The sequence below is a fragment of the Artemia sp. Qi Xiang Cuo genome, chromosome 15 (genome assembly GCF_049724085.1).
Source record: "Artemia sp. Qi Xiang Cuo chromosome 15, ASM4972408v1, whole genome shotgun sequence".
Classification (NCBI taxonomy): Eukaryota; Metazoa; Arthropoda; class Branchiopoda; order Anostraca; family Artemiidae; genus Artemia; species Artemia sp. Qi Xiang Cuo.
Window position 1 is genome coordinate 43,723 of NC_142808.1, and position 72,089 is coordinate 115,811.

The following is a 72,089-nucleotide window of genomic DNA, read 5'->3' on the forward strand; positions in this document are numbered from 1 at the left end:
CCTATTTTACAATTAACGAAAAAAATTAAAAACATCCGGTGTTGAAAATAAACCCGAAAAGCATAGAAATCCTGTTTTTGCCATTTAGAAAATCAAACAACCTATAACTTAAAGCAAAAAAGAGCTAAAGTGTGTTTAAAGTTAAAAAAAACTGGCACTATTCTTTAGGGCCAAAAACTGCATCAAATCCAGTTCAATGATTTAAAATGTAGATCTCAAAATAGCCAGCCATAAATATGGTATAATTAAAAGATAACCAAACCCTAAACTTCAGGGTTATATATAGAAAAGGTAATTTATTTCGTCAAATCAGTGTCTACATAAATGACACGCTGGTGAGCACAAGCAACAATTTCTTTGCAGTTCACGCGAAGAAACAGTTTGTTTTCACCTTACAACGTAGCTGTCAGAATTGAGGCATTGCCCCTTCCCCTCTTCCTCATATAAACACTGAGTTCTCAAATTGGAAAACAAATACTATATGAAACTATTTATTATAACTAACACCTCTCGCCCCTTGCAGTTCAATGGATTTACTGTCGCTAATTTGACCAAAAAGAAGCATCTTTTTAGTGAAACCAAAATAATGCATAATTCCCTAGTTTCGTAGATACCGGATGACCGTTGACAGGATGCGATAATTATCCCTATTTAAATCTTTGCAGAACTGATAAGGATTAGGTTGACGGCTTAAGTGGAATCAGCATGATTAATCGCTAAGGGTTGACAGACGTCAGTTGACATTTTTAGGTAGGATATAGAGAGCAAGAATTTATCGAAAAACAGAGTGATTTCAATCGAAAGAATTAAAGTCGTAAACAGGGGGGGGTTATATGGTAAAAAAGAATATATTTTGCGCTTTCTATCGACTATAAACAACAAATATTGGAGTTTGTTTTTGGGGGAGGGGGTGATTTACCTGAATTTGAATATTCTGGAGGGGACTATCTAAAATGATTTTATTTTGGAAATAAACTAAGAAAATTTACTAAACAGAACTCACATTATTAGTCATTGCAGATAAAGTATCCTTGTCAATATTATATAATCCTCTATCCATAATGTCTTGAGACTATATGATAATTTAACCTCAACGCATGTCTGTTTTACATAAAGTCTCAAGGGCGAATTGTGATGTAAGGAAACCTTATGTAACTTCCCTGATTGGCTTAGAAAAAGACAAGTGATCCTGTCCCGCTAGAATCAATAATTCTCCGTCAAAGTATGCAAAGTAATTTCTCAGAAAACTACTTCCCCTCTATTGGATCAATACATTGCTCTGTTAGTATTTAATACGCATGTGCAAACTTCGTCCCAGAGTCAATACACTTAGAAACAACAAAAAAATTGACCTTGAAAAAGGTGTCATTGACCCGTTAGTGGATCAATAATCCATGAATAAATTATATCCTGTCTGCGTTAGACTTGATTATAGATGGCAGCACAAGTGTTCTCGTAGTATCTATTGGGGCCTCCCTACTATTATTTGGCGGTAAAAGAAATAGCTGCACTAAGGTTTATTAAAAATTTGAACTTTGTTTCTTGGAATACTACAGAGAATAAAAACTGATCTTAAACAACACATTTTACGAAAATATGCTTCTAATATTTTATTTTCATTTCAAGAGGGTATAGGAAAATTCCCCAGATAGGGCTCGCAGGTGATACATTGGTACCGAAGGAAAAAATTTCAAGCAACATTTCAATTTTGTCTTCAAACGCACGTCAATTCCTTTTAGAATTTAGACTTGAAATCAAGACCACTGCCAGTATATTGTACCAGGGGGGAGGGGAATAATATAAAGTTAAAAAAAGACATTTTACTAAAAAAAACTTTCAGTATTGTAATTAAACTGCGTGCCAAATCCTTTTACTATTTTGAATTGAAATCAAGAGGACCGTCAGAAAAACTTACCAGAGAGGGAGATAACACATTAATTTTAAACAAGACATTTTATAAACAAAACGCTCAGTTTTATGATTGAAAAATGCGTCAATTCTCTTTAGTATTTTGATTTTAAATTAAAAGGGCAGACAAGAAATTTTACCAGGGAGGGCAACTAATACACTGTTTCGAAGCAGGATATTTTAGAAACAAGACTTTTAACTTTATCATTAAAATGTGCGCCAGTTCTTTATAGCATTGTTGCTTGAAATCACGAGCGGTTCCAGGAAATTTTACCACGGAGGTTTTTAAATGCACCAACATCAAACAAAAATTTCAAAACAATAACTTTCAATTTTAAAATTGAAATATGCTTCAGTTCTTTATAACATCAACCAACAAAGAGAAAAACCTCAATGAAAAAAAAAACAACAAACGAGACTGTGGCCAGTGGAGAGAAAAGAAAAGACAAATGCAAAACAACGCGGATATTTCACCTAAGTTACAAACAAGGTGTCTTCAGTACGACAGAAAGAAGAAGACCAAGATAAAAAAAAATCAACTTAAAACTAAAAAAACAATAAAACAACAACCAAAACAAAAAATAAACAATTGGCGCAAACTGTGATCCACGTAGGGAAACTATGCTAATATGGAACTACTTCAGTGCAAACACCAGAGCATCTGCGGAAAAATAAAAAAAATGGAAATTGCTTTAACTATTCTGTTACAAAATAATCCTTTTATTGGCTATTATTGAAGCCATTTGTTTTGGTCTAGCAGGTAAAACAGTCCCCTGGTGATTATTTACAATCTTAATTCCCTTATTGACTGTTGATTCACTCTTTAGAAGATTATCATAAATTGGGTCGATATTTAAACTACCTGTGTCCCTATTTACTGAAAGGTTAGCAAACATATGTTTTTTAATTTCAATGGCTTCTCTCGCCCACTGTGTATACCCCTTATCATTTGTAATAACTAAGGCCTCATCAAATTTTACAAAGTGATCTGGTTGAAACCAAATATGTTCTGCTAAAGCTGAAACGAAAGTGTCTGGAGGCTTTCTTAATTGTAGGTTTTTTTATATTGAATTTCGTTGTTCAATAAACCTTTCAACAAATTGTCGGTGAGTCCTACCAATATAGAACTTCCCACAAGAACACGGAATATTATACACCCCAATTACTAAGTTTACCCGGGTCGAATTTTTACAAGAATTAAGGAAACTATTCATTAATATCACTGATTGGAAACAGATATTAATGCTAAATTTACACAAAACCAGTGAAAGTTCCTCACACAAACCAGGTACATATGGCAATGAAATGAAACTTTTTGATATATCTAAATCTAAAGACTGAGAAATCCCAATAGCCCTACCATCATGTTTAACACGTCTATTTTCAATTATTTTGTCAATGAACTTCATAGGGTAATTATTACAAAACAAAATATCCCTCAAGTATAACAATTCCGAATCCAGAAATTCCTGGGAACAAATTCTAAAGGCTCTATCCACCAGTGAAATTACAAACCCCCGTTTCACCGGCATATGATGGCAAGAATGAAATTTCAAATACCTATCATTCGATATCAGTTAATTAAGAGCTTCTACTTGCCAAGTGACCTTGTTTGACTGGTTTGCTGGCGTGCTGACTACAAGCCTAAGGAAAATTGTCAATTGAAGTTAAATTACAGCTGCATTTTTTTTGGAAAAGTAGGGGGTTTAATATTGCATCCCTTGCGTGTAAGTCTTCGTTTTATATTTTTCTAAGCTAGATTTTCTCCTGAGCAGCTATTATAGCAAAATAAATCAACAATGGCGGTAACCCAATCATCGTTTGAAAAAGCAATTAAGGACTTGAAGGAACGCCTGATTTCAATTTCTAATGATCAATCTTTGATCAAAGCGCACCAGGCTGGAGTGTCTTCCAAGCTCGATACAGTTATGTCCGACATACAGTCACTCAGGCAAAGCTTAGCAGATAAAGATGCTGAAATAGTTGAACTACGATCTTCTATTGAAAGCCATCTAGCTGAGCGTGTGAAACCTGAAAAAAGGTTGCTTGATCTAGACGTTAAAGATCGTCAGCTGAATTTAATTATTCACGGCCAGCCAAAAGAAAAATCAGGCCAATCTCTTACCGAAAATATTGAGACTTTATTCAAAGAGAAATTAGAGATTGAAAAAGACATTCCTCTTAAAAAAGTGTACCGCATAAAGTGTTAGCCCCATTACACTTAGAAACAAAAAAACCAGCTGGAGTATCGCCTGTTCTTATTTCTTGTGCGAATAATTTGGACTTGCAAATGCTATTGGGCAATGTGGGCAAACTTAAAGGAAGCGGTATGAGAATATGTACTGATTTGCCTCCTTCACTAAATGCCCTACGTAATGAGCTTTTGGCCAAGGCACGTGATCTTAAAGCTCAACAAATATCCAAGTTCACGCAAGTGAAACAATCCGGGGCCAAACTATTGCTGCAAACTAGAAACGTATTACTGGCTCATGGGTAACACAAGACGAATGCTAATATTGGTTGTATATATATCTGCATAATGATTTGTCAGATTGATGATGTTTTTTTGTTTTTTTTTTTATTTTTATTCAGTATATAGTCTATGCTGCTTAGGAATGTGAAGATCGATAAGTAAAGTGTCCTACTTAAAAAAAAGTGTATTTATCTCGTTGTCTGTGTTCTTCTTTATTTTTGTTTCCTTTCTTTTTGCTCTTTTCGTTCCTATGTGCTTTCTTTTTTTTCGTATTTTTCACTTATTTCCACATATCTGCTCATATATCTCTTAGCTCATAGGCCTAAATTCTATTAAAATTGGTTCAGTTTTCTTGCCGTATATCTTTTATTGCAGAAATTTTATAGGAACGTACTGCCGATGACTCTTTTCCACTGCGTCACCCCGGCCCACCGCCAAGTGGAGAATACGGGTGAGTAATTTTTTTCTAATTTGAATGGTGTTGGCTGTGGTGGAACTCGCGATAGGTTGAGTGAGTTGGAGGGGAGACCCATGAATTTATCACAGATTCTTTCATGCATTGATAGAGAGGATGAAAACACTTATGATTATTTTATTAATAATTTACCCATGAACGAATACCTTTATCTAAGAATGATTATGAGTAAACCAACAAAGAAGTGTCTGAGAACAGCATTTCTAAATTGTTGTGAACTTATGAGTAGTTTAGAAAAACATTTCACTATTGCTTCCCGACCATAAGATTGTTGTTTTTGGTGCATGTGAAACATTTTTAAATGAGCAATCTTCTGAGCTAGCTCATATACATGGGTATAAGTCACTATTTAAACCTAGAATAGGTAGACAGGGAGGAAGGTTGGCTTTTCTTGTAAATGATAGTATACCTGTAAGAGAAGTGAATGATTATGATTACCTTTATGAAGAAATTTCATTTGAATTTTTTGCTATTGAGCTAGATGTAAGTCCTTTGAAAGTATTATGTTGCGTCCTATATAGGCCTCCGAGTTCGGCTGCTAAATAATTTGTAGAAGAGTTCAATGAATTTAGCTCGCTGATGACCCAAAGAAAGTGTAAGCTAATGATGTTGGGTGATTTTAATATTGATATTAGTAATGTACATAGGGATGTGCATTCAATGCTTTCAAATAATGTTGCCGTTGACTTTGTAACGATTTGTATGTCCGCGGGTTTGCTTCCAACATGCCGGATCCCGACGAGAATTACGGAGTCGTCAGCTTCGTTAATTGACAATATTTTCACAAATTTAGAGACACTGGGCAGTAACGTTATAGTTGATGATACTTCTGACCATTTTATGATCCTGAGCGACCTTCAAACGGGTCTCCCCCTAAACCCTTTTCTTTGGGGTCAAGAAGACAGGACGCTGCTTCGATTGATAAACTGAAAATTTTACTGTCCCAAATCGACCAGTCTCCCTGCTTAGAATGTGACGACGTGGACAAAGCTACAGAACACTTCATCAACCAGTTTGAAATAGTACTTAATAAGGCATGTCCTTTATCAAGCCGGCAAACTAGGCGTTATATAAAACCAAAGAAACCATGGCTTACAGCTGGTGTTCTGTCCTCTATCCATACCAAAAATAACCTCTTCAGGAAATTCATGGCAGATCCTACACATGAAAATCAGGCCAAATTTTGACAGTACAGAAATTGTCTGACAAAGTTAGTGAGACAAGCGAAACAGTCATACTATCTTCATGAATTTCAAAACACTGAAGAGTCCCCAAAAAAGACTTGGTTGATTATTAATGAATGCCTTCGGAAAAAGAAAATGAAATACCTTCCGGAAGAGATATTATCACCAAAAGACAAGAAAATTGTTATAGGAAAGCGATATGTTGTTGGTGCCCTAAATAAGCACTTCGCAAATATTGGTCACGTAACATCGCTTGAGGCACCAACTCAAAGTTTACCCGATTCAGCATATTCTGCTTACATGCCGCCTCCATCGGATTGCTCTCTTTTCCTAACGCCGGTGTCAGCGGACGAATTACTGCAAGTTATATACCAATTGAAGAATGGGTCGTCGGAAGGTACGGATGGCTCGTCAACAAGCCTATTAAAACGGATAATGCCTGATGTTACAGAATTTTCGGTTCATGTTGTCAACTTATGTTTTTCAAGTGGACGTTTCCCAGCAATGCGTTAAATTGCATGGTGATGCAGAACACCATCGCGGGAGGATCCTCTATAGGAGGACAACTGTGGCAGGGCGTAAGATCCAGATCTATGGACAACGGTCTCTGCAAGGGGCTGCCTCGACCTTTTCGGTGCACCTGCAATACTTGAGTCCTAGCGGTCAACTCTATTCCCATTTGAAGAGAGGTACCTCCCGAAGAAATTATAGGATAGTAAACGATACAGCATGCACACGAGATTCTGATTAACGGACAATTCCTCTGGGATTAGTATGCTTTATTGGATGTCTTTGGGCTAAAAACCTCTTCCTAGCTAATTTATCTATTTCGGGTTGCCTCCCCGTAGTAGCATAATATTTGTAGGCATGAATATGTAATAAGTTGGAGTCAACAGACTTGAGATTGTCTGTGCAAGATTTCGACTCTTGTAGATAGAAGAGCATCGACAAGTGCTGAAAATTATGTTTTGACCAAGATGGGTCCAGGATTGCACAAAGCCTCCATTCATACTGAGGGTCCCAGGGACATCTTGCTGTCCAGTTCTAAGCCAGCTTAAGCATTTCGGTGTAGACTTGAGAAGATATGTGATCCTCGTCCTGCACTGGTATCCGGGATCATTGCTTTTCCTGAGGCGAAAAAAATTTCAATGATTTAAAGAAAATTGGAACTTGGAATGTTACAACATTAAAAAATGACTATCATATCGAAATTTTGACTGAGGAATTCAGACAATTCGAGCTGGATTTATTAGGAGTTTCAGAAACTCATATCCCAGGGGCAGGAAGCATGAAATTAGGTGATATAGAATTTTTTTTTACTCAGGCAGGAAGGATGGGGTACATAGACAGGGGGTAGGGCTCATGATGAATAAGGAAGCTGCTAAGTCTTGTTTAGGCTGAGAAGGTATTAATAATAGAATACTAATTGCTCATTTTATGACTAGAAAGTTCAAGGTATCAGTTATAGTAGTATACGCTCCTGTAGAACCGACTGATGGAGATACTAGTGACTCAGATGAATTTTACTTACAGTTACAGGAGCAAATAGACAAGGTCCCAGGTAGAAATATGCTGTTATTACTGGGAGATTTTAACGCCCAGGTTGGTAGAAATAAGGATAGATGGTATCCCAGCTTAGGTAAATTTGGTGTAGGAAAAGAAAACAGTAATGGATACAGACTTTTGCAATTTTGTAGGTATAACAATCTAGTTATAAGCAATACGGTGTTTGGTCATAAAACGGCTCATAAGATAACATGGTATTCACGTGATGGTAAGACAACAAAACTTATAGATTATGTTATAGTAAACCGAAGACTGGCAGGATCAATACAAGATACTAGGGTATATAGGAGTGCTGTTATTGATGTTAAAAGTAAAGATCACCATCTAGTAGTGTCAAGGGTTAATTTAAAGCTGAAATATCGGAAGGGTAATTACCCCCCGGGAAGTTATGATGTTAGTAGACTCCAGGATGAGAATTTGAGAGAAACTTTCCAGGAACAGTTGAATACTAAACTTGAAAGTTTAAAATTTGATAATGTGGAAGATGGTTGGAATAACTTTAGAAAAATAATTTGTGAAGTTGCTGAAGATGTCTTAGGGAAGTAAACTAGAACTGCAGCTAAGAATATTAGTGACAAAGCTTTATGCTTAATAGAAAGGAGAAAGGACTTGTACAAGAATTATCTGAGTGATAGATCGCATGAAAACAAAAGAAATGTAATGAAAGTGGAGAAAGTATTGAAATATGAACTAAGGAGGTGTGAAGTGGAGGCCATGGATAAAATTGCCGATGATTTAGAAGATGCAGCTAGACGGCAAAATAGTAAAATATTGTACTGGCACGTTAACAAATTGAGAGGTAGTAGTCAATTCGGACTTGTCCCAGTTAAAGATAGGAATGGGGTGGCAATTAGCGATAAGGAAAAAGCTAAAGCGAGATGGGCCGAACATTTTGAGAACTTGCTTAACCGAGATAGAGTTGCAGGAAAAAATATAGAGGAAAATGAAAAAGTTTATGATACCTTGGATGTGAAGGAATATTTGTTTTGTGAGGAAGAATTAGTAACAGTACTAAAAGGATTAAAGAATAATAAGGCTCCAGGTGCTGATAGGGTAGTAAATGAGTTTCTTAAATATGGTGGCTCTGAGGTTAGAAATAAATTATTGAGGATTATGAATATGATTTTTGAAAAAGGAGAAGTACCTAACGATTTTAGGAAAACCTTAATTAAGCCACTTTATAAGAAAGGTGATAAAAGTGAGTGCGGTAATTATCGAGGCATTAGTCTGGTCTCTTTAGGTAGCAAATTACTTAGCAATATGATACTTTTTTGACTGAGAGATGCCGTAGACAAAGTTTTAAGAGAAGAACAGTGCGGTTTTAGAAAAGGTAGAGGATGTGTTGACCAAATTTTCACTCTTAGGTTAATAATTGAGAAGGGCCTAAGCTTTCAAACACCTCTGGTCCTCAGTTTTATAGATTATGAGCAAGCGTTCGATTCTGTTGATAGAGGAGCTTTAGTAAAGGTTTTATCCTTGTATGGTATACCAGACAAATACATAAAAGTGATTAGTGCTGTGCTATGTACGAGAATAACACTGCTGCGGTTAAGATAGGAAATGAGGTTAGCAGCTGGTTTTCCATTAAATCAGGAGTTAAGCAGGGTTGTGTTCTATCCCCCTTTATATGGATTATTTTGATGGACTTTGTTTTAAGGAGCACAGGAAAGGCAATGGGAAACCACGGATTCAAATTGGGAGGAACAAGTGTTGCGGACTTGGATTACGCTGATGATTTAAGCATCCTAGATAGTTGTGTGAGCAAAATGAATGAAGTTTTAGAGGTTTTGCGAGTCTAGGGGGCTAGTATTGGTTTGGAAATTAGTGTTAAAAAGACTAAGTCACTAAGGCTAGGAATAAGTGAAGGTTAAAAGGTGACGTTGGGTAGTGAAATGATAGATCAGGGGGACAGATTCACTTACCCTGATAGTTTTATTAGTAAAGACGGTGGGAGCAGTGAAGATGTTAAAAATAGAATAGCCAAGCCTCAGCGTGTTTTTTTTACAGTTAAAAAAAGTCTGGAAGAATGGGAAGATAAGTCTGCAAACCAAGATTAGAATATTAGAAGCTACAGTGATGACTGTGGGCAAATATGGCTCTGAAGCATGGCCGCTCCGAAAAGCGGATGAAGATTTGCTAGATGTTTTCCAGAGAAATTGCTTAAGGATTGTTCTGGGTACCCGGCTGACTGACCGTATTTCGAAGAATAGGCTATACGAAAAATGTGGTTCAATACCGCTTTCTAGGTCTATAATGAAAGAAAGGTTGAGTTGGTTAGGGCATGTCGTGCGTATGAAGGATGACAGATTGCCGAAGATTGTTCTTTTCGGCCAACCATCTAGGGCTAAACGGAAAGCAGGTCGTCCCCGTCTGGGGTGGGAGGACGGCATAAAGAAAGAATTACAGGAAATGGGAACTTCGTGGGCGGAAGTAAAAAGGGAAGCTTTGAATAGATTGGGGTGGAGGAGGAGCGTGCGTAGCTGTGTTAGCCTCAGGGGGCTTGGTGCTGCGGTGAGTTGTTAGTAGTAGTATCCCAGCTTGCTTAAAGTCTGCACGTGTTTTAGCCCTGCATAAGGGTAAGGGTGATGACGTGAAAGATCCAACAAACTACATGTCAATCTCGATCCTATCTTCATTCGTAAAAGTAATTGAACGATGTCTTTACAACCGCATAGTGCATTTTGATAAGAGGGGATGTTTTAATGACCTTCAGCTTGGGTTTAGAAAAGGTCATAGCACTGAACATGCAATTCTGGCACTTACAAAGTTTATACACGACCCTTTGGATAAAAAAGAAATTCTGGCTACTATATTTATAGATATAAAAAAAAGTTTGATACTATTTGTCATACAATTTTGCTTCGTAAACTGGAAAATTATGGTATACTTGGACCTACAAATTCTCTGATTGACTCGTATGTAACTGGGCGCAGTCAGTTTGTGGATGGTTGAAATGCTACCTCTTCACTACTTGGTATCACTGGTCAAGTCGGCGTTCCTCAAGGGTCCATACTTGGACCTCTACTCTTTCTTATTTATGTTAACGACATCAATTGGCGCTGGATGATCTCGGGTTAAATGTCCTATTCGCTGATGATATGGCCTGCACAGTGAGCGGTACTGATGAAAGGTCCCTTAAGAAAAATTTGTTGACAGCTTTCGAGAGGATAGAAACTTGGTTTAGTGCAAATAAATTATCTGTTAATATGTCAAAAACCAAGTTCATGATTTTCTCTCGTAGTGACCAGACATTACCTGAACTTAGTAGGCTACCCATTGATGAATATACTTATTTAGAGCGCGTATCTACTATGAGATATTTAGGTGTGCTAGTTGATAAGAATATGCGTTGGAAGGAACACATTGCTAAATTGCGGATGAAGTTGGGAAGGAATGTTGGAATATTGCGGCATTTGAACTTTATTCTTCCTTTTCATGCAATGAGATCGGTATATTTTGTCCTAGTCCATTCTTATCTGAGTTATTGTCCCCTGATTTTTCTGAATACCTTTAAAACTCCTATAAAACCACTTCAAAGGCAGCAAAATAAAGCACTGCGTATCGTGAAATCTTTCATTCCCTCCCCAATATCCCTACCATCAAAATCACCCAATAAAAGTATATATTCTGTCCTTAATATATTACCAGTGGAATTATTATTATCTTTTTATGGATTGATGTTTTGTGTTAAGTATTTTGCTAAAAATTCTACCGAAAATTTTCTATGCTATGAATCTATTTAACCAATATGAGCACGATTATGGAACGAGGGGATCTTCTAAATATGTTGAACCACGAGCTTGCACTGAGAGATCGAGGTTCTCACTCAGGCACTGCATAACCAAACTTTGGAATGTGCATGGGTCGGGTCTTAATATTAGTCTTTCTGTTAGCACGCTGCGGGGTCATTTAAAAACTCTTTTGCTAACCTTTTGATCATTTTTTTTTTTTTTTAATCCAGTTATGGTCTTCCCGCTGGCACATTCTGTTGGTAGGGTTTCCCCACGGCTTCACTTCACTATTTTTGGTGTTTTGTTTTAGTTTGTTCTCCATTTTGCTGCTGGCTTGGGGCTATACTTGGTAAGTCATACATTTTTCTTTCTTTTTTATCTATTTACAAAAGAGTGTGATTATGTAAAAATGCAGTTATATATTATGTTTTTGTTGTTTTTATTTGTTATCTGTTGCCTGGTATCTGTTGCCTAGACTCTCAGCCGAGCATACCCATATTGTAGCTCTATTTAGTTTATAAATAAAAGAACCTGAACCTGTTCATTGGTTTTCTGTAAATCGAGAAAAATAAATGGAGATCCCTTTAAATAAATAAAATATCCAGAAAAGGTAATCTATTATTTTTCTCAAACTCAACTGTAAATTTAATATTATAATCAAAACTATTTAAATGCTTTCAAAATAGGTCTAAGGAGTCCAATCCATGTTTCCAATCGCACACCACGTCATCCATGAACCTACCCCAGAAACAAGGGGAGATTCTAAAACTGTGTATAGCGGAGGCTTCAATAGTATCTATGAAACGATTTGCCAATAAAGGAGAGAGAGAAGCCCCCATAGGTTTTACCTATGGTTTTTTAGTTTTAACTTGATTTTTTTTTTATCTTGTTCTTCTTCTGTCTTTCGTGCTGAAGACACCTTGTTTGTGATACAGGCGAAATATCTGCGTTGTTTTGCATTTGTCGCTTCTTTTTTCTCCACTAGACGTAGTCTCGTTTGGTGTTGTTTTTTTCATTGAGATTTTTCTTTCTGTTGGTTTTTTGTCATGGCTGGCCGGTTCGGCTTAAGATCTTTCATTCTTCAATCGTACGGGCAACAATTAGCCGCTTCTGTCAATTATTATTTTTCTTTGGTTAAAAAACATGCTAATTTGTTAAATCAACAGATTTTCTTAAGAAATTGCAAGAAGAAATCGGCGATTCCGAAATCTTTTAAAATGTGTACCCATTTTGGAATTGAAAATGAAGCAAAATTAAAAAACAAATTAAGCCTAATGGCTTTAAATCACGTAATTTCTGAACAAAAACAGAAACGTTTTCAACTGTCTAAGGACATAAATTCTGTCGAAACCCTTTTAAGGAATAACCTTCCATCTGACATTTCTATGCGAATTAAGGAAATAGCCATTAGATTTTTTCGTCATGATTTACTTTTGTCTAAGGTTCGTCTGGTTGACAAGTTTAATACACTTTTGTTTGAGAAGTTCCAAGATTCAGATGTTTTTTATCCTTGTCATTGTATGGGTCCAGCAATTAAGAATTTGTCTTCTAAACCTCTTAATATTCAACAGGAGGCAGTTTTGTCAAAGGGTTCTAAGTTCTGTTTTCCAACACCAATATCCTATTCAAAATTAATTTCAAAGGTGGAGTCAGGAATTATGGTTTCTATAGATAAAGTTGTTACTCCTCAAGAACTTAGAGCCGAGATCGAAAGAAAACTAAACACCTTCAATATGAGCTTAATTGGTAAAGACATTTCACAAAAAAAATGACATTAAAATACTTTCAGAATTGAAAAAGGATACATTCCTTACTATCACCAGTGCCGATAAGGGAAACACGATTGTAATTATGAACACTAAAGACTATAATAATCAAATGAAATCCATTATTTCTGACACTATTACATACAAAAAACTTGATTTTGATCCTACAGATGAATATGTAAAATAAACAAGAAAAGAATTGGAATCAATAAAAAATAATTTTCACATTACCCCACAGTTTTATAACAAATATTATCCTATGGGTTGTTCGGGACCCAAGATCTATGGTTTACCTAAGATTCATAAGACTGGAGCCCCCTCCGCCCCATTGTGTCAACTTTTTTGTCACCTGTTTCGAAATTAGGAAAATGATTGTTAGTAGCATTGTGTTCACCTTGGGTAACACAAAGATCATATTTAAAAAAATTGACTGATCTTACTAATAAATTGAGAAATTTCTTGTTCCACGAAAGTTCAATTCTTTGTAGTTTCGATGCTGTTTCCATGCATTCAAATTGTGATTTAAAAAGGTGCGAGGACATTTTAAAAAGTAAATTAGAAAAACACTTTGATTTAATACAAGATGTGACTTTAGCCAGTTTGGACATTGAAGTCATTATGAAACTAATTATTCTAGTAAATGAATTTCCTTTTTATTTTGGTTTTAGAGGGGAGACTTATAGACAAATTTTTGGGTTACCTATGGGGGTTTCTCTTTCTCCTTTATTGGCAAATCTTTTCATTGAGGCTATTTGAAACCTCCGCTATACACAGTTTTAGAATCTCTCTTGTTTTTGGGGTAGGTTCATGGATGATGTGGTGTGCGTTTGGAAACATGGATTGGACTCCTTAGACCTATTTTTAAGCATTTCAATAGTTTTGATAAAAATATTAAATTTACAGTTGAGTTTGAGGAAAAAAACAAATTAACTTTTCTGGATATTTTCTTACTTAAAAGGGATCTCCATTTACTTTTCTCGATTTATTAAAAACCGACGCAGAGTGATAGATATTTGAATTTTCATTCTTCCCACCCTATGTCGGTGAAACGGGGGGTTGTAATTTCACTAGTGGATAGAGCCTTTAGAATTTGTTCCCAAGAATTTCTGGATTCGCAATTGTTATACTTGAGGGATATTTTGTTTTGTAATAATTACCCAATTAAGTTCATTGACAAAATAATTGAAAATAGACGTATTAAACATGATAGTAGGGTTATTGGGGTTTCTCAGTCTTAAGATTTAGATGTATCAAAAAGTTTCATTTCACTGCCATATGTACCTGATATGGGTGAGAAACTTTCACGGGTTTTGCGTAAATTTGGTATTTATACATGTTTCCAATCGTTGAGGCCAATGGAAAGTTTCTTTAGTTCTGGTAAGGATTTAACCCGGGGAAATTTAGTAAGTGGGGTGTATAAAATTCCGTGTCCTTGTGGGAATTCTATATTGGTAGAACTCACCGACAATTTGTTGAAAGGTTTATTGAACACCGAAATTCAATAGAAAAACCCTACAATTAAGCAAGCCTCCAGAAACTTTCGTTATCAGCTTTAGCAGAAAATATTTGGTTTTAACCAGATCACTTTTTAAAATTTGATGAGGCCTTAGCAATTTCAAATAATAAGGGGAATACACAAAGGGCGAAAGACACGATAGAAATTAAAAAACCTGTGCTTGCTAGTGTTTTGGTATAAGGGGACATGGTTATCTAAAAGATCAGCACAATTTATGATGATCTTCTAAAGAGTTAATCGTCAGTCGATGAAGGAGATCAAAGAATGAAGAAGCCACAGGGGACTGTTTAACCTGCTAGACCAAAACGAATTGCTTCAATAATAGCCAATAAAAGGAACATTTCGCAACAGAATAGTTGAATTAATTTCCATTTTTTTTATTTTTCCGCAGATGCTCTGGTGTTCTCACTTAAGTAACTCCATATTAGCATCTTTTCCCTCCGTGGATCAGTTTGCGCCAATTGTATATTTTTTGTTTTGGTGGTGGTTTTATTGGTTTTTTAGTTTTAACTTGATTTTTTTTTTATCTTGTTCTTCTTCTGTCTTTTGTGCTGAGACGCCTTGTTTGTATACAGGTGAAATATCCGCGTTGTTTTGCATTTGTCTTGTCTTTTCTCTCCACTGACCGCAGTCTCGTTTGTTGTTTTTTTTTTTCATTGAGATTTTCCTCTTTGTTGGTTTTTGTCATGGCTGGCCAGCTCGGCTTAAGGTCTTTCACTTTTTAACATCTTGACCTGAAATCAAGAGCGCTGCCAGGAAATTTTACCGAGAGGGCAAGTACTAATATTTTTACTTTAAATGCAGCGATTTCTCTTAATATTTTTACTTTAAATCAAAAGCACTGCCAAGGATATTTCTCAGGAATGGCAAGTAATACTACTTCTACCAAAAACTACTACTAGCAACTCATTATAACGCTAAGCCACGTGAGGTCAATACGGCTATACACGCTCTTCCTCCATCCTGATTTATTTCAGTTCTTCCTACTTGCACACTCCCAAGAAGTTTTTATTTTCCTTAAACCTTTCTTTATGACATTTTCCAACCCCGTTTATCGGGAATGACCTGCTTTTTATTTAGTCTTAGGCGATGGGCCGACAAGGACGATCTTTAGCCACACTGATATTAAACAAGAAGTTCTATAAACAAAAACATTAAATTTTAAAATTAAAACACGAGTAAATTTCTTTGACGTGTGTCAAAGGCATTGACGCGTGTTTATTTCTTATAATATTTTGACTTTAAATCAAAAGTGCGAACAGGGTTCCCAGTGGTAGCAAAAAATGTGCTGATACTAAACAAGACATTTTAAAAACAAAACTGTCAATTTTATAGTTGAAACGTGCGTCAATTCCTTCTAATATTTTGACTTTAAATCAAGAGCTCGGCCAGGAAAATTTTCTCAAGAGAGGTTAAGTAACGTTAGGATCTTGTTCTTAACGGGAATAAAATAAGAATATTTCGAATTTTTATTTCTGCTTGTACTTTGCTTTTAATGTATTTTTGTTTCCTAAGGAGGGAGATTCCTCCTTGTCCTGATGTCCTTGGCTCGTGTTTTAAATAACGTGTTTCTAAAGTAACGAAGAAACTAACGGAAAAACCGGTGTGTTCTCGAAGTTTACACAGCGTAAACTTGAGGGAGTGGCACATAATACACAAGTACCAAAATTCCTTCCCATACGGAAATTAAAAAAAAAGAAACTCAAATAAAATTATCAAATTTGGAAAGGCTTATTTTCCACGGGGATGGGGGGAGGGGTATTTACTGGGGGTTATTTTTCACGGGGGGTATTTTCCGGGGAGGGGGGGGTATTTTCCGTGGGGGAGGGTATTTTCCGTGGGGGGAGGGTATTTTTTTGGGGGGGGTATTTTCTGGGAGGGTATTTTCTGAGAGGTAATCACCAGGGGGGGGGGGGTAAACGCCGACCACCGTTTTAAATATTAATCTCTAACATAGGATGCTGTTAATTGGCATTGGTTTTAGTTCCACTCGTTGGATTAATTTTGGATATCCAATGGTTTGGAAAACAGAGTGGAAAAAGTAAACTAGGAAATATTTCCATAATATATTTTAGATTACTCTTTAAAAAAGTCCTTTAGATTAAGATGGGTTTCGCTGGTTGGTTTTACGTAGTTTTATTATTGAGCAAAATAGCATTGAATTGATAGCAGGAGATTTAACCTCCGAGAATAAAAAAAAAAGCAACAAACACCATTCACCAACACCATTACCAAGAACAAAATATACGTCATTACAATAGCCTAGCTAAGTATGGTAACTATATTTGTTTTTCTTTTGAATTTTGCCTTATATTAGTTCAACGATTACAGAACCATTTTCACAAAATGTACAGTAGTATTCTTTGTGTGTGTTTGTTTTTGTTTTATTTTTTTTGTGTTTTTTTTTTTGAATAGATTCTGTTCTGCATACTACTGGATTTTTTGCTATTTTATAGTCCAGAACAAATTAAAAAGTAAAATAATCTGCTTAATTTTGAAAAATCTCCAGCAGGATCGGAAGAAAATTGTACCTTTTAAGTACCAAAAATAGTGGAAATGACATCCTTGATTTGTTTCAATTGGTTAATTGGAAACTTATACAACCATATATATATATATATTAAAAGTTAAGAAAAATCAAAAATTCGATTTGAATACAAAAGACCTCCTTAGATTGTTATGGGTGTTCAGTAGTACAAAATTTAACGAAACGTGAGTGAAAAACACGCAAAAAAATAAGCAAGGAATATATTGTACCGAAGAGCTTGAGAAAGTGTAGTCTTTCCTTGATGGTTTAGTTGTCTCTGGGAACCAAGAGATTGTTCACGCTTGAAATTATGCGCACAAAAAGAAGGTTAAATCTAACCAATTACTTTGAATTATTTATTTTCACTGTAGCAACGCTGAAGACAATGTGCCGATGCCAGAAAAACTTTAGAATTTTCAAACAATATCCTAAACATCGTTGCTTTCAGGTATGCATAGACCTAAGGTATGTCCAGGGGGAAAAAAGTTCCAGTTTTATGTCCTTGGTACTTTGATTAAAAATAAACCTTAATGAATTAGAATTAAATTTGCTCAGAATTTTTCCTGTTCCGCTAGGTAACACTACATTTCCAGAGACACTTGTAGTTCCCTAAAGGCCTATCCCTATTAAGCCCATCAAGGGTATATCCAAGATTATTTTCGTGGGAAATTTTGTTGTTTGTTTTCTTTTTACTTAAAAAACACAAAAGATTTATTTACGTACATTTTTGTTACTTTTTTACGAGTCAGACACAATTTTCAAGGATGGGGTTTACAATATACCCCCCTAGGATACGACCTTGAAACCCATTATCAGTGCTTGTATTTTCCCTATTAACAGTTTTGCATAATATTTGCTGCTGGACCTGGACATTGCCGGCGGGAAAGATAAGCAGCTTTCAAAAATTGTTAAAAACTTTCTGAAGTTTTTAAAATAGCGATCGCTTCTACAGAATTTATTGGAAATATATGGCTTCGACGGCCCCTCTTGAGTCTAACTCAATCCCTTCTAAAAACCTTCTACAATAGTCACAGAAAACAGGATTTCTTGCTTCTTGCCTTTTTCTTGCTATAAATATTTAAACACGTCCGTCATTGTCCAGAAACTCTCTTCAGCTTTATACATCGATATCTTAAGCTTTTAAAAATATGCTTTTAATCATCTAGGCGGTCAATAAAAATAAATCTGGTAATAAGCACAATTTAAATAAATTGTGCATAAATTTTTTTATGGAGCGTTTAAGAGTTGCCCAAAGTAACACTTAACTATCAAGGGAAGCCTTGATCAGAATTAGCGCGAAATTGGAGTAGAATAGGAAAAGCAAGGAAGAAGTATTGAAATGAACATCTAATGATGGTAAAAAGGAGGCAAAATTGTGAATAAAACCTATTTGAATACTTTAGCCTAGAGAAAATTGACCATTCACATAATGAATATTTGAGATCAGTTTAACTAATGACGCTTTATCTGACACTTTTTATTTTACCTTGTAACTTCAATTTTCAAAACTGAAATTTATTTATTATCTTTGTTTCCTTCAAACTGATCATGATAAATGGGGAAGTCTCTTGGGAATATTTTCTCCCCTCCCCCTTATTCCTATACATCTAAACAAAGTCACTTCGTATCGTCATCAAATACATTATGTCTTTATTGATCTCTATTAAATAATCATTCATATTCAATTGTGCATAAATAAAAGCATAAAATTAAATAAAAAATTCAACTAGAAGTAAGGAGGAACATTAAAACTTAAGACGAACAGAAATTATTAAATTTGAATTAAAAAGATTAATTTAAAGAAAAATTTAAAGAATTAATTTAAAGGGAAAAGATTAATTTAAAGAAAAAATTTTCTGAGGGAAATAAAGAGCGAAGTTGAAACTTAAAACGAATAAAAATTATTGCTTTACAGTCTATCAAACAGTTCGTGCTAACAAACTGTAAGTAAGGAGCGACCCGGCTCAATATTAAATGAAACTCTAAAAAACGGAATTTTGATACCAATAGATACATGAAAAGAATCAGATTTGTATGCTGATTTCAGAGGAGCTTGATTCAGAAAAATTATTAAATCTAATCGTTGTCCAGACTCACAAAGACCAAAGACTAGAAGCGGACTTGATAGTCTTGGATTTGAGTTATAATATTGAGGCTTGGACTGGGACTTGATGTCTTGTGGCTTAAAATGTGCTTGGACTTGACCTAGTGACCATTCTAGTTGTGATTAAGGAGAAAATTTATTGAACCTTACCAGTCAGTGATGCAAAGTGGAGGAGGACCTTACCCTCTCTTTGATATTCTAAAGGAACACATTTTTAGAAATATTTGTTGAAAAAAAACCTCGCTATTATTTTGAAAAATACTTTTTTCTGTATCTCCATTTTGAAAAAAATCTCCCCCTACGTTTTCGTGAGTTGACACAACTGCTACCAGCTCCCTTTTCCGTGCTACATCTAAATATGAAAAGAAAGACAAGGAAAACCGAAAAAATCAGGGAATTTTTGGTTTAATTTTTCAAGCATCAAATGCTGCAATACTGGATTCCCCGAGATACAAGCTTGAAAAGACAGTTAAAGGATTAATGTGTATTTTGAACAATCATTTTGACCATGGATTACTTTGAATGAACTAACTTGGAAATTGTTCATGTGAAACTCAATCGAGTTCATTTCAGTCTTGGGTTAGACGGTGGCTGGACAGTGTTAATTTTAATCATGAGGATGAAGAGTGAGTCTTTTTCATTACTATTATTTTCTTGTATTTTTCGGTTTTCTTAATATCTCCCAATTATTTACTTTAATGAGGTGAGCAATTAATACTAGATAGTATGAACTGATACTTTATAATACCTTGCTCCTCTCTTAAGTTCTGTTTTTTTATTGCCTCTACCCCTCACCTTGTAATATGAACCATATGAAAACGTATAAGCTTTTAAAATGCTCTGGAACTAAGAGGAACATCTTATAACTCCCCTTTTCTCCATAATGAATATAGTTCGTCTCGAAAAGTTATCCTAAAAACATTTCAGATAAAATTTCAGACATTATTATGGATTAATAGGCTATATTTATCTTTCCTTTTAACAAATATTTTGTTTGGGAGGAGCCATTTAGGTCCCTGACAAGGCCCATGTGGAACATAATCATTTAAGCCCCAGTCCCCCTACCAAAATAAAAAATAGTAAGAAATTTAATATTTACTCTACAATGTTTATTTAGTTTTGATAGTATTTTTTCCGGTTTGTACCAAAATAACAAAATAAAGTTTTGTACACTGTCCTCACCTTATCTTAGTATTAAAATGCTAGTTCAGTTTTGGACCTCCCAAATTCAAGGCTCTGGTTAGCGTTCTTCCTCTAAACTTTTTTCTTTTTTTTATTAAGTTTGGTCATCTCGTATGAACTAGCATAAGATTTGGGGTCACTTAACTTAAAAATTCTTGTATTACCCCACTTTGAAGCGTCCTATTTTCCCCGTTTGGGCTACCTATAAAGGGCCATCAAGGAATTCGCCCCTTTATACGGCCAGAGGAAAGGTGCAAGCCTTCTTAACCCCTCATATTTGACACAAATACCGGGGTACCAGAAACCACTACTCTGTAAAGAGGAGTGTTTTGCTTGTCTGTAGTATTACAACCCTTGGCAAATTTCAAGTTTTTTCTATTACCTGGCTGGATAGAAGTTGAACACACCACTGGATACGTCTCAATAAACTTTTTCGAAATATACTAGTCACTTCCTTCGCACATTTTGTTTTGAGCTCTTAAATAGACCTTAAGGGGACACCTTCTTCTGTATTAGACAACGGTTGTCAGAAACTGGGAAAACTACGCTAAAACAACCACGAGCACTTACTTGCCTCATTCCTAAGAGCACATTGTTTCACAAACCCACCTACCCTCCTCCCTGGATAATTATATAGATGGATGATTATAAAGTTCATGGATACATTGAAACTATATCTTAAATAATGCCAACTAACCCTCTTTAAGAGTCTCTTTCTTGTTTTTTTCTTCCAGTATAATTTTGAGATAGCCGTTTTGTTCATCCTAATTGAAAGGCCCAGTAACTATGCCTTTGGATGTAACATTACCCTCTCACAGCACCAGGGACAAGGTCTTTAAGTTATTAAATAAAAAAAACAAGTTTTTTAATCTGAAAGTAAGGAGCGACATCAAAACTTAAAACGAACAGAAATTATTCCGTACATGAAAGGGGCTGTCCCCTCCTCAACGCCTCGCTCTTTATTCCGTATATGAAAGGGGCTGTCCCCTCCTCAACGCCTCGCTCTTTACGCTAAAGTTTGACTGTCTCACAATTTTTTTTTAAAACAATAAAAAACTTTAGCGTAAAGAGCGAGGCGTTGAGGAGGGGACAGCCCCTTTCATATACGGAATAAAGAGCGAGGCGTTGAGGAGGGGACAGCCCTTTCATGTACGGAATAATTTCTGTTCGTTTTAAGTTTTAATGTCGCTCCTTACTTTCAGTTTAAAAAACTTGTTTTTTTATTTAATTTCTGATCGTTTTTTAGTTAATGCAGCTTTTATTTGCATAAAAATTTTACTTTTCTTTTGCTAAATGAATGTCTTTACAAATTAACTTACGTAACTAACTTCTATATTCGTATATTTTTCTTCTGGCAAAAATTCAAAGTTGCAGATTTTTGCAGATATGAGCTTGAAACCTATGTAATAGGGTTTTTCTGATACGCTGAATCTGACGTTGTGATTTTCATTAGAATTCTTCCACTTGTAGGGGATGTTTCCCCCCTGTTTAAAAAATCAAGTAAATTTCCTCAGGCTTGTTGCCTTTGATGAGTAATACTAAACTTAATAAAATTTATATATTTAGAATCAGCATTATAAACACATTCTTTTGATACATTTATTGACATCAAAATTCCGTTTTTAAAAGTTTCGATTACTATTGAGCCGTATCGCTTGTTTTTTTATTGTTTTTTTTTTATTACGTATATGTTATTACGTATATGAGGGGGTTTTGCCCTTAGTCAATACCAAGCTCTTTACGTTAAAAGTTAAAAAAAAAATTTGATTCACAAACCCCTGAATCACAAAGGCCGTTTAATTAGAATAGATAGCTCTTTTGAAAGCACTAAAAAAAAACTGTAGCTTAAAGAGCGAGGTATTGACTTGGAGGAGAACCCCCTCACATACGTTATAATTTCTGTTCGTTTTAAGTTCTAATATTCCTTCTTACATTTCAGTTGAAAAAACTTGGTTTTTTTTTATTTAATTTCTGATCGTTTTTTAAATAATGCTTGGAAATCCGGCGCCCCCTTCATAGAAATGTCCCTTGCCTCAAAGAAGCATCCTCCAAAGACATATTCTCCAGAGTACCTCCCTCCTCGCGCCCCCCCTTCAGACCCAATCCGGCCTGACACTGGTGGTATCGGTCCCCCGCCCCACGAAATACTGCTGGCAAGTCAGGCGCCCCCTTCCTGGCGATGTCCCTTCCCCCAGGAAAACTTCCGTCATGACCAGATCCTCCAACATAACCCCCGACCCACCCTTCCCTCCCACTAGCAGAAAAAAAACCTCCTGAAAACTTCTGTATACTTCCGAATAACCAATACTATATGTTAACATTGGGTAAAGTTCATATCTTTTAGCCCTCCTCTGGGTACTTCAGGGGATTAAGTCATCCCAAAAGACATATTTATCATATTTTCGACCATGCTGAACAAAATGGCTATCTCAAAATTTTGATAGGGTGACTTTGGGAAAAAAATAAGCGTGGGAGGGGGCCTATTTGCCCTCCATTTTTTTTGGTCACTTAAAAAGGGAACTAAAACTTTTAATTTCCGTTCCAATGCGCCCTCCTACAATATTCTAGGACTACTGGGTCTAAACGAACACCCCTGAGTCAAAAAAAACAAAAACAAACAAACAAAAAAACAAAAAAAAACACCCATCCGTGATATTTCATATGGCAAAAAATGCAAAAATCCACATTTTTGTAGATATGAGCTTGAAACCTCTACAGTAGGGTTCTCTGATACGCTGAATATGATGGTGTGATTTTCATTAAGGTTCTATAACTTTTAGGGGGTCTTTCCCCCTTTTTTTGAAAATCAGCCAAATTTTCTCAGGCGCGTACCTTTTGATGGGTAGCTCTAAACTTGATGAAACTTATATATTTGAAATCAGCATTGAAATCTGATTCTTTTGATATATCTATTGGTATCAAAAACCCGTTTTCTAGAGTTTCGGTTACCATTGAGCCGGGTCGCTCCTTACTTACAGTTCGTTACCACGAACTGTTTGATAAAATTTACAAATTGTTTACGCATAGTATTTGTTATTGGGAAGTATGCATAAATTTTCGGATGGGGGGCTGGGACAAATTTTCCAGTGGGGGCTTCTCTAAGGGGGATTCTTTCATGGGCAGGGTAGTTTCCAGGGGGTGAACTTTTCAGGGGAAACAATACACTAGGGAAATTTGCCAGAATTCCTATACAAAATTCTTTTTATATGTCTCGTTTTTTCTTTTCTGTCTCAATATTACGCGTGGGGTTGTTAAGGATAACTGTCCGGTGTAACTTTTCATCGGGATTGAATTTTCTATTGGATATTACCGTGGGGAGGGGGATTTCTTCTTCGAGGTGTGGTCAGACTTCTTGGCATTTTTTAAAACACGATCAGAAATTAAATGAAAACACAAGTTTTTTTCAACTGAAAGTAAGCAGCAACGTTAAACTTAAAACGAACAGAAGTTATTACATATAAGAAGGAGGCTGCCCCCTCCTCAAAACCTTGCTCTTTGCGCTAAAGTTTGAATTTTATCCCAATTCTCGAAAGATTACTCCTGAAACACAACGGTCGTTTCATTAGAACAACAAGCTTTTTTAAAAGTACTGAAAAACTTTAACGTAAAGAGTGAGGTGTTGAAGAGGGAGCAGCCCCCTTCATATAAGTAATAATTTCTATTCGTATTAAGTTTTAATGTTGCTCCTTACTTTCAGTTTAAAATACTTGTTTTTTTCAAATATGTTTTATATATATATATATATATATATATATATATATATATATATATATATATATATATATATATATATATATATATATATATATATATATATATATATATATATATATATATATATATATATATATATAGTGTGTGTGTGTGTGTGTGTGTGTGTGTGTGTGTGTGTGTGTGTGTGTGTGTGTGTGTGTGTGTGTGTGTGTGTGTGTGTGTGTGTGTGTGTGTGTGTGTGTGTGTGTGTGTGTGTGTGTGTGTGTGTGTGTGTGTGTGTGTGTGTGTGTGTGTGTGTGTGTGTGTGTGTGTGTGTGTGTGTGTGTGTGTGTGTGTGTGTGTGTGTGTGTGTGTGTGTGTGTGTGTGTGTGTGTGTGTGTGTGTGTGTGTGTGTGTGTATTGCAATATCAATTTTTGATTGATTATCTTTACGTGATTATAAGTATAATTTCAAATTTATTTTGCTAGGGGGGGATCTCTCCCTGTTGATAATTAGCCGAGGTAAATTGGCCAGTTATACTGGACTAGCTAGCAGTAAAAAATTATTGGAATAACAATATTTCATCTCAAATATTTAAGGGAGGAGAGTTGAGTAAATTCGGCGCTTTTCCATTAAATAGCAAGTTAGAATGTGAACACAACTTAATGCGTATTTTACGTTCTTTCCAAATTTACTAATCGATTCTTTCGCAAATTTATTTTGAGCTATTAAATGGAGTTCAAACTCATCGCTTTGTTCATTATTATTTTGACTAGAAAATGGTTACCAAAAATTATGAAACATCTTTAAAATAATGGTAAATACTTTTTTTCAATTTAATGAAAGTCGCTTCACTTACCTGCCCCCCCCCCTGATTGATATTTACACTGACAGCCCATTATAGACACTCTTACTACTGTTAGGATAGTGTGACTCTGGGGATAGTGTGAGGCAATATACTTTTAGGAATAAGATCAGTAATTATATATGATTGTTTTAATGTAGTCTTAAGAATTTTCTGAGAACTTTTTTCTAATTAAGAACAAGTTCCTCTTTAAGGGCTTAAACTAAGAATTCATTTTTCACAATTATCTAATCCACATGTCCTGATTTTTTATGATCAAATCTAATAAACCTAAGAATTTATAAAAATAATAATTCCGCCCTATTCAACGTTGTCAATAGTTTACAGGTAGGTTTTTCCAGCCCCAATGAGGCAAATTACTGATTTATATTATCAGACAAAATTGACGGAAACTAAGTCAAATTAGAACTGCTTCTAAGGGACGAAATTGAATAAAATGAAAATGCAATAAAGAAACTAAATAAAATCTTAAATAAAACTAGCTAATAAAATTTAATTATTAAAAATAAATGAAACAAGTTTTGGATTTTAAACCAAATAGTATATTTTTACTTTAGTTGTGTCAAATTAAAATTAAGGAACAAGGTGCCCTTCTAAGCCCCCATTTAAGGGCTCGAAGCTGAATTTGCAAGAGCAGTAATTACTATATTTTGTACGAATGTTAAAGGTCACTTTGAAAGTTATGTTCAACTTATAGCTAGCGAATGGATAAGGACATTCGAATGCCGCGGTAAATATTCCGTGGTTCCTCTTTCGATAAGAAGACACCATAAAATTCAGTAAATTACTTTAAAACTTTCTGAACTACTTATTTATGTCATTCCGAAAAGTAATTTACTTCACTCAACCCCCTCCCCTCCCCTTTGCTTCACTATAGCCCAAATGTATGCACTCAGAGTATTTTCAATAGTGGAGCTCTTTTCTTCCCGCCACGTGCTTACCGTTTACTGTTAGATTAATAAGAAGGGAAGAATCGCAGTCTTGGAAATTTATACGATTCTGGCAATAAATTGCTCCATTGGGGAGGGGATAAAGGGAAGGAAAGTACATTTAGGATTGATAAAATCCTGAAGTATTTTAGAATGTTTTACAGTATTTACCAGAATTTATAATGATTCCTTATGGAGGTCAGAATCCCTAATTATTCACCATTACCTGTCATTCTCTACATTTTTTGAATAATTGGATTATTTTACCTTATTGACAGCTTGATTAGTCTGAACAATTAGCTCATCTGGAATTTTTGGCCACTTCATTGACTAATTAATTAACAGTATTTATCGTTTCTTTCTATTTTCATGAAAGCTATTCTTTCTTATTTTAGTTGTTTTTGAAGATATCAGGAACATATTTCTCTATTTGCAAATCTGGAATTTATAGGTTTTTTTTTTTAGATTAACCATTTTTCCACCTTGCTTGGATGATCTGAATTCGAGTTTTCATCATTATTTTTATTAAGTAATATATACTTGAGGGCCTGGTGAAGTTTTTTTACTATTTTTTTTTCAAAATAGTTTTTAATTTAGCCAATATTCAATTAATTAACCAGCTGAAAAGTCAACCTGCAACAGATTTGCCATTTAACACTCTTTCCAAACTACTAAAAATTAAACAATTTAATTTTTATTTTTATTTAAACAATTTAATTTTCGATTTTAAAAAAGTAATTTTATTTTTATTTAAACAATTTAATTTTAGATTTAAAAAAAGTATTAAAAAAATCAAAACAAAACAACACTTTAATAATCACCACCATTTTAGTTGCCTCTCCCTAACGCCTTGATATGAGATGAGATGGATTTTATTTTCCACTAATAATTATATCCTACTTAACTGGCACTTGCACCATTTTTTAAATAACATTATCAACCAAACGAAGAAATGCTATGAACGTGTGACGTTTTATTAAGCTACTATTGTGGCTTGAGCAGCGTCACACAATCTTTCATCTTAAACCAAACTCATTCACTTTTATACTCGTTTCTTACCTTTCAATACTATTTAACTCTCCCGAATAACAAAAAAAAAAGAAAAAAAAAGTGAAACAAACAATGATAAAAAAAATATTAATTCCCACCCAACAAAAAATTTTTTAATCTAATTTTAAACTGAAACTGGTTTTTTACTCCCTAATGCTCTCCGGGAAACCATTTCACAAATTAACTGCATAATTTCTAATTACAAATCTAGATCGACCTGTACTCCCTATTTCTGAGACTAAGCTTCCACGACCTCTAATCCTGTGATGATGATAATCAGAATTAAACTTAAAAAATCTCTAAAATATTCAGGAGATAATCTATTAATCACCTGGTAAGTAAAGTCTCCCGCCTGATGGCCCCTGATCTGATGAATATTTAACATTCTAAAACTCATAAAACATTCACGCGTGTGCTCATACTGAACAAACTAACCCATCACTCGAAGCGCCTTATTCTGAAAAATCTGAAGTCTTTTAATATTTGAAGAAAAATTGGATGCATAAATACATCTCTCGTTGTGCTAATAGTTTCTTTCAGAAAAATGGTTTCAACTTAAAGAGTTAATGAAAATAGTTTAGGTTCAATAATTTCTGCGAAAGTTGAATATATAATTATGCTGAACTAGCAACCTTTTAGCTGAAAAATAGTCCCTATTTTCTTGTTTTTTTTTTCTTTACAGGTAACTTAATATGTGGATTAACACTATTACTTCTTTTGCACACCTCTGCAGTCCCTCTGTCAACTTTATCATCAGTCAACGAAGATGAGGAGGTATGTTTATTTTGTTTTCTTCCTGTGTTTATCCTTTTTTTCTGCTTTTTCAAACTTAATTCAGGCTCTTTACGAGTGTTGAAGTTGATACAATATTACAAGTGCAAATATTATCTTCTGTAAATTTGGCTTGTCTGTTGCTTTAAAGAGAGATTTTAGAACTTAATTTTCACCTTATTTATTCGGCATTTTTTAAAGTGATCAGAATTGCCGATTCTGTAAAGAAATTTTGAAATTCATTAACCTGAGGAAATGTAATGTGTTTCCATATACATCGTTACTTCACCGTGTACAGATTCTGGTTCCACAGGGGCTTAAATCGTTTAAAGAGCCAAATCTTTGAAACAGATTTGAGACAAGGAAGCTTACCCTCTCTTTACCCCCTTTCCAAAGCTAACATTTTCCCCCTAATAAAAAGTGTCTTTTAAGTTTCAACTTGATCTATCAAGCCGGTCCCAACACTGTGCATATAGGCTATTTTGATAACCTGGCAACGTATAGTGTCTTTTGATTTACTTCACTATTACAGCGTAAAAATCCAATTATTTTGATATATCTATTGGTATCAAAATTCTGTTTTAGAGTTTCATTCACTATTGAGCCAGGTCGCTCCTTACTTACAGTTCGTTACCACGAACTGTTTGAAAATCTTGAAATTTGAATGTTGCTTAAGTTTTGACTCTGAATCTTTTGTTTTCTTAGCGCTTAACCAAAGCCTCCAGGCTATTTAATTAAAAAAAAAAAATACCAAAGGTAAATTATCTTTAAATAGACAATTTTTGGCTATATTTTTCTTTTATTTATTCATTGAAGGCCAACAGAAAGTTTATTTCAATAATTTCGAAAACCTCTTTCTTAACAAGCTATTTTATTGTCACACTAATTAGGCAAATTAAAAGCATGCACTGTTTTCGAGATCCCTCTATAGTTTCTAAACTACAAATTATATAATGACTGCAATATATTATGCCCAATGCAGATTATAGGTGTGCCACGATTCCATCATGACTGACTTATTAATCATAAAAATCACATTCAGAAGTTAAGCAAAGCCAGGGTCGTATCCAGGATTTTATTTCGGGGTGGGTTTTACAAAAAGGATGTTTTTCAGAGGGAGGGGTGTTTACAAAAAAAAACTTTAAAAAACGTATCCAAAAATTGTTTATATTCACTTTTGTCACTTTTTTATTGAGTCAGACCAACATATCGGGAGGGGGGGGTCAAACCCCCTAATCCCCCTTGATACGACCTTGAGCAATGACAATCGGTATGCACCTCTGTGTACACAATTTTCATACAGGTGTTGTTATAGTCTGACGGAGCCATTGTTCTATTTTTATAAAAGTTGATAGGACTGGGTCTTCTCTACAAGGGGGGATCGGGGAGAATTTCAAAAAGGAGTTTACCGAGGGTTGGGAATTCTCAGAGTCAAATTTCCCGGCTGGTGGGAATTTCCGATACGATGGTGTCTGAAGTATTTTTGAAAATATCCTATTCCCGTGTAGTTCTAATGGAAGATAAGGTCTCACTTATGATCTTGCGAGGTTTAATTATTCAGCCTCGATGTATGTAAATATTTCCTTATGAAATGGACCGGAAAATTTTTTAACTGTTTACCTGTAAATACAAAATCAAGTATATTTTCGTCTGTCCATTCATTTTTTCCTGTCTGTTCACTACAATTGCACTAATCTACTCTAGGTAAAAACTTTTTTTTTTTTTTTTTTTTTTTTTTTTTTATTTTTTTGATAATGTGAATAAACGATGGCTCTAAGACTTATGAATTTAAAATAAGCCGGTTAACTGAAAACACAACTGTAATGAATACCTTGTTGTCATGGCAACAAGCGTCCGAGGACCAAAGATCCAAGCACCCAACTCTAACGAGTGAAGCAAGCGAAGGACAACAGTAGGGTATATTTGGGACAAGCGAAGGCCTGAGATCCTCCACCAGTGCAGAAGGCCAGACAGAGAGAATGAATAAGTTGTAATAGTTGGGTCTTTGGTGAATTCACAAGGGAAGACAGGAATTATTAACCGTTAGAGCCACACATAATGTAGCGTTGTTTTTGTTTTAAGAATTATTTCAAGTCAAAATACAGTCAGCAAAAAATCAGTAAATTTAGGTTAAGAAAATCTAATGATGGTTAGTTGAATTTAAGCTGGTGGTTTTACTGGTGTCATAGTTGTGCTTTCACTGCCCCTCCCCCTCCACATTTAAAAACTAAAGACAAGAATGCAAGAGTCTATCTTATACTGAAAAGGAACAAAACCCCACAAGGGTAGATGGTGCTGGTAAATTTTTTTTTTTTTACACTAGGACCAGTTTTCCATCTTACAAGTTTCCAATACTTTTTGTTGGAGACTGCCGAAGGGTGTTCGACAATTTCAATAGCTAAAGAGAGCGATGGAAGGCAATAAAAGCCGGCTAAGCTGACATCCTACTTTTAGCTAATAAAGCCAAGGTGGCTATCCACTAATTCATTCGACGTAAACCTGGAAATTCAGAATAAAATTTTTCTTATATAATTAATATTTTAAATTAATGAATTTTCTTCCTTTTCCGTTTTTAAATACACCGTTGTGTAAATTTTTTTTTATTATTTTGAATATTCTATTTATGCAAACCTTTTTTTACTAAGCTTCTCAAATATTCCTTTCCCCTAATTATGGAAGAAATTAATAAACAATCCTATTAATTTCATTCTTTCTTGTCATTTTCATCATTTCCTTCCTATACCTTCTCTTTGTGCTTTTACTAATCGTTTTATATATTCTACTATAATGATTTTTATTGTCTTGATATGTTGATTTATTCATCTATCTTTTTTTTTTCTCACCAATCTTGCTATACTTGTATTTGCTTTGTTGTGTTTGTTTTTATGTTTGAGTTTGAAGTGAGATTTCGGCCCATCTGGGCTTGTAATAGCCATTTTTCGAAAGTCAATCTTAATCTAAACTAAAAGACCACTTGGTAAACGTGCAAATATTTACTTACAGAACAAGATCATGGACACCCATAAAGGGGGCAGGGGGGCCCGACCCCCTGGCTGAATGATGCTGCCTTATTTTTATATTTTTGTTCTAAAATTTCTATAATATAGCATTAAAAGTGCCAATTAGACGAATTTGCCCCCCCCCCCTGACGAGTTTTGCCCCCCCCCCCCCTCCTGAAACTCAGCTTACGGGCAACCATGAACAAGATCTGTCAGAAACACAAGCAGCACTGAGTAGATTCAAGCTCTACTTAGGATTTACGTTACGCAAAAGTCAACATAGTAGCAACAATTTGAACCTTCATGATGAGCAATTGATAAATTTAGAAAAAGAAAAAATACACTTGTTTCTGTAAAGCCTTTTAGGCTTGATCAAAGATTTAATATTCATCTTCATTCATTATTTCTAGTTTTAGAATATGCTACATACGATGACAGCGTTTATTTCAGAAAATGATCATGATGATTTATAGATTTTTAACGTTGGCTTAGTGTGAAAGCACTAGGCTAAGTCTAGAACCGTAGCTCCAAACTTTTTATTGGGAGAGGGGGGGGGGCAAAAGGGCCCATATCTGGATAGTCAAGGGACATGGGCTATATACTGTAACTATTTTTTTCTCAAAATAATGCCCCCCCCTAAATGACCCCCCTGGCTAAGTGTGAAGTGTCATGCTTGACGTAACGTAACTTAATCCCCTAGGATTGAAAATTATAGTCTTAGTCACTTTATAGCTTATGGAGCAAAGTTGAAAAATTATAGTACATGTTAAAGGAGCCAACTTTAATTTGAGAGACTTGTTTTTTTTAAAATTAATTTCTGATCTTTTTTACATAGTGCTGGGGAATCCAGCTCCCCTTTCATTCAAAACTCCCTCCCCCGTGAGCAATTCTTCCGTGGAAGATCTTCCCACGTTATCCCCACCCCCTTCCCCCCACAAGAAACCTCTCCTCTGAAAACGTCTGTATATTTGCCAAAAACCAATACTATATGTAAACCATGGGCAAAGTTTATAGCTTGCAGCTCTTCCCCAAGGGACTGCATGGGGTTAAGTCATCCTCAAAGACATTAGTTATTAGGCTTTTCGAGTATGCTCAAGAAAATGGCTATCTCAAAATTTTGATCGGGTGACTTTGTAGAAAAATGAGTGTGGGAGTGGGGATAGCTTCCCTCTAATATTTTGGTAACTTAAAAAGGGCAATAGAAATTTTGATTTTGAATCAAATAGGCCGTATCCCCATCTTCTACGATCACTGGTTTGATCTGATCACCCCAGGAAAACAAATCATAGGCAGCGCACTAGCGCTGCGTAAGTAAAGAACGATGTGGGTACAATGTGTTGTTTTTTTTTTGTTTTTTTTTTTTATTCAAACCAGGGCACTTCGTATCGAAGGAGTTGTAGTAGAAAGTTCGAAAAGGGCTTATTCGATTGCAAATTGGAGTGGCTAGTGCCCGTTTCAATGTTCAAAAATGAACTGGGTGCACCTAGCCCCCCCCCACGCCCCTCCTTTACCACCCCCACTGTCATACCCATGGTGATATAGGCCTGGGTGTCCGTGGAGTTTTTTTCCGGATTGAAAATAGGTCACAATCGAATGAGCCATCATTCCCCCACAACCCTCAGGGCAAGGGTTTTCATTTATGCCGAAGGGGGCATATAATGTCTTTATAGAAGATGTTGTCGTGTTTGTTCAGCGTAGTTGATTTCCAGATAGAAAATATCTTTTTGAGGAGGACATTCCCCAACAACCCTTGGAGCAAGGGTTTTAAGTTATGCCCTGGGGGCATAGAAGGTTTTTATAGCAGGCGTTGTTGGAAAAACTTCAAAAAAAGCTCATTTGAATGCAAATTCAAACGGATAGGGCCCTTTATAATAGTCAAAATTGTTTGGAGGGCAACTACCCCCCCCCCCCCTCGCCAAGGCCATCGTTCCCCAAAACATATCCAATCAACATTTTGAGATAGCCCTTTTGTTCAGCGTAGTTGATGTCCAGATAGAAACTATCTTTTTGTGGAGGACACTCCCCCAAAACCCTCGGAACAAGGGTTTTAAGTTATGTCCTGGGGACATATAAGGTTTTTATAGAAGGCATTGTCGTAGAAACTTCAAAAAAGGCTCATTCGATTGGAAATTCAAAGGGCTACTGCACTGTTCAATAGTAGAAAGTTATTGGCGGGTAACTAGCCCCCCCCCCCCCCGAACGATGTAGGCAAAATGTGTTGTTTTATTTGTTTTTTTTTCTCCATACCCGGGCACTTCGTATCGAAGGAGTTGTCGTAGAAAGTTCGAAAAGGGCTCATTCAATTGGTAATTGGAGTGGCTAGTGCCCTTTTTAATAGTCGAAAGTGATTGGAGGGCAACTAGCCCCCCCCCCCCACGCCAATCATTCCCCCAAACACATCCAATCAAAATTTTGTGATAGTCATTTTTTTCAGCGATGCTGATTTCCAGATAGAAAATATCTTTTTGCGGAGGACACTCCCCCTCAACCCTCGGGGCAAGGGTTTTAAGTTATTCCCTGGGGGCATATAAGGTTTTTATAGAAGGTGTTGTCGTAGAAACTTCAAAAAAGGCTCATTCGATTGGAAACTCAAAGGGCTATTGCCCTTTTTAATAGTCGAAAGTGACTGGAGGGCAACTAGCCCCCTCCCCCACGCCCATCATTCCCCCAAACACGTCCAATCAAAATTTTGAGAAAGTCATTTTGTTCAGCGTTGTTGATTTCCAGATAGAAAATATCATTTCGAGGAGGACACTCCCCCACAGCCCTCAGGGCAAGGGTTTTAAGTTATACCCTGGGGGTATATAAGGTTTTTATAGAAGGCGTTGTCGTAGAAACTTCAAAACAGGCTCATTCGATTGGAAATTCAAAGGGTTAGTACCCTTTTTAATAGTCGAAAGTGATTTAGATAATTTCGGAGACCACACTGCCTTTCCATGACGATAAATAAAAGTTCAAATAGGGATAAAATCCTTTTAATAGACAGTGATGATAGAAATTCACAAAAATACCAGATATTTCGGTCACATATACAGTGACCGTCATCAGTAGTAAAACTGTTTTAGAGTCAGAGTTTTACTACTGATGACGGTCACTGTATATGTGACCGAAATATCTGGTATTTTTGTGAATTTCTATCATCACTGTCTATTAAAAGGATTTTATCCCTATTTGAACTTTTATTTATCGTCGAAAGTGATTGGAGCGCAACTAGCCCCCCCCCCCCGTCCCACGCCCATCATTAATAGTCAATGTGATTTAAGGGCAACTAACCCTCTCTCCCACCTACCTTTCCCCCAAACACATCCAATCAAAATTTTGAGATAGCCATTTTGTTCAGCGTAGTTGATTTCCAGATAGAAAATAGGTCACAATCGAATGAGCCATCATTCCCCCACAACCCTCAGGGCAAGGGTTTTCATTTATGCCGAAGGGGGCAAATAATGTCTTTATAGAAGGTGTTGTCGTAGAAACTTCAAAACAGGCTCATTCGATTGGAAATTCAAAAGGCTAGTTCCCTTTTTAAAATAAGGCTAGTTCCCAAATACATCCAATCAAAATTTTGAGATAGCCATTTTGGTTAGCGTAGTTGATTTCATAGAAAATATGTTTTTTAGGAGGACACTCCCCCAAAACCCTCAGGGCAAGGGTTTTAAGTTATGTCCTGGGGGCATATAAGGTTTTTATAGAAGGCGTTGTCGTAGAAACTTCAAAACAGGCTCATTCGATTGGAAATTCAAAGGGCTAGTACCCCTTATAACAGTCGAAAGTTATTGGAGTGCAACTAGCCCACCCCACGCTCATCATTCCCCCAAATACATCCAATCAAAATTTTGAGATATCCATTTTGTTCAGCGTAATTGATTTCCAGATATGAAATATGTTTTTGAGGAGGACACTCCCCCACAGCCCTCAGGACAAGGGTTTTAAGTAATGCCCTGGGGTTATATAAGGTTTTTATAGAAGGCGTTGTTGTAGAAACTATAAAACAGGCTCATTCGATTGGAAATTCAAAGGGCTAGTTCCATTCTTAATAGTCAAAAGTGATTGGAGGGGAACTTGCCCATCCCCGACGCCCATCATTCCTCCAAATTCATCCGATAAAAATTTTGAGATAGCCATTTTGTTCAGCGTTGTTGATTTCCACATAGAAAATATGTTTTTGAGGAGGACACTCCCCAAAACCCTCAGGGCAAGGGTTTTAAGTTATGCCCTGGGGGCATAGAAGGTTTTTATAGAAGGCGTTGTCGTAGAAACTTCAAAAGAGGCTCATTCGATTGGAAATTCAAAGGGCTAGTGCCCTTTTTAATAGTCGAAAGTGATTGGAGGGCAACTATCCCCCCCCCCGCCAAGCCCATCATTCCCCCAAACACATCCAATCAACATTTTGAGATAGCCATTTTGTTCAGCGTAGTTGATTTCCAGATAGAAATTATCTTTTTGAGGAGGACACTCCCCCAAAACCCTCGGAACAAGGGTTTTAAGTTATGCCCTTGGGGGCATATAAGGTTTTTATAGAAGGCATTGTCGTAAATACTTCAAAAAAGGCTCATTCGATTGGAAATTCAAAGGGCTAGTGCCCTTTTTAATAGTCGAAAGTTATTGGAGGGCAACTAGCCCCCCCCCCGAACGATGTAGGCAAAATGTGTTGTTTTATTTGTTTTTTTTTCTCCATACCCGGGGACTTCGTATCGAAGGAGTTGTCGTAGAAAGTTCAAAAAGGGTTCATTCAATCGGAAATTAGAGTGGCTAGTGCCCTTTTTAATAGTCGAAAGTTATTGGAGGGCAACTAGCCCCCCCCCCAGGCCCATCATTCCCCCAAACACATCGAATCAAAATTTTGAGATAGCCATTTTGTTCAGCGTAGCTGATTTCCTTATAGAAAATATCTTTTTGAGGAGGACACTCTCCCTCAACCCTCGGGGCAAGGGTTTTAAGTTATTCCCTGGGGGCATATAAGGTTTTTATAGAAGGAGTTGTCGTAGAAACTTCAAAAAAGGCTCATTCGATTGGAAACTCAAAGGGCTATTGCCCTTTTTAATAGTCGAAAGTGATTGGAGGGCAACTAGGCCCCTCTCCCCACGCCCATCATTCCCCCAAACACGTCCAATCAAAATTTTGAGAAAGTCATTTTGTTCAGCGTTGTTGATTTCCAGATAGAAAATATCATTTTGAGGAGGACACTCCCCCACAACCCTCGGTACAAGGGTTTTAAGTTATGCCCTGGGGGCATATAAAGTTTTTATAGAAGTCGTTGTCGTAGAAACTTCAAAAAAAGTCTCATTCGATTGGAAATTCAAAGGGCTAATGCCCTTCTTAATATTCGAAAGTTATTGGAGGGCAACTAGCCCCTCCCCCCCCCCCCGAACTATGTGGGCACAATGTGTTGTTTTTTTGTTTTTTTCCATACCCTGGCACTTGGTATCGAAGGAGTTGTCGTAGAAAGTTCGAAAATGGCTAATTCGATTGGAAATTGGAGTGGCTAGTGTCCTTTATAATAGTCGAAAGTGATTGGAGGGCTACTAGCCCCCCCCCCTTCCCCCAAACGCATCCAATCAAAATTTTGAGAGAGCCATTTTGTTCAGCGTAGTTGATTTTCAGATAGAAAATATCTTTTTGAGGAGGACACTCCCCCACAACCCTCGGGACAAGGGTTTTAAGTTATGCCCTGGGGGCATATAAGGTTTTATAGAAGGCGCTGTCGTAGAAACTTAAAAAAAGGCTCATTCGATTGGAAATTCAAACGGCTAGTGCCTATTTTAATAGTTGAAAGTGATTGGACGGTAACTAACCCCCCTCTCACGCCCAACTTTTCATAGGCAGTGTGGTAGCGCAGCCTAAGTAAAGAACGACGTGGGCACAATATGTTGTTTTTTGGGTTTTTTTTCTCCATACCCGGGAACTTCGTATCAAAGTAGTCGTCGTAGAAACTTCAAAAAGGGCTCCCTCGATTGGAAATTGGAGTGGCTAGTGCCCTTTTTAATAGTCGAAAGTGATTGGAGGGTAACTAGCCCCGCCCCCCCCCGAACTATGTGGGCACAATGTGTTGTTTTTTTTGTTTGTTTCCATACCCGGGCACTTGGTATCGAAGGAGTTGTCGTAGAAAGTTCGAAAATGGCTAATTCGATGCAAATTGGAGTGGCTAGTGTCCTTTATAATAGTCGAAAGTGATTGGAGGGCTACTAGCCCCCCCCCCCCCCAAGCCCATCATTCCCCCAAACGCATCCAATCAAAATTTTGAGAGAGCCATTTCGTTCAGCGTAGTTGATTTCCAGATAGAAAATATCTTTTTGAGGAGGACACTCCCCCACAACCCTCGGAACAAGGGGTTTAAGTTATGCCCTGGGGGCTTATAAGGTTTTTATAGAAGGCGGTGTCGTAAAAACTTAAAAAAAGGCTCATTCGATTGGAAATTCAAACGGCTAGTGCCTATTTTAATAGTTGAAAGTGATTGGACGGTAACTAACCCCCCTCTCACGCCCAACTTTTCATAGGCAGTGCGGTAGTAAAGAACGACGTAAAGTAAAGCTGCCTAAGTAAAGAACGACGTGGGCACAATGTGTTGTTTTTTGGGTTTTTTTTCTCCATACCCGGGAACTTCGTATCAAAGTAGTCGTCGTAGGAACTTCGAAAAGGGCTCCCTCGATTGGAAATTGGAATGGCTAGCGCCCTTTTTAATAGTCGAAAGTGATTGGAGGGTAACTAGCCCCCTCCCCCCACGCCCATCATTCCCCCAAACACATCCAATCAAAATTTTGAGATAACCATTTGGGTCAGTGTAGTTGAGTTCAGAATAGAAAATATGTTTTTGAGGAGGACACTCCCCCACAACCCTCAGGGCAAGGATTTTAAGTTATACCCTGGGGGTATATAAGGTTTTTATAGACGGCGTTGTCGTAGAAACTTCAAATCAGGCTCATTCGATTGGAAATTCAAAGGGCTAGTACCCTTTTTAATAGTCGAAAGTGATTGGAGGGCAACTAGCCCCCCCCCCGTCCCACGCCCATCATTAATAGTCAATGTGATTTAAGGGCAACTAACCCTCTCTCCCACCTACCTTTCCTCCAAACACATCCAATCAAAATTTTGAGATAGCCATTTTGTTCAGCGTAGTTGATTTCCAGATAGAAAATAGGTCACAATCGAATGAGCCATCAGTCCCCCACAACCCTCAGGGCAAGGGTTTTCATTTATGCCGAAGGGGGCAAATAATGTCTTTATAGAAGATGTTGTCGTAGAAACTTCAAAACAGGCTCATTCGATTGGAAATTCAAAAGGCTAGTTCCCTTTTTAAAATAAGGCTAGTTCCCAAATACATCCAATCAAAATTTTGAGATAGCCATTTTGGTTAGCGTAGTTGATTTCATAGAAAATATGTTTTTTAGGAGGACACTCCCTCAAAACCCTCAGGGCAAGGGTTTTAAGTTATACCCTGGGGGCATATAAGGTTTTTATAGAAGGCGTTGTCGTAGAAACTTCAAAAAAGGTTCATTCGATTAGAAATTCAACGGACTATTACCCTTTTTAATAGTCGAAAGTGATTGTAGGGCAACTAGTCCCCCCCCACGCCCATCATTCCCCCAAATACATCCAATCAAAATTTTGAGATATCCATTTTGTTCAGCGTAGTTGATGTCCAGATAGAAAATATGTTTTTGAGGAGGACACTCCCCCACAACCCTCAGGACAATGGTTTTAAGTAATGCCCTGGGGTTATATAAGGTTTTTATAGAAGGCGTTGTTGTAGAAACTATAAAACAGGCTCATTCGATTGGAAATTCAAAGGGCTAGTTCCATTCTTAATAGTCAAAAGTGATTGGAGGGGAACTTGCCCATCCCCGACGCCCATCATTCCTCCAAATTCATCCGATAAAAATTTTGAGATAGCCATTTTGTTCAGCGTTGTTGATTTCCACATAGAAAATATGTTTTTGAGGAGGACACTCCCCAAAACCCTCAGGGCAAGGGTTTTAAGTTATGCCCAAGGGGGCATATAATGTTTTTATAGAACGTGTTGTCGTAGAAACTTCAAAAAAGCTCATTCGATTGGAAAATCAACGGGCTAGTGCCCTTTTTAATAGTCTAAAGTGATTGGAGGGCAACTAAGCCCCCACGCCCATCATTCCCCAAACACATCCAATCAAAATTTTGTTCAGCGTAGTTGATTTCCAGATAGAAAATATGTTTTTGAAGAGGACAATCCCCAAAACACTAAGGGCAAGGGTTTTAAGTTATGCCCAAGGGGGCATATAATGTTTTTATAGAACGCGTTGTCGTAGAAACTTAAAAAAAGCTCATTCGATTGGAAAATCAACTGGCTAGTGCCCTTTTTAATAGTCTAAAGCACAGTTCATATATTATCTGTATATTCTGTCTACTGTGGTCTAAAGTGATTGGAGGGCAACTAACCCCCCACGCCCCATCATTCCCCCAAACACATCCAATCAAAATTTTGTTCAGCGTAGTTGATTTCCTAATAGAAATTAGATTGTTGAGAAAGCCTTTCCCCCACAGTTCTCGGGGCAAGGGTTTTAAGTTATGCCCCGGGGGCATATAAGGTTTTTATAGAAGGCGTTGTTGTAGAAACTTCAAAAAAGGCTCATTCGATTGGAAATTCAAAGTCTAGTTCCATCCTTAATAGTCAAAAGTGATTAGAGGGGAACTAGCCCATCCCCCACGCACATCATTCTCCCAAACACATCCAATTAAAGTTTTGAGATAGCCATTTTGTTCAGCATTGTTGATTTCCAGATAGAAAATACGTTTTTGAGGAGGATACTCCCCAACAACCCTCAGGGCAACGGTTTTAATTTATGACCTGGGGTATATAAGGTTTTTATAGAAGTCGTTGTCATATATAGAAGGCCCTTTTTAATAGTTGAAAGTGATTGGAGGGCAACTAGCCCCCCCCCCCCCCACTTCCATCATTCACCCAAACGCATCCATTCAAAATTTTGAGATAAACATTTTGTTCAGTGTGGTTGATTTCCAGATAGAAAAATATATTTTTGAGAAGGACACTCCCCCACAACCCTCAGGGCAAGGGTTTTAAGTTATGCCCAGGGGGCATAGAATGTTTTTATAGAAGGCGTTGTCATAGAAACTTCAAAAAAACTCATTCGATTGAAAATTCAACGGGCTAGTGCCCTTTTTAATAGTCGAAAGTGATTAGAGGGCAACTAGCCCCCCCCCCCCACGCCCATCATCCCCCCAGACATAACCAATAAAAATTTTGAGATAGCCATTATGTTCAGCGTAGGCCAAGGCCAGAACAAAATTTGCACTTTACTGAAAAAAATATATATGTTTTTACTTTTATAACTTCAATAAATCAAATAATTTTAACATTTTGATTACTAAATATCAGTATATGTATATTAAACTGACAATGCACATTCATTTGTATTTTTTCAGCAAAGTGCAAATTTTGTTCTGAACATGGGAAGACATAGGGGTTTCTCGCCCAACTTATGTTAGTTTCTGCTTGTTTTGAGTTTGCCTCAGTTATTTGTTTTAATTTCTGTTCGTTTTGGTCTTCATTTATTTATTGATGCTGATTTGTGGTAGTTTCGAGCTTGGTAGATTATTTGATTTTATTTTTACTCATTTTTTGTTTAATGGAGTTCTTTACTTTTCTTTGAAAAACTTATTTTGTGGAAAAAGTTTTTTTTTAATTAATAATAAGAATAGACACGCATCCGTGATCTTTTATCTGGCAAAAATGCAAAATTCCACATTTTTGTACGTGCTAGAAACCTCTGCAGTAGGGATGTTTGATATGCTGGATCTGATGAAACGATTTTCGTTTTGATTTTTGGGTTTTTTTCCACCCTTTTTCAAAATTGGGCAAATTTCTTCAGGCTTGTAACTTTTGATGGGTAACATTAAATTTGATGAATTTTATATATTTTGAATGAGAATCAGAATTCAATTCCTTTGATATATTTATTGTTATCAAGACTCGGTTTCTTACAGTTTCGGTTACTATTGAGCCACATCACTCCTTATTTACCATTCGTCACAACATACTGTTTGATGCAAAAGATTTATTAATAAAAAGTCATTCCAACATATGTCCAGACAGAAAAAGGAAGACAAGAAGATCAGACAATAAAACAGAAGACAAAATGCGTGAGGATAAAAGCAGAGGAGGCCCTCCCAGCGTCATTGAAATTGTTGTTCAACATTAAATCCCTTACTATCATACGTCAGTTACAGAGAGTTTAATGAAGGTTTCACACGATTCCTTTTTCTTTCATTTTTTCAGGAAGTAGTAAAACTGCAGGGACTTAATTGCTTTTCTGGGTACATGTGTCAGTTGGGAGGGTGGGAAAACCATAACAATTCTTAGAAAGATCGGTAAGGCTTTAAAATATGCTGGAAGAGACACTATTTTTTCTGACTTGTAAAATGTTCCGCAATTGTATGTTTCCGAACTACTAGAGGCTGAGATGAAGATGACCTTGGGGGGTGAAAATTGGTGTTATGATCATATTATGTAATTTTCTTTTCAATTCTGTTTGGTTTTTAGGCTCGTGAAGATTCTTTGATGGAGACCACAGCGCCAATGAGGTCGGTAGCTATATCTGACTACAAGAGAGAAGCATATTATGGACCACCATCCCTGCCTGTATATGCTCCAAGCTTGCCATTGCCAGCTCCAAAATACTCTCCGCCAGCTCCTGTACTTTCGACTCCTGCTCCAGTATATAATCCACCAGCACCACCTCTATATGCCCCACCAACATCCCCTGTGTACGCTCCACCACCGCCCCCTGCTTACACTCCACCTGCACCACCTGCATATATTCCACCACCACCACCTGCCCCCCCCCTATATGCCCCACCAGCAGCTCCTAAATATGTTCCACCACCTCCTGCTATACCCTCCGTGTATGCTCCACCAGCCCCTCCTAAATTTGTTCCCCCTCCTCCACCTTTACCCCCTGTTTATGCTCCACAAGTACACCCTGCATATATTCCACCACAACCACCTGTACCTCCTGTATATACTCCATCTGCACCTCCTGTATATGCTCCGCCAGCACCTCCTGCATATGCTCCACCAGCACCACCTTCTTACTCTCCTCCAGCCCTGGAAGCTCCAGTATATGCACCACCAGCACCTCCTACATATAATATCCCACCACCACCACCTGCATACACTCTTCCACCATATGAGCCCCCTGTGTATGCTCCTTCAGCTCCAACATATGCCCCACCTGCACCTCTGTTTACTCCACCTGCACCACCAGTTTATGAACTTCCTTCATATACTCTACCAGCCCCGCCTGCATATACCCCTCCAATGTACGAACCTCCTGTATATGCTCCACCAGCCCCACCTGCAATTCCTCCTCCTGTGTATGAGGCTCCTACATACGCTCCACCAGCACCTCCTGTATATGCACCTCCCAAATACGATGTACCCACGTATGCTCCACCCGCTCCGCCAATGTACGAGACTCCTTTGTACAATCCACCTGTGCCTGAATATGCTCCTCCGCCAGCGTATGCCACCTACGAGGCTCCTGCTTATCCGGTAATTACTCTTTGCCTCCTTATTTTTTTCTGTCAGCCTGTTTGTTGTTTGTTTTTGTTTTTTTGTCAATTTGTGCTCAAATTGGTACTTATGTATTAGCAAGAAATCACGTGAGAATTGGATCTCAAAATCTAGTCAAGCAACATTTTTAATAAGACAATTCTTTTGTCTCGCTTGGCAAACAGGGATTGCTCACTCCGTGAACAATATTCAAATTTTAGTTTTTTTGGGGTGGAGGGGCAAAAATAGGTACCTAGGTTAGGTTTGGTTACATATTTAATATATGTTATGCTTCCCCCCACCCCCACCCCCTATGTGCAAATATATAGCCCAAATTTGTTTCTAAATTATTATATTTTCATCCTGTTTTGTTTTATTTCATTAGCATTAACCAAACTTCCCTTCTCACGTGTTTTTCTGGCTAATACATAAGTGGCCTCAAATTTCCAATTAATAATCCTAGTCTTGTTAAAAAATTTGTGAAACGGGCTCAAAACTTGTCTTCATGTTTTTATTGTAATGATAGCTAGGTAATAACATAGCTATTAAGCATGTATTTGTGGCACACATCTCGTCAGAAAACTAACAAAAATACAAATATATAACAGAACACAATCTTTTAGACACCTAGAGGAAGATATTTCAAAGTCTCTTATATTTTTTCAATCCCATTTTAGGCAGTTTTTTTTATACTAAGCTAATATTATCGGGTATGAGTTACTTCTTCTCTGGTTCTTTTTAAGGAAACGGTGATGAGACATTATATCTTTATTGTAGCCAGAGGGATTTGAGTTCACCTCTCATTCTTCCAGAGGATAGAAAAGGCATAAGCAAGTTGAATTTACCTATTACCAGCATGCTAATTTTCATGTGTATTTCCAGACTTTATTAGAGGTGATGGGATGTGTTTCACTTTTGACATCTTTTTTTGGCATTTAAAACTAAAATCTAGCATTCTTTAAACAACTTAAAATTTAACATTAGATTTTTTAATTTTGTGTTTGCAATAGCCAAATGCAGCTATTGAATTGCGTTCAAAAGCCCACATTGAAACATATTAAAATGGATTATTAGCTTATTTTGCTTCAGAACTCAATAAGTTACAACTTGTCCTTTTAAAGATTGAAAATTCTAGGAATATTTATCCATCACTAAAGGCGTCCCATAGTGGCGCGGTAGGTTTGATCTCAGCTTGGTAACACGGGACCCAAAATTCAAACTCATTTGGAAGCAACGCACTGTAGGGCTCGGAATTTAATTCCGGTGGTGAAATTAAGTGGAAACGTTTCTATAGTAATCCAAACAAGAAGAGTAAGAAGAAGAAATTTAAGTACAGACTAACAAAATTTTCGATTAGTTTCAAAGGCTCTAAGGTTTAGCAAGAATATTTTAATTTTCTGTAAGATATTCATTTTCGTGTTCAAGCCACGTTCAATAAAACACAATAATAATACTCTTATTCAAACAGCTATTTCAATTAATTTTATTAACTGCAGTAAGATCTGTTGAACCCAAGGAAAAGTTATTTTGTTTCCTTGATTTAATATGGCACTAGTTGAGCAGAAGCAGAAAATCGATATAGGCTAACAACAAATTGCTAAAAGACAACATCAACACTAATTTGTGCCTGACTAAGTTTTGTCTTTTAATGCTATGTCTGTGTATCTTTCACCATATTCACCAAACAGATAGAAAAACTGCTCTTCTAGGCTTCCATCTTTCCAAATTTTAAAAATAACGACTTAATTACTACTTCTAATTGGTCAGTCATAGACTGCAAATGAAAGTCGAACAGCGTTCAACCCAACAAAACAAAAATCAATTATTGGTGCTATAGTCATGTGTAATCTGGGTTTCATCAGCAAATGTCTCGCGGGACCTCTATCACATCCAAGGATATTATAAACCTCTTTGATCATTGATGCGCCAATTGGTTAACAATGTCTAAAATGTGGTTCCAGGAAAAACAATATATTACTGCTCTATTTCGTAATCTCTTTGGTCAGACTCGTACGAAGTTTTCAATTGAAAATTTGGATTTCCACTTCACATTATGCGATAGTGAATTTTGTCGCAGCATTTGAATATTTTGGAATTTTGTCGCAATATTTGAATAGCTAGTAATGTGAGAATTTACAACCCATTTTAAAAAATTCAGGAAATTTATTTAAAATTTTGCCCATTTTTATTATTGTAAATTACCCCCCCCCCCACTCTAAAAAGTATAATATTACTTTTTTTCGCAGCTGTCTAGGAAAATAAGATCAATATGAAAGACCAAATTAAGAAAAAGGAAACTAGCTGTATAATTTTTTTTACAAAAAAGATTTCCATTTTCTACAGAAGCAAAGAATGCATAATTCTTGCAAATTTTGAATTTTTTCCTGTATTCTGAAAATATAAGATCCATAAGCATCCTTTAGATTTTAAAACCAAAGGAGAATCTAATTATCAGATTGAGAATCAAAGTTAAGGATATTAGATAGAAACCACATATAACAAACAGTTCGTGGTAACGATCTGTAAAATAAGGAGCGACCCGGCTCAATAGTAACCGAAACTCTACAAAACGGAATTGTGATACCATCAGATAAATCAAAAGAATTGTTTTTTTATGCTCATTTCAAATATATAAGTTTCATAAAATTTAGTCAAACCCATCAAAAGTTACGAGCCTGAAAAAATTTGCCTTATTTTCGAAACAAGGGAAAAAAAAACACTAAAAGTAATAGAATATCAATGAAAATCAAACCATCTGATTCAGCGTGACAGAAACCCTACTGTAGATGTTTCAAGCTCTTATCTGCAAAAATGTGGAATTCTGCATGTTTTGCCAGAAGAAAGATCACCGATGCGTGTTTATTTGCTTGTTTGTTTTTTGTTTTTTTTCGTTTTTTTTTTCCAGGGTAATTATATCGATCCAGTAGTCCTAAAATATTGTAAAAAGGATCATTCACATGGGAAATAAAATTTCTAGTGCCCTTTTTGAGTGACCCAGAATATTGGACAGTAACTGGGCCCCCTCCCACGCTCATTTTTTCCCGAAGTCATCCAATCAAAATTTTGAGATAGCCATTTTGTTTAACATAGTCGAAAATCGGTACTGCGCATTATATGGACCCTTCTAAAAAGTCAAGTTTGGTTAATGCTAATGAAATAAAATAAACTAGGATGAATATATAATCGTTTATAAACAGGTTTGGGCTATATATTTGCACATTAGTGGGAGGCGGGGGGGGGGATAAAGCAGAGCATATATTAAATACATAACTTAGCCTAACCTAGGTACCTTTTTCCCTCCCTAAACCCCAAAAAACAACAGTTAAACAACAGTTTAAATATCGTAAACGCAATGTAAACCAGGTTTTGCATTGCATTACTCTATACCGTTTTTTTTAATTAACCCGTCTGGCGGGTTTTTTGTGACCAGTTTCCTTGTAAAGGCCCATATAATGCGTAAGTACCCGAAAATCTAATAAATATGTATTTGAGGATAACTTGGTCCCCCACAGTTCCCAGGGGAAGGGCTGCAAGTTATGAGCTTTGCCCATTGTTTAGATATAGTATTGGTTATTGGGAAGTATACATAGACGTTTTCTGGAGGGATTTTTTCTGGGTGGAGGAGGTCCGAAGGAGGGGTTTTGGTGGGAGGATATTTCATGGAGGATGTTTCCTTGGGGGAAACGACATTTCTATGAAGGGGGCACCGGTTTCCCAGCATTAATTAAAAACAGGTCATAAATTAAGTAAAAAAAAAAAAGTTTTTTCAACTGAAAGTAAGGAGCAACATTAAAGCTTAAGACGAACATAAATTATTACGTATATCAAGAGGTTCGTCCTATAGTCAATACTTCGCTCTTTACGCTAAAGTTCGAATTTTGTTTGAATCACAAATCCCTGAATCAATAAGGCCATTTAATTAGAATAGATAGCTCTTTTGAAAGTACTAAGAAAAACTTTAGCGTAAAGAGTGAGTGATTGACTATAGGGCGAACCCCCTCTTATACGGAATAATTTCTGTTCGTCCTAAGTTTTAATGTTGCTCCTTACTTTCAGTTGAAAAAAATTGTTTGTTTTACTTAATTCCTGATCTTTTTTAAGTAATGCTGGGAAATCCGGCGCCCCTTCATAGATATGTTCCTTCCCCCAAGGAAGGGAGATTGGAAGCCCAAGGAAGCCCACAAGGGCTCCAAACCCCAATGCCTTTCCAAGGCCGGAACAAAATTTGCACTTTACTGAAAAAAATATAAATGTTTTTACTTTATAACTTTAATAAATCAAATAATATTAACATTTTGATTATTAAATATCAGTGTATGTATATTAAACTGACAATTCACATTCATTTGTATTTTTCAGTAAAGTGCAAATTTTTTTCTGGCCTTGGGAAGGCATAGGGGTTTTAAGCCCAAATTATGTTAATTTTTGCTCGTTTAGAGTTTGACTCGGTTATTTGTTGTTATTTCTGTTCGTTTTGGGTTTCATTTATTTATCAATGCTGATTTGTGGTAGTTTCATGCTTGGTAGATTATTTGATTTTATTTTTGCTCATTTTTGTTTAATGGAGTTCTTTACTTTTCTTTGAAAAACTTATTTCTTGGAAAAAAATGTTTTAATTAATTTCTGTTCGTTTTATATTCACATTATCTTTTCAGGGAAAAATAAAATAATACTTTAAATCTTTTAGTTTTTTTAAGACAGTATAGTTTGGCCTGCTATTAGTATGAAGGAGAAATATTTTCAGCAATTTTTAACAAAATACACCCTTTGAAAAACCTGGACACAAATAGTAGTGTTTAATTTAGTTTCGTACCTAGTTAACCTAAAACGGAAAACTTAATGCCATTCGCAAAAAAAAATCCGTTTACTTTCTTATATAGCCTGGATACACTTACGCTATTTTGATTTGGTTAAATTTTAAGAGAAGAAGTAGCCCCGAAAGTTTGAACGTAATACCCTCAGTCGTTCTTGGGATACTGCTGAGATGCCTTATTGGGAATTAGCATTAACACAGTGCATTTTGATTTAATCTTAAGGCAACATTCAGTTTTTAAACATAAAGGGCAAATGAGAGGGTGGGCGTGGGAGGGGTATTAGCTGCCCTCCAATCACTTTAGACTATTAGAAAGGGCATCAGTCCTTTCTATTTTCAATCGAATGAGCCCTTTTCGAAGTTCCCACGACAACTCCTTCCATACGAAGTACCCTGGTATATAGATCAACAACAACAAAAAATAATACATTATACCCACATCGATCTTTACTATAAAAATGTCAAGCCTTCCAATCACTTTCGATTTTTAAAAAGGGCACTAGGCATTTCAATTTCAAAGCTAATGAGTCGTTTTTGATACGAAAAGGCTTTCTATAAACCCCTTATATGCCCCCACGGTATAAATTACAACCCTAACCCTAAGGGCTGTGAGGATGGTTGTCGTCCCCTAAGACCTAATTTCCGGAACTTTCAACTGCGTTAAGCAAAATGACTGTCTAAAAATTTTGATTGGATGTGTTTGGGGAAATGGTGGAAGTGAGAGGGGTGTTAGTCGCTCTCCAATCACTTTCAACACTAACTTACAACCCTTGCCCTGAGGGCTGGGGGGGTTGTCATTCTCAAAGACCTAATTTCTAGAACTTTCTACTACGTTGAAAAAAATGACTATATGAAAATTTTGATTGGATGTGTTTGTAGTAATAGTGGGCGTGAGAGGGGGGTTAGTTATTCTCCAATTACTTTCAACTATTAAAAAGGGCACTACCCCTGTCAATTTCAAGTTGAATGAGCCCCTTTTTGAAGTTTTATGACAACTCTATCTATAAAAACCTTTTATGCCCTCAGGGCACTACTTACAACCTTTGCCCTTGAGGCTCTGGGGTTTGTCATCCTAAAAAACATAATTTCCAGAACTTTCAACTACGTTGAACAAAATGGCTATCTCTAAACTCTTATTGAATGTTTTTGGGGAAATGGTGGGCTTGAGAGGGGGGTTAATTACTCTCCACTCACTTTCGACTCTAAAAAAGGGCAATTTCAATTTCCAATAAAATGAGCCCTTTTTGAAATTTCTACAACAAATTTCTATATAAACTTTATATGCCCCCAGGGCATAACTTACAACCCTTGCCCTGAGGGCTGTGAGGGGGGTTATCATCCTAAGAGACCTAATTTCCAGAACTTTCAACTACGTTGAACAAAATAGATATTTCAAAATTTTGATTGGATGTATTTGGGAAATTAATGGGTGTGAGATGGGCATTAGTCACTCTCCAATCACTTTCAACTTTTAAAAAAGGCACTAGCCCTTTCAATTTTCGATTAAATGAACCCTTTTGAAGTTTCTACGACAACGCTTTCTATAAAAACCTTAAATGCCCCCAGGGCATAAGTTGCAACCCTTGCCCTGAGGGCTGTAGGGGGAAGGGGTTTTCATCCTTAAAGACCTAATTTCCAGAACTTTCAACTACATTGAATAAAATGGCTATTAAAAAGTTTTGATTGGATGTGTTTGGGGAAAAGATTGGCGTTAGAGGGGGTTAGTTGCCCTCAAATCACTTTCGAGCATTAAAAAGGGCACTGGCCCTTTGAATTTCCAATCGAATGAGCCCTTTTTAAGTTTTTTACGACAAAGAATTCAATAAAAACCTCATATGCCCCCAGGGCATAACTTATAATCCTTGCCCTGAAGACTACGGGGGGAGGGTTCTGCTCAAAGGTATAGTTTCCCGAACTTTTAAATGCCTGGAACAAAATGGCTTTCTCAAATTTTTGACTCGATTTGTTTGGGGAAATGGTGGGCGTGGCAGGGGTGTTAGTTGCCTTTCAATCGCTTTCGACTATTAAAAAGGGCACGAGCCATTTCGATTTTCAATCTAAGGAACCCTTTTTGATGTTTCTACGATAATGCGCTCTATAAAAACCTAACTTACAACCATTGCCCTGAGGGCTGTGGGGATTTGTGATCCTCAAAGACCTATTTTCTAGGACTTAAAACTACGTTAAATAAAATGGCTATCTCAAAATTGTGATTGGATGTGTTTGGGGAAAAGGTGGGTGGTGAGAGGGGGGTTAGTTGCCCTCCAATCACTTTCGACTGTTAAAAAGGGCACAAGCCCTTTGAATATCCAATCGATTGAGCCTTTCTTGAAGTTTCTACGACAACGCCTTCTATAAAAAACTTATATGCCCCTAGGACAAAACTTACAACCCTGGCCCTGAGGGCAGCGGGGGAGTGTCCTCCTCAAAAACATAATTTCTATCTGGAAATCAATTTCGCTGAAAAAAATTCCTATCTCAAAATTTTGATTGGATGTCATTTGGGAAATCGTGGGTGTGGAAGGGGTGTTAGTTGCCTTCAGATCACTTTCGACTATTAAAAGGGGCACAAGCCACTCCAATTTCCAATTGAATGAGCCCTTGTCGAAGTTTCTACAACAACTTCTTCGATACAAAGTGCCCTGCTCTAAAGGAAAAAAAAAATAAATAATACATTCTGCCAAAATCGTTCTTATATGCCCCCAGGGCATAACTTAAAACCCTTGCCCTGAGGGTTATGGGGAAGTGTCTTCCTCAAAAATATATTTTCTATCTGGAAATTAACTACGCTGAAAAAATTGGCTATCTCAAAATTTTGATTGGATATTTTTGGGGGAATGATGGGCGTGGGGGGGCTAGTTCCCCTCCAATCACATTCGACTATTAAAAAGGGTTCTAGCCACTCCAATTTCCAATCAAATGAGCCCTTTTTCAAAGTTTCTACGACAAATCCTTCAATACGAAGTGTCCTGGTAGAAAAAAATTAACAAAGAATACATTGTGCCAACAGCTTTCTTTACTTAGGCAGCGCGATTGTGCTACCTATGATAGTAAATAGAAACCAAATTTGACGATCAGATTCTCAATATGAGAGGCAGAATTGTCAATCTAATCGGCCCTTAATCTTAGGATTGCGAGTTTTCACAAGTGTGGCTATAGTATGGCTCGGGTATAAGTCAAAATATCTTTGTAGGTACGAGTTGCATGCACATTTCCTTTCAAAAGAAGAATTCAAAAGATGCTTTGTGACATTTTCAGTCATGCTCATATTTAGAACCATTCTTTCTTAAACACTTCTTTTAATTCTTCCAAGAGTCAGTAAAATTTAACATCATTTTTTTTTCATTTGCGTAGCCTACTTTGGAACAAAAATATATTTTTGCTTATGGAATTTCCTGTTTACTAATTGCACCGCATGTCCGCATAAATGTAATGGAGAAAAGACGAGTTTGGAAATAAACTCAAAATGTTTTAACTAAATTAACGTTAATTTATACGTTGCAAAAAATGTTTGTGCTCTCGTCTGCTAATTTAAAGCACAAAACTCATTAGGATAAGTCAAGTTGAGCATAAGAAATAAGCGGGAAATTAGAAATATATGAATTATAATAACAGATATTTAAACAGGTAAAAGATAGATAAAATATAATGACAGAATTGAACGGTTCAAGAATATTAATTAATCTAATTTGTCAGAATGAACAGGGATAAGCGTTATTACTTCGTTTAAAAATGTTTTTAATCTCAGTTCGAGCCTCACACGTAATGCTCTAAAGCACATAATTCATCCGCAAAGGTGAAATTGAACAAAATTCAATATCTAAAAGACAGCAAAGGTCTTAATAAATTGTAACACAGGTACGTACACTGGTGCCAGATAACTTAATTACAATTACAAAAGAAAACGGCTCATGGACACAAACTAATTTATTTGGTATGACTGAACAATGATAAGCGTCAATTATTTACCAAACAAATGATTTGTTTCTAACATGCTATTTTAGAGATAACATACGATTTATAACCTATTAGAAGTCTCATTATGTTTATAGATATCTAAAGAAACAACTTAAAACAAATTAACCAAGGATAAGGTTTATAAATATGAATAAGTCTGATTAGTTGGACTGAACAGGGCTAAGCATCAATTATTAATTGTGTGGCTTTTTATGCACTGCCATATAGCATGTTCTTGATTGATAAAACTAAAATTAATATAATCATTTGGCAAAAATCCAAAACAGCAAGTTTCTGACGAAAATAAGGAAGAATCGGACGAATAAAGATTAAGAAAGTGGTTGGACTAAAGAGAGATAACTGCCAACTTATTGCTCAGTTTAAGCAAATTCTGACAACTTGTTTTTATTTTAGGCACCCCCTCCAGCGTATGCACCCCCGGCATATCCTGCTTACAAGTGAAAATATTCAAGGAACTACGTTTGAATACAAGTCTGGTGTTTTTGCCTTTGTTAGACTTTATTTTATTTATTTGTGTATTAAACTTTTTGTACCTTAATCCACACCCATCTGTTTCTAAAATTAATAGGGAATTTAATTGGAGTAACATAGAAAGTGTCAGGAAATGTTTAGCAGTATTCTGAACTTCATCAAAAGACACTATGCACATCCAGTTTATCAAAAAGACTTAACTGCGGTATCAAAATAAGAGCTGGGATCATTAAGTACAAAATCCCGCGGCATGTTGAGATAAAACGATTTTGTTTTATCAAAATAAAACAAAATAATTAACGATTTTTGTTTTATCGGCATGTTGAGATAAAAACTGCCAGATAAAACGATTTTGACATTTTTCGCCCAAAAGCCTTTCTTTTTCGGTGTTTCCTTTTTTTGCTCACAATACCTTTCATATTTTTTCTAGAGTTGTTGACCCCGCCAGGACTCGAAAGGTTATTTCCTTCCAATGGTACAGCGCCCCAAGAAATTCGTGCATGAAACCTTTGCAAATATTTTGTATCTTGAACTATATTCTAAAAATAAACTATTGCATGACATCTGAGATTCCCCATTTTTTGGCACTCGTTAGAACGGCGTGTTTACTGCCAAATTTGGCATGCACTTTGAAAACATCTATTTCCAGGGGACATTTGCTTTCAACATATTAATAAAGGGGAAATGCGTGTCTTACTTGTGCTAAAGACTAAATCTTAAAAACACAGACAGTGAAAATAAAAATAAATTGACAAGCAATAAAACATAAAAAAGACAGCTAAAAATACAACAAAAATTAAAGATGAAAATGTCATATTATCATATACGCAAAAAAGAACCATCAATTATAGAAAACTGGGGGGCTTCTAGAATGCAACCTCGGGGGGTAGGGGAGGGGGGAGCGATATTAGATGCAATGTAAACCATATTAAGAGCTTTTAAGAAAACACCCCTTTTTCATTAAGATAAATTCGAGGTTATTTCACGATATCCTAACAATAGTTTTCACCTCCTGCCTTATCTTTAAGCTCTAGAGTATACTAGTCAATGAAAATTCATACCACCTCGGTAAATTATGGATGATATTAAACATCCCCCATGACATCGCTATATCTTCCCGAGAAATCTTTCAGGCATTTCCTAATAAAAATTATGGTTCAGAATCCCGTAATTCAAGTTTTTTGCAACCCAAACAAATTATTATGCCCCATAAAATACCCCACACTGCCAGGGCATTTCACCCATGTGACACCGCCCCCTCCCCCAACCCCTGGGTCACCTGATATTAGTGAGATTTCCCTTTTTCGGGACTCGTTAGAATGATACGTTACTCTCCCAACTTGATATAATCCAGGGGATATTTGCTTTCAAGATATTAATAAAGGGGAAATGCATGTCTTACTCGTGTTAAAGACTAAATCTTAAATACACAGACAGTGAAAATAAAAACAAATTGACAAGCAATAAAATATAAAAAAGACAGCTAAAAACACGAAAATAAAAGAGATGAAAATGTCATATTATCATATACGCAAAAAAGAACCACCTATTATAGAAAACTGGAGGCTTCTAGCCTGCAGCCCCGGAGGGGGGAGGGGTGGGATTAGATTCAAATTTAAGACACATTAAGAGTTTTTAAGGAAATACCCCTTTTTCATTAAGATAAATTCGTGAATATTAAATAAAGTCCTAACAATAGGTTCCACCTCCTGCCTTATCTTTAATCTCTAGAATATACTATTCAATGACACTGCATACCACCTTGTTAGGGGTAGGGGGGAGGCGCGGGGTGATATTAGATACTAATTTAAGACATATTTAGAGCTTTTAAGGTATTACCTCTTTTTCATTAAGATAAATTCATGGATAATTCACAATATACTAACAATAAATTCCCCCTCCCACCTAGCATTCATTTTCAGAGGGCGCTTGATATTAGATGTAGTTTCTTAACAGTTATTGAGACTTATAAGAAAAAAGAACATCATGCCTAATTAAAGGAAAGACGAGGGGGAGGACTCCAGGGGAGTGGGGACCGTGTCTAGGGAATTGGAGCCTGTTTTTCGGTCACCAGTTTATTTTTTTATCTTTACGCAAAGCGTTAATTTTCAAGCGTACATTTACTATTATCCAGCCACCATATACTAAGATACCGACCTGCTCGCTGGTTACCTCCGAAGATATGTCCAATTCCCCCGAGCGGTTTTTCCCAGCCCGACACACCCCCAGGGGGGGTCATTTTTCATCAAAATTATCAAAACAGGCAAAGGAGGGGAAAATTATTTGAGAAATTCTTGTTGCCACCCACCCTGTGGCTGTGGGGGAGTTTTTCTGTGTCTACTCATTCCTGGGACGGAATCCGGGCTTCAGCTAGGCGACAAAAGAGGCTAAAAACAAGGTCTTGTTCGAGATAATTTAAGGGTAGTAATAATAAGGAAATTACCGTTGAGTTCTTAGGATATGTCCACCTCTAAAATCACATAATCCCCGTTTCTAGCGCTCAGCTAGCAAGATTCGTGCTCTAACAAAATTCCAGCCATTGATATTTTGTTTTTCTAGAAGGCCCCTGGATTTCTCGTGATGTGGTCTAATATGAATGACGCAAATGTATCTCAAAAAATAGACCAAAAGGACCCCATGGAGCTTCAGCACGGCACACACACATGCGTTTTGCGTATTAACGGTGATGTATATCTTAAGCAAAGATGCCTAATGGGAGAGCTTAGAAGATCATCTTGCAAGAAGGCTAAATATCCAAACCGATAAAAAGTGCACTCATAGTCTAGAGTGGAATGGCACTACGACACTTTTTCCACACAGGCACACACCCTTCAAATGAAACCAACCCTCAGGCCCTAGGACATTTTCAAACTATTTCACCCCGAAAATAAGCTAAAGAATTCCATTAAACAACCAATTTTTTTACTGTTTTTTTTTCACTTGAACTGTGATGACTCAATATTTCAGTGCTAGAACATGTTACTCCAATGTAATTCACACCACAGAGTATCTAAAACACTTCTTGAGCCTTCTTTGTATTGGTAAAGAATTTACTGGTTGAACGCGAATTTCTACATTTTGCCCTTGATTTCTACGATGGTCTTGATTTCTGTGGATATCGGTGATTTCTATACTTTGCTTTATTTTTTATGAACTTGTCAGGGCTTCAATGTAATGCTAATAATTGTATAGACATTGACCATGATTTCTTCACTTTGATCGCAATTTCCTTTGCTCTGGTCTTAATTTCTATTACTTCGTCCGGAGTTCTAGTGTTGTCTCTATTGTCTAGATAAGAACCATATGATTTTTCCTGGAATACACCACTTTTCTGGGCTTTAATTTTTCATAGCGATAAAACATACTCGTTTCTCACTTGATGCTTTGTAACAACGTTAAAGAATATGATTTTTTTTTCCTGGAACACCAATCATTCTTGGGTTTCATGCTTCTTGACAACAGGCAATAATCACGTTCGGTTGCCACTACGACACAATTCATAATCAGCGTAAGAGTCTTCTAACATTTGAAACATACAAACACCCACAGAAACTTTCTTAGAAGTAGCATATTCTCGTTATAATGACAACTTATCTGCTAGAAGTAACAAACTTTCTGTCAAACATACACAATTTTTCTAAGAAGTAACGATTTTTCGTTATGATAACACGTTTTCTGCCAAAATTAGCAAGTTTTCCTTAACAGTAACAAATTGTTCTTTCAAAGTATCAACTGTTTTCTTTAACACTAACAAACTTTTACTTAATACGCCCAAATTTCTCTTAGAAATAATATTTTTCGTCAGTGATAACACGTTTTTATTCGAACTAGCAAGTCTTCTGTCAAAGATATCACATTTTTCTTAGAAGTGACATTTCTTTTAATTGTGATAACAACTTTTCTGTAAGAAGTAGCAAGAAGTAGCAAGTACTTTTACTTAACACACTAAAATTTCTCTTATAAATAAAACTTTTCGTCACTGATAACACGTTTTCTGCTTGAAATTGCAAGTTTTCTCTCAAAGATACCAATTTTTTCTTAGAAATAACAAGTTTTTGTCATGATGACAACGCATCCACTAGAAGTAACAAACTTTCTGTCAAACACACACAATTTTTCTTAGAAGTAACAATTTTTTGTTATGATAAGAAATTTTCTGCCAGAAGTAGCAAGTTTTCCTTAACACTAACAAATTTTCCCTTCGAAGTATCAACTTTTTTCATTATAACTGACACACTTTTACTTAACACACTCAAATTTCTCTTAGAAATAATATTTTTGATCAGTGATAACACGTTTTCTATTCGAACTAGCAAATTTTTATGCCAAAGATACCAAATTTTTCATAGAAGTAACAGTTGTTTGATTGTGATAACAACTTTTCTGAAAGAAGTAGCAATCTTTCCTTAACACTAACAAATTGTCTGTTCGAAGTAACAACATTCTTCCTAAATACTAACATACTTTTACTTAATACACCCAAATTTGTCAAAGAAATAACATTTTTCGTCAGTGATAACACGTTTTTATTCGAACTAGCAAGTCTTCTGTCAAAGATCGCAAATATTTCTTAGAAGTGACATTTCTTTTAATTGTGATAACAACTTTTCTGTCAGAAGTAGCAAGAAGTAGCAAGTACTTTTACTTAACACACTCAAGTTTCTCTTATAAATAAAACTTTTCGTCACTGATAACACGTTTTCTGCTTGAAAGAGCAAGTTTTCTCTCAAAGATACCAATTTTTTCTTAGAAATAACAAGTTTTTGTCATGATGACAACGCATCTAATAGAAGTACCAGACCTTCTTTCAAGCACACACAATTTACCTTAGAAGTAATAATTTTTCGTTATGATAAGACGATTTCTGCAAGATGAATCAAGTTTTCTTTAACACTAAAAAATTTTCTCTCTGAAGTATCAACTATTTTCCTTAATACTGACACACATTTACTTAACACACTCAAATTTCTCTTAGAAATAATATTTTTGATCAGTGATAACACGTTTCCTATTCGAACTAGCAAGTTTTTCTGCCAAAGATACCAAATTTTTCATAGAAGTAACAATTGTTTGATTGTGAGAACAACTTTTCTGAAAGAAGTAGCAAGCTTTCCTTAACACTAAAAAATTGTCTCATCAAAGTAACAACACTCTTCCTTAACACTAACAAAATTTTACCTAAGACTAACACATTTCTTCTTCTAAGCACCAACTTTTTTTCTTCATACTAAATACTTTAACTTAACACTAACAGATTTTCACTTCGAAGCAACATTTTTCGTCACTGGTAACACGTTTTCTGTTTGAACTAGCAATTTTTCTGCAAAAGACACCAAATTTCAGAAATAAAATTTTTTCGTTATAATGAAAACGTATCCGTTAAAACTAAAAACCTTTCTGTCAAACATACACAATTTTTCCAAGAATAAGCGATGTTTTATTAGGATAGTACAATTTCTATAAGAAGTAGTAATTTATCGTTAACACTGACAAATTTTCCCTTCGAAGTATCAACTTTTTTCCTTAATACTAATCAACTTTCACTTAAACACTCGAATTTCTCTTTGAAGTAACATTTTTTATCAGTGATAACACGTTTTCTGCTTGAACTAGCAAGTTTTCTGTCAAAACTACCAAATTTGTGTCTTAGAAATAATAATTTTTCATCATGGTCAAGTGTTCTGCCAGAAGTAGCACATTTTCCTTAAAAGTAACAAATCTTCTCTTCAAAGCAACTTTAAAGAAGTAGCAAGTTTTCCTTAACACTAAAAAATTATCTGTTCGAAGTAAAAGCATTCTTCCTTAATACTAACATATTTTTACTTAATATACCCAAATTTGTCTTAGAAATAACATTTTTCGTCAGTGATAACACGTTTTTGTTCGAACTAGCAAGTTTTCTGTCAAATATATCAAATTTTTCTTAGAATTGACATTTCTTTTAATTGTGATAACGACTTTTCTGTCAGAAGTAGCAAAAAGTAGCCAGCGCTTTTACTTAACACACTCAAATTTCTCTTATAAATAAAACTTTTCGTCACTGATAACACGTTTTCTGCTTGAAATAGCAGATTTTCAGTCAAAGATACCAATTTGTTTCTTAGAAATAACAATTTGTTGTCATGATGACAACGCATCCGCTAGAAGTAACAAACTTTCTTTCAAACACACACAATTTTTCTTAGAAGTAACAATGTTTTGTTATGATAACGAGTTTTCTGCCAAAAGTAACAAGTTTTCCTTAGCACTAACAAATTTTCCCTTCGACATATCAACTTTTTGCCATAAAACTAACACACTTTTACTTAACATACTCATATTTCTCTTAGAAATAATATTTTTGATCAGTGATAACACATTTTCTGTTCGAACTAGCAAGTTTTCTGCCGAAGATACCAAATTTTTCATAGAAGTAACGATTGTTTGATTGTGATAACAACTTTTCTGAGAGAAGTAGCAAGCTTTCCATAACACTAACAAATTGTCTCATCAAAGTAACAATATTTTTCCTTATCACTAACAAACTTTTTCTTAACACTAACAGATTTCTTCTTCAAACAACAAATTTTCCCTTCGAAGTAACATGTTTCGTCACAGATAACACCTTTCCTGTTGGAACTATCAAGTTTTCTGCCAAAGATACCAAATTTCTCTTAGAAATAAAAATTTTTCGATATGATGATAACTTATCTGCTAGAAGTAACAAACTTTCTGGCAAACATACACAATTTCTCTTAGAGGTGACAATTTCTCGATATAATGACAATTCATTTGCTAAAAGTACAAACCTTTCATTCAAGCATACACAATGTATCTTAGAAGTAACAATTTTTCATTATGATAACAAGTTTTCTACCAGAAGTAACAAGTTTTCCTTAACACTAACAAATTTCCCCTTCAAAGTATCAACTTTTTTCCTTAATACTAATCAACTTTCACTTAAACACTCGAATTTCTCTTTGAAGTAACATTTTTTATCAGTGATAACACGTTTTCTGCTTGAACTAGCAAGTTTTCTGTCATAGGTAACAAATTTGTTTCTTGGAAATAATAATTTTTCATTATGGTAACAAGTTTTCTGCCTGAACTAACAAGTTTTCCTTAAAAGTAACAAATCTTCTCTTCAAAGTAACAACTTTTCTTTTAATACTAATAAACTTTTACTTTACACACTCAAATTTTTCATAGAGGTAACAGTTTCTTTTTCTTATGAGTAATAAATTTCGTCTAATAACACCAAATTTTCTGTCAAAGCTACCAAATTTCTCATAGAATCAAAAAAAATTCTTAGAAGTCATAATTTTTCGTTATGATAACAAGTTTTCTGTCAGAAGTAGCAAGTTTTCTTTAACACTAACAAATTTTCCCTCCAAAGTATCAACTTTTTTCCTTAATACTAACAAACTTTTACTTAAACACTCAAATCTCTCTCAGAAGTAACATTTTTTGTCATGAAGTCAAGTTATCTGTTAGAAGTTACAAGTTTTCTGTCTAACATACACAATTTTTCTCAGAAGTAGCAACTTTTCGTTATGATAACGAATTTTCTGCCAGCAGTAGCAAGTTCTCCTTGACACTAAAAAAACTTCTCTTCTAAGCAACAACTTTTTCCCTTAATATTAACAAACTTTTACTTAACACACTCATATTGTTCTAGGTTCATTTTGGAATTTTTTTTTTAAACGTAAGACTTTAAATATTTTTTTAGTGCTATTTCATGATTTACCTTGTCATTAATAAACTCTGATTATGCTTTAAAGTTCGTTTTAGAATTTTTTTGTTGAATTGTAAGACTTGAAATATTTTGTGGCAGTTTACCATATCACTGCTACATTCTGTAGATATTACAAAGTTCAGTTTGGGATTTTTTGTTGAAATGTAAGACTTGGAATATTTTTGTTGTAGTTTATCATGTCAGAAGTAGCAATTTTTCCTTAATACTAACACATCTTCTCATCAAAGCAACATCTTTTTCCCTTAATCCTAACAAACTTTTACTTAACCTACTCAAATTTTTCTTAGAGATAACAGTTTTTGTTTTTGTTTCTTGGGAGTACCAAATTTCTTCTAATAGAACCAGGTTTTTCATCAAATCTAGCAAATTTCTCTTAGAAGTAACAATTTTTTGCTATGAAGTCAATTTATGTGTTAGAAGTTACGAGTTTTCTGTCAAACATGCACAATTTCTCTTATTTTCTTACAGAAAGTTTGTTACTTCTAGCGTATAAATTGTCATCATAACAAAAAATTGTTGCTTCTAAGAAAAAGTACTTCTGTATGGCGGTAAACGTGTCAGTTAAAGCAGAAAACGTGTTATCAGTGACAATAAATGTTACTTTTAAGAGAAATTTGAGTGTGTTAAGTAAAAATAAGTTAGTATTAAGGAAAAAAGTCGATGCTTCGAAGAGAAAATCTGTTAGTGTTAATTAAAAGTTTGGTAGTATTAAGGAAGAATGTTGTAACTTTGAAGAGAAGATTTGTTAGTGTTAAGGAAAACTTGCTACTTCTGACAGAAAAGTTGCTATCACAATAAAAAAATATTACGTCTAAAAAAAATTGGGTATCTTTTACAGAAAACTTGGTAGTTCAAACAGAAAACGTGTTATCACTGACAAATAATATTATTTCTAAGAAAAATTTGGGTGTTTTAAGTAAAAGTATGTTAATACTAAGGAAGGAATTTCAATATTTCGAAGAGACAATTTGCTATTGTTAAGGAAAACTTGCTACTTCTGACAGAAATGTTGTTATCACAATCAGAAAATTGTTACTTCTAAGAAAAATTTCGCATCTTTGACAAAAAATTTGTTAGTTCGGACAGAAAACGTGTTATCACTGACGAAAAGTATTATTTCTAAGAGAAATATGAAAGTGTTAAGTAAAAGTCTGTTAGTTTTAAGGAAAAAGTTGATACTTCGAAGGGAAAATTTGTTAGTGTTATGGAAAACTCGCTACTTTGCAGAAAACTTGTTATCATAACAAAAAATTTTTACTTCCAAGAAAAATTGTGTTTGTTTGACAGAAAGTTTGTTACTTCTAACAGATAAATTGTCATCATAACGAAACAATGCTACTTCTAAGAAATTGTCAGTGTATGATTGTATGTTTCAAATGTTAGAAGACTTTAACACTGATGATGACTTGTGTCATACTTGTAGCAGAACGTGATTATTGCCTATTGTCAAGAAACATTAAATCCAAGAATGCTTGGTATTCCAGGAAAAAAATCATATTCTCTAACGAGTGAGAGACGAGTGTGTCTTATTGCTATGAAATATTAATGCCCAGAAAGGCAGTGCATTCCAGGAAAAATCATAGCTGCTTCTGGTAGAAAACTTGCTAGCATAATGAAAAATTGTTACTTCTAAGAAAAATTGTGTATGTTTGACAGAAAATTTGTTACTTCTAGCAGATAAACTGTTATCATAACGAAAAATTGTTACTTCTATGAGAAATTTCGTATCTATGGCGGAAAACTTGCCAGTTCAAGCAGAAAACGTGTTACCAGTGACGAAAAATGTTATTTTTAAGAGAAATTTGAGTGTGTTAAGTAAAAGTATGTTATTATTAAAGAAGAATTTTAATACATAGAAGAGACATTTTACTATTGTTAAGGAAAACTTGCTACTTCTGACAGATAAGTCGTTATCACAATATTGTGTTAAGTAAAAGGAAAAAATTCGATGGTTCGAACAGAAAATCTTTTAGTGTGAAGTAAAAGTTTGGTAGTATTAAGGAAGATTGTTGTAACTTTGAAGAGAAGATTTGCTAGTGTTAAGGAAAACTTGCTACTTCTGACAGAAAAGTTGTTATCACAATAAAAAAATATGACTTCTAAGAAAAATTGGGTATTTTTGACAGAAAACTTGGTAGTTCGAACAGAAAACGTGTTATCACTGACGAAATATGTTATTTCTAAGAGAAATTTGGGTGTGTTAAGTAAAAGTATGTTAGTGTTAAGGAAGAATTTTAATACTTCGAAGAGACAATTTGTTAGTGTTAAGGAAAACTTGCTACTTCTGACAGAAAAGTTGTTATCACAATCAAAAAATTGTTACTTCTAAGAAAAATTTCGTATCTTTGACAGAAAATTCGCTAGTTCGAACAGAAAACGTGTTATTACTGACGAAAAGTATTATTTCTAAGAGAAATGTGAAAGTGTTAAGTAAAAGTGTGTTAGTTTTAAGGGAAAAGTTGATACTTCGAAGGGAAAATTTGTTAGTGTTAAGAAAACCCTCTACTTTTGGCAGAAAACTTGTTATCATAACAAAAAATTGTTACTTCTAAGAAAAATTGTGTATGTTTTACAGAAAGTTTGTTACTTCTAACAGATAAGTTGTCATCATAACGAAAAAATGCTACTTCTAAGAAAGTGTCCTTGGGTTATTGTATGTTTCAAATGTTAGAAGACTCTTACACTGATGATGACTTGTGTCATAGTGGTAGCAGGACGTGATTATTTCCTATTGTCAAGAAACATTAAACCCAAGAATGCTTGGGGCTCCAGGAAAAAAAATCACACTCTCTAACGTTCTAACAAAGAAGCAAGTGAGAAACGTATGTATCTTATTGGTATGAAATATTAAAGCCCAGAAAGGCAGTGTATTCAAGGAAAATTCATAAGGTACTCATTTAGATAATAGAGAGAACACTAGAACTCCGGACGAAGTAATAGAAAACAAGACCATAACAAGAACATTGCGATCAAAGTGAGGGAATCAAGGTCAATTTCTATACAATCATTAGCATAACAATGAAGCCCTAACAATTTCATAAGAAATAAAGCAAGTATAGAAATCACGGGTATCCCCAGAAATCAAGACCATCGTAAAAATCAAGGGCAAAGTGTAGAAATCTCGTTCATCCTGTAAATTACCAAGACAATGTGTTTTAAATACTCTGTGATGTGAATTGCATTGGAGTAATATGTTCTATTAATGAAATATTGAGTCCCGCAGTTCAAGTGAAAAAAAAAACAAGAAAAAAAGTGGTTGTTTAATGGAATTCTTTAGCTAATTTTCGGGGTGAAATAGCTTAAAAATGTCCTAAGAGGTGATGGTTTATGTCATTTGGAGGGCCTGTGCCGTTGTGAAAACAGTATCGAAGTGGCATTCCGCTCTGGACCATGAGTACACTTTTTATCGGTTTAGGTATCTAGCCTTCTCGCAACATGATCTTCTTAGCTTTCCCAGTAGGTATCTTTGCTTAAGATATACATAGCCGTTAATACTCAACACGCATGTGTGTTTGCCATTTAGAAGCTCCATGGGGTCCTTTTAGTCTATTTTGTGAGATGCACTTGGGTCATTCATATTAGACCTCATCACGAGAAATCCAGTGGTCTTCCAGAAAAACAATATATCAATGGCTGGAATTTTGTCAGGGCACAAACCTTGCTAGCTGAGCGCTAGAAACTGGAATTATGTGATTTTAGAGGTGAACATATCCAAGAAACTCAATTATTATTATTATTACAACCCTTTAATTATCTCGATCAAGACCGTTTTCTTAGCCTCTCTTATGACCTAGCTGAAGTCTGGATTCCGTTCCAGTAATGAGTAGACACAGACCAAACTCTTCCACTGCGATTAGGATGGCCGGATTCCGTCCCTCAAAAAGAGTAGACACAGACCAAACTCCCCCACAGCACACGGGGTTGGCGGAATCAAGAATTTCTCAAAACAAAATTTCTCCTCCTTTGCGTGCTTTGATAATTTTTTCTGAAAAATGCCCCCCCCCCTGCGGTTGTGTCGGGCTCTGACAAACCACTCGAGGGGATTGGACACTTTCTTGGAGGTGACCAGCGAGCAGATCGGCATCTTAGTAGATGGAGGCTGGATAACAATAAATGTACGCTTGAAAATTAGCGCTTTGCGTGACGATAAAAAAAATAAAACAGTGTTGAGCTGGCGACCGATAAACACGCTCCCCTCCCCTAGAGACGGTCCCCCCTCCCCCGGAGTCCTACCCCTCGTCTTTCCTTAAATTAGGCATGTTATTCTTTTTTTTAAGTCTCAATAAGGCCTAAAAAACTACATCTATTATCAGTGCACCCTTTAAAAATGAATGCTAGGTGGAAGGTGGAATCTATGGTTAGGATATTGTGAAATAACCATGAATTTATCTTAATGAAAAAGGGGTATTACCTTAAAAGCTCTTAATATGTCTTAAATTCACATCTAATCTAATACAATGTCCCCTGGAAATAGATGTTTTCAAAGTGAGTGCCAAATTTGGCAATAAACACGCCACGCCATTCTAACGAGTGCCAAAAAAATGGGGAATCTCAGGTGTCATGCAATAGTTTATTTTTAGATTATGGTTCAATATACAAAATATTAAAAAGCGTTTCATGGACGACTTGCTTGGGGCGCTGTACCATTGGAAGGGAATGACCTTTCGAGTCCTGACGGGGTCAAGAACTCTAGAAAAAATATGAAATGTGTTTTGAGTGAAAAAATTAAACGCCAAAAAAGAAAGGATTTTGGGTGAGAAATGTCAAAATCGTATTATATGGCAGTGAGGGATGCGCAGACCTTACTGAAAGTGTATACTGCCATTAAGTTAGTGAAAAAAGAAGGCTTTACTTTACAAACGGGGATTCCTCCAAGGATTCCTGTGGTATGGTTACGCAAAATTGCGTCAAGCATATCAGACCTTTCTGTTTGAAATGGGGTAAGTCGTATGACGTCATTGGAGCGCAGATGGGTGTGTCATAGAGTCTTGGCAACTCTGTTCCCTTTAATAGAACAGGTGAATGCACTGTAAAGGTGTGAGGGGTTGCTAGCTCCGCTTATCTGGCACTTTAAAGGTGAGGGCGTGTCTCGTGGTGAAACATGCGCTTGAAACAGGGGTATATCATAGAAAAAACACTTGACCCAACCATTGAACTCATGCCTAGAAACAGGGCTCTCATGGGAATTTTTCCAGGGCTCTCCAGGAATCTTGCCAGGGTTGTTATGACGTCAGAGGGCTCTCACAGAAAAAGGGACAGGGCTCTCATAGAAACCGGAGGTGGGCTCTCATAGAACCTGAAATGGCCCCACTACTCTTATTCATGGATGAAGTTGTAGTCACAGTAGTAGTAGTTGGCATGCTATTATTAGTAGTTATAGGACTAAGAGTGGTATTAGCAGTAATAGAACTAGCACTAGTTGCAGCAGTCTTGTTAACATGATGTCTTTTGGTCAGTGGAATATTCTTCTCGTCGAGCCCTGGAAGTCTCAACTTAATTAAATTAGCCATTGCTGTGATATCTTCGATATGCAGACGGTCGGCTGAAAAGAACAATCTTCGGCAATTCGTCATCCTTCATCCGTACAACGTGCCCTCGGGTACCCATTTAGAGCTAGGTCGATTCCAGATGAGCTTACAGAGTCGCATCATTGACCCCTGTCCCAAACTAACCAGTGACACCAGGATTCGATCCCCTGACCTCAGGATTGCAAGTCTTGAGTGCTAACCACTCGACCATACTACCCTTAAGCATAGTTGCAATTGTAGTCACAATAGTAGCTGTAGTACTAGCAGTAATAGTTGCTGAGCTAGTAGTACTAGCAGCAATAGCACTAGCACTAGTAGCAGCAGTAGTATTGACATATTGCCTTTTGGTCAGATGAAAAATCCCTTCATCAGGCCGTGGAAGTTTCAACTTCATACAATTAGCCGTTACATTGACATTGCCAATATGCCCTTTTGATAACCTGTATATTCAAAGTTTTAATTAAGTATATCTTCCCCTCAACACTTCCTGAAAATTATGTTTCTTGGTTATGTTATGTTGATGTTGTTTGATGGTTATGTTGTTATTTTGATGATTATGTGGCTTGATGTTATGTTATGTTGATGTTATGTTATGTTGTTATATTATGTTGATGTTATATTATCGTTGATTATGTAATGTTGATGTTGTTTCATGGTTATGTTGTTTCATGGTGAAGTTATGTTTGTTGGTTATGTTGTTTGATGGTCATGTTGATGTTATGTTATGTTGTCATTTTATGTTGATTTTGTTTCTTGACTATGTTGTTTGATCTTTGTTGGTTATGTTGTTTGATGTTGTTTGATGGTTATGTTGTTTCTTGGTTATGTTGTTTGATGTTTGTTGATTTTTTTACTGTTTTCTTGGTTATGTTAAGTTATGTTGATGTTTGTTGGTTGTTGGTTTTTTCATTTAGAGAGATATGTTATATGTTTATTTATTTACTTTCGTTGGTTCTTCACTTGATGATTTAATGAGCCGACCTTTTCGTCTAGAAGAGGTTTTATCGGCACCAATAGCAAGAGATGTTGAACCGTGTATGAACCAAGTTGGATTTCAACCGTTAAAAAACAGTGCTTATGTCCAAAGATCGAATTTAGACCCCGGTGAAGCCGATTCGTTGCGTTTATGTGCCTGGAATTGTCACCTCACTACTGGTTATAAGGATGTGTTGCAATTTCTTTCTGATTCTCAAGGAAAAATTAGTTTTATGGGTATATCTGAAAGTTTTTTTAATCAAGAACACTCTTTCTCGCTGTATTCTTTTCCAGATTATAGCTTGGAGGCTAAAAACCGGACGTCACTTCACAGAGGAGGAATTGCGTGTTTGATTTCAAAGTCATTGACATACCAAGTAATAAATGATATTGACGTTTGGATAGAGGGTAAGTTTGAAAGTTTTAGTATAGATTTAAATTTGGGTAGTAGTAAATTTTTGATTAGTATTGTGTATAAGCCACTGAGCCCAAGCTGGGAAGATTTTGAGCGTGGATTTGATCAACTTACGCGTGCGGTGTCTCGGACAGGTTTAGATTTTATTTGTATGGGTGATTTTATCTTTGATCTACTATCGCTGAATGGAGTGAATCTTGATTTTTTTAATTTGATGGTTGCTAATGATCTTTTTCCCCTAGCTAATATTCCAACACAGGTTACGAGTCATTCACCTGCTCTCATTGACAATATTTTTGTTGGTTCGAAGTATCTGGACCGTAGTTATGCTGATGTGGTTCTATACCCTTGTTCTGATCATTTTCCAGTTCTCGGAACGGTACTTTGTGTCCGCATAAAAGGAAATGAAAGAAAAAAAGTGAAGACTCGGTTGTTAAAAAAAGAGAACTTACAGAGGTTTGGTGATGAGTTAAGCAGCACTGATCTTGGCGAGATTTTGGCAATAAAAGATGACGCTTCTGGGGCATTTGATTGCATGATGGGGATCATACAGCCAATTTATGACAAGACTTGCCCAGTTAAATTTGTGAAACCGCATAAGGATTCAAACCAGGAAGCCTTGAATAGCTAAAAAAATTCTTGAAACGTCAAATTTAAGAAATCAAGTGTAAGCAGATTATTTAAATATTAAGTGTGTCAAGAAATTGGAAGAGTTTAAAATAATACGCAATAAAGTGAACTCAATGAGAAGGAAAGCTAAAAAATAATATTTTGCTAATCAACTGAGTTTAAATAAGGATAACGCGAGAGGAACTTGGAAGGTTATAAATGACCTATTGGGAAAGAGGAAAGAAGCTCCACCCAATTCACTGCTGATTCAAGGAGAAGCAGTGAGTGATGAAACGATTATTACTAATAAATTTGCTGAGTTCTTCTCAAGTATTGGTCAAAATGTGCAGGCGGAAGGGTTAGTGAATTTTAATAATGATTCCTTGGAGGACGAATTTGTGGATGAAATAGGAATTGGAAATGAAATTGAATTTCAACCGTGTACTGGAGATGAAATTCTGAAGGTTGTGAAAACAATCAAATCTAATTCAGCAGGGACAGATGAAATTAACTTGAAGGCTTTTAAATCAGTGATGTATTATTGTCTCTTCCACATAATCAATCTTTCCCTGGAAACTGGGGTATTCCCCGATGCGCTTAAAAGGGCAAAAGTCATCCCTTTTGATAAAGGTGGGTCTAAACTAGATATCGAAAATTATAGACCTATATCAATCCTTCCCCTGTTTTCAAAAATATTTGAAAAAATTGTGCATAAAAGGCTATATGATTACCTTACGAAAACAGGGATGTTAAGTGAAACTCAGTTCGGGTTTAGGAAAGGTCACTCGACGTCGGACGCCGTGCATTCTCTCTGTGACATTGTAAATAGATGCTTTGAAGGTGGTGAAATCCCTTTGACTGTTTTTATTGATTTTAGAAAGGCGTTTGATACAGTGGATTTTAAAATGTTACTCAAACATCTACAGTCCCTTGGAGTTCGTGGTAATTATCTGAAATGGTTTGATAGTTTTTTAAGAGGAAGATCTATTCAAGTTGTTTTAAATGATGCATTTTCTTCTCCCTACCAAGTGAAGTGTGGTGTACCTCAGGGATCTGTCTTGGGACCACTTCTGTACCTTGTGTATGTTGATTCAATGCATTTTTACTTACCGGAGTGTTTTATCACGACTTTCGCGGATGATACTGCTTTAACTATGTCTAGTCGAATGATTGATGATCTATTGTTGAAAGTAAATAGGGTTTTAAAGTCATTTTATGTATTTACAAGTTTGAGCCTTTTGTCAGTGAATGTTAGAAAAACTAATTTTATGATTTTTAGGAGAGTTGGTAAGCCTCCGAGTGTTGATGGAGGGATATTTTTTAATGGCAAGCCTTTGTCACAGGTGCATGAGGTATCTTCCAGCTTGATTGTAATTTGTCTTGGAAGCACCATAGTGATCTTGTTGCAGCTAAAATTGCTAGAGGTCTGGGAATTTTGCGTCGTTTGAAGCATTTTTTACCATTGTCGGTTCTTTTATTATTGTATCATAGTATTGTTGCGCCTGATATTTCTTATGGTTTTGTCATTTGGTCTAGCAATTTTTATGCAAATTTAAAAAGAGTGCAGATTTTACAAAATAAAACAGTACGTCTTCTTGGGAATTATATAGAAAATGTGAATGATACCGCGTCATGTTTTAAAAATTTAAGAGTGCTTAACATTGGTCAGATTCACGATTACCAAGCTGCTATTTTTGCATATACATGTTGGAATGATGTATGTCCTCCAGTTTTTACAAATTTTGTTCGCGTAAATAGTTCACTCCACAGGTATGCGACTAGAGAGGCGGAAAATTTTACGGTTGAGTATCGAGACACCACACGTGCAGGTTTCGGAATTCGGTATTTGGCTCCGGCTATTTGGAATTATATCCCAGTTGGTGTTCGAGAAGCTGAACACATTGGGTCGTTTAAAGTAAAAATAAAAAAACATTTTTTGGGAGTGGGGAGATAATTTTTTATTATTGTAATTATTATTCTTAATGTCTCATTTTTTTTCTCTTTTCTTTTCTTCATAGATTTTGGTATTATTGGTTAACTGAGAGTGTTCAGGTCTTTTTTTTTTTTTTTCCTTTTTTAATGAATTTTGTAAATGGTTGATAATTAGAGGATTGCAGCCGTCTTTCATCAGGCCTTTTGAGCCTTCCCCGGGTGGTTGCTTGTATATAGTTTGTTTTGTAATTAGTAGTAAATAAAGCAAGTCAAGTCAAGTCAAGTTGGTTATGAGTGTTGGTTATGTTGTTTCATGGTTATCTTATGTTGATGATGTTTGATGGTTATAGTGGTTTATATTTTTTGATGTTTGTTGGTTATGTTGTTATGTTAAGTTGTTATATTATGTTGATGCTGTTCGATTGTTATGTTGGTTATGTTGTTATTTTATGTTGTTCGATGTTTGTTGTTTGTTGGTTATATGTTAGTTATGTTGTTTGATGGTTGTGATGTTTGTTGGTTATGTTGTATTACGTTGTTTCTTGGTTATGTTGATGAGTTGTTATGTTGTTATGTTATGTTATGTTTGTTGGTTATGTTGATGTTATATTATGTTGTTATGTTATGTTGATGTTGTTTCTTGGTCAAGTTATGTTGATGTTGTTTGATGGTTATGTTATTATGTTGATGGTTATGTGGTTTGATGTTATTTTATGTTGATGTTATACTATGTTGATATTATTTTGTTTGTTGGTTATGTTATCTTGATGTTGTTCTATGGTTATGGTGTTTGATGGATATGTTGTTATATTGTTAGATTTTATGTTGATGTTATGTTATGATATGTTGATGTTGTTTCTTGGTCATGTTGTGTTGATGTTGTTTCATGGTTGTGTTGCTTCGTGGTTATCTTTGTTGGTTATGTTTTTATGTTGATGGTTATGTTGTTAGATATTATGTTATGTTGTTATGTTATGCTGATGTTGCTTCAGGGTTATTGTTGGTTATGTTATGTTGATGTTGTTCCGTGGTTATGTTGTTTGTTGTTATTTTATGTTTGTTGGTTTTGTTGTTTCATGTTTCTTTGTTTTGTTGATGTTTGTTATGTTTGCAGAACATATTTGAAATAAATTGTGTTGTCTAGACTAGATTTCTTGTGCATATCATGTTTCTAGACAAAAACATGCCTCCTATACATGTCCAGACATACCACCAGCTAGCAAAACTCCCCCACGTTGTTACTAGGCAAAATTCCCAGGTAGCAAGACTCCCCTGAAATGCTTTTCTAGAAAAGAGCATGTCCTCCAGATGGCTGGAATCCTCAGCCTTGTTACTAGACAAAATTCCCAGGTTGTTGAAATCCCCCGTGATGTTACTAGGAAAAATTCTCAGATTGCTGAAATCCCCTATGATGCCTTTCTAGACATACCCCAAGCTAGCAAAACTCCCCCGCGATGTTACTAGACAAAATACATAGGTGGTTGAAATCCCTAGCGATGCTTTACAATTAAAAGCCATAGAAATGTGTGTCTTATTCGTTCTAAAGACTGCATCTTGAAAACACAGACAATGAAAATAAAAAACAAATTGACAGGCAATAAAACACAAAAAAGATAACTAAAAACACGACAAAAAATAAAAGATTAAAATGTCATATTTTACTATACGCAAAAAAAACCATCTATTATAGAATACTGGGGGCTTCTAGCCTGCAACCCCTGAGATTAGGGGAGGGGGAGTGATATTATATGTAATTTAAAACATATCATGAGCTTTTAAGAAAATACCCGTGTTTTATTAAGATAAATTTATGGATATTTCACAACATCCTAACAATAGGTTTCAGCTTGCACCTAGTAGCATTCATTTTCGGAGAATTCATTGATAATAGATTTAGTTTTTAGGCGTTATTGCAGCTTTAAAATGATAAGGAATAGAATGCCAAATTGAAGGAAAGACGAAACGAGAGGACTCTGGGGGAGGGGAACCGTTTTCTCCGTCACCAGCTCAACACTGTTTTATTTTTTTTCGTTTGCTAATTTTCAAGCATACATTTATGGTTATCTTGCTTCCCTCCATTAAGGTACCGACCTGTTACCTGGTCACCTCCAAGGAAGTGTCTGGTCCCCACCCCGAGTGGTTTCTATAAGCCCAGGGTAAATTTTCACCAAATTATCAAAACAAGCAAAAGAGGGGAAATTCTACTTCGATAAATTCTTGTCATCATCCACCCCGTGCGCCGTGGGGGAGTTTGGCCTGTGTCTACTCTTTTTGGGGGACAAAATCTGGCCATCCTACTCGCAGTGGGGAGTTTGGTCTATGACTACTCATTCCTGGAACAGAATCCGGGCGTTGGCTAGGCGATAAAAGAGGCTAAGAAACGGTCTTGCTCGAAATAACGTAAAGGTAGCAATAATAGGAAAATTATCGCTGAGTGTCTACGGCAACCCTCTAAAATCTGAGCATCCCTATTTCTAGCACTCAGCTAGCAAGAATCCTGCCCTGGCAAAATTCCAGCAACTGATATATTGTTTTTCTGGAGAATCCCTGGATTTCCCTTGATGAGGTCTAATTTGAGGGACGCAAGCGTTTCTCAAAAACAAGACTAAAAAAACCCATAGAACTCCAGCATGACACATACACATGCGTATTGTGCATTAACTTTGATGTATACCTCATGAAAAGAAACCTAATGGGAGAGCTTGGAATAGCATCTTGCGAGAAGGGTAGATGTCCAAACCGAGAAAAAGTATACTTATGGTCCAGAGCGGAATGTCGCTTCGACACTTTTTTTGCACTAACACAAGCTTTCCACATAACACACTCCCTTTTTTCTTTACTAGTGTTTGTTACTCTAACCATGTCAGCCCACAGTACCGCACTATAACTACTCTAAGAAAACTCTCTGTCATCGCCCCATCTCTCAAAAAACACTTTTCAAACATTTCTTCTTAAAAATTTTATTTCAAGTCGTTCACTTGGATTTTCTCGAGCAATGGGGCCTATAGTACCACAATATAACTACTCTAAGACATCCCTCTGTCACCGCCTCATCTCCCCAAAAACATTTTTCAGATATTTCTCGTTAAAAATTTTATTTCGACTCCTTCATTCGGGTTTTCGCGAGCAATTCGTGCCACAGTAAAGCACTACAACTACTCTAAGACACCCCTCTGTCATCCCTCAAATCCCCTCAAAACAATTTTCAAACATGTCTTGTTAAAAACTTTATTTTAAGTCATTCATTTGGGTTTTTGTAAGCAATTTGGCCCACAATACCACACTATAACTACGCTAAGACACCCCTCTGTCATCGCCCCATCTCTCCAAAAAGCATTTTTCAGACATTTC

General features: G+C 35.9%; 1 protein-coding gene across 1 annotated transcript; it reads left to right on the plus strand.

Moving 5' to 3' along the window:
* The first annotated feature begins 19,802 nt into the window (after nt 1-19,802).
* LOC148943188 (uncharacterized) lies at nt 19,803-51,611 on the plus strand. Its single transcript, XM_089101872.1, has 4 exons — nt 19,803-19,876; nt 27,653-27,744; nt 41,272-42,282; nt 51,467-51,611. Exons 1-4 carry the CDS (start codon nt 19,864-19,866, stop codon nt 51,512-51,514), a joined length of 1,164 nt encoding a protein of 387 aa, XP_088957998.1. The 5' UTR covers nt 19,803-19,863; the 3' UTR covers nt 51,515-51,611.
* Nucleotides 51,612-72,089: the final 20,478 nt, after the last annotated feature.

What these genes read in the sequence shown, in the direction of transcription:
- LOC148943188 (XM_089101872.1), top strand. An exon ending in CAGTCAACGAAGATGAGGAG is followed by an intron (nt 27,745 to 41,271) that starts GTATGTTTATTT and finishes TTTGGTTTTTAG; the next exon opens with GCTCGTGAAGATTCTTTGAT. An exon ending in ACGAGGCTCCTGCTTATCCG is followed by an intron (nt 42,283 to 51,466) that starts GTAATTACTCTT and finishes TTTTTATTTTAG; the next exon opens with GCACCCCCTCCAGCGTATGC.